Source organism: Lissotriton vulgaris, chromosome 8 (assembly GCF_964263255.1).
Source record: "Lissotriton vulgaris chromosome 8, aLisVul1.2, whole genome shotgun sequence".
NCBI lineage: Eukaryota > Metazoa > Chordata > Amphibia > Caudata > Salamandridae > Lissotriton > Lissotriton vulgaris.
The window spans coordinates 261,315,300-261,387,388 of NC_141696.1; positions in this window are offsets into that span (position 1 = coordinate 261,315,300).

Here is a 72,089-nt window from a genome sequence, read left to right on the forward strand (position 1 = left end):
TATTTACAAGGCCCTTGCACCACCATGAGGTGTGGCCTATCCAGAGGTATGCTGAATTGTCTGTCTGCCTTGGTAAAACCAAGAAATATCTAGGAGCCAAAAGGCAGGTCTTGCAGTCGCAAATGTTTGTTTGAGGTGAGGCCTACTCAGGGTTGCAGATGAAATTTTGGCTTGTTGAAGAGTACAGAGGACATAATACATGTGCAGGCCAACAGATGAAGTGAGTCATGTCCACTGCACACTTGAACAAAGGCCAGACCTCCTCTGTCTCCCTGGACAGGCCTAAAGCTCATCTGCACAATGTGATTAGTAATGTTAGGAAACACAGGTGATGTAATTGAAAAACATGCAAATATTTTTGCTCATTTCACAATCACATCACCTGTGTTTCCTCAGCTTATGTATCTCATTGAGCAGATATAGTCTAGCATATCCATGATTACGCAGAAGGTGAGGACTGTATGCAGCAGTGCAATGTACATAATTCTCCTCCTTTGACAATTATAAAAGCCTCAGCATATCCATGCCCTAAACAGTTCTAAATGTATATCATTATTATCATAGTGACTATGAAACTCTAGCAGTACATATTGTGAAACCTAAATGACTTCAAGAAACGAGTTTTTAAACCGTCAAACAAGCAAATTGTTCTCCCATATTCATGTTGGGAAATTGAATATTTATTTAAAAAAGCAGACCCCATGTTGTCCTTCTCATAAATGTGAAAAGTATTTCTTTAAAAAAAAAACGATTTTCTGGTCATAATTTGAAAACACAGCACAGCTCCTATGTACAAGCACACCCTAGCTGGCTTCCTTATTTTCTCCAAAAAACATACTAATCTCTTTCTAAATTAAATAAATCTTTTCTCACCTTAGCAAGATTTTTAAACACATCATCTAAGCAAATTAGTCTCCCAGATTCATGGGAGAAGTACCTTAAAATTGTCTAGCACACATAGGGGCGTATTTACAAGGCACATACACCAAGGGAAAATGACTTAAATTTGCAAAGCACTCATGAGGGTGTATTTACAAGGACCTTGCACCACCTTTAAAGTTTAAAGTCACTTTTAAAATGGGGAAAATGACGTGAATGTGTCTCATAAGCCTTGTAAATATGCCCCCATGTTGACTATGTAACTCTTGCAGAACATATTGTGAAACCTAAATGACTTCAAGAAACGAGTTTTTAAACCAACAAACAAACAAATTATTCTCTATTATTCATGTTGGGAAGTGAAATATTTATTTTAAAAAGCACACCCCATGTTGTCCTTCTCATAAATGTAAAAAGCATGTCTTTTTGTTAAAAAACGATTTTCTGGTCATAATTTGAAAACACAGCACACCTCCTATGTACAAGCACACCCTGTCAGTACTAATACTTCACATTATCTATAATTATAATTTGTCAAAGAAGCAAAATCTTTTGGGAAAAAATAATGAAAACACTTGACACAAAACAACATTTTAAATGCACAGCTGGCTTCCTTATTTTCTCCATAAACTATACTAGTCTCTATCTAAATTAAATGAATTTTTTTCTCACCTTAGCAAATGCTTTTTGAATTTCAAAACAGTCTCAGACACACACCAATTTTTCTTTAGCAGAGCAAAGGGTATGCACTCCAGAGGCTGCAACCAACAAAGGCACAGAAATGCTGTATTTCATCACACATATCTCTCATGTCACCCAATCAAAACTCTTCCCTCACTTTTTTCAAATCAACAGCCTTCCCCCCTCTGCCCTTTCTGCCCCTTTTCCATAGCAACTACCTCCTGAAAGACCTCTCATGTTTACAAGCTCACACAACAATTTTTCAAATGAACTCTGAACTCTCAGTACACCTGCTAATCCTCTGCAATGTTTCTTAAAATCATTTTTTCTTAACCATTCAAATTACATCTTTCAAAGAACACATCCATGCACCCTAACTTTCTGTTTTCAGAAATGGAAATTTATTTATTTATTTAGTATTTTATAGAGCGCACAGCTACCTCCGACGGAGGTGTCCCGGCGCTGAAGACCTTATCTCAGAAGGGAAAAGGATGAAAAGGGAAAGTTTAGATCTGGGAGAAGAACCATGTCTTTAATTTTTTTCGGAAAAGGGGTTCTGAGGTGGTGAATCTTAACTCTGTGGGTAGCTGGTTCCAGAGTTTAGAGGTGACATCGGCAAAAGCCCTTCCACCCGTGCGTGTGAGACGAAATCGGGGGGTTATGATTAAGCGTAGATTATTGGATCTGAGGTTACGCTGTGAGTGAGAGAGCCTCAGTCTGCGTCGGAGGTATGCAGGGCCACGGTCATTGAGGGCTCTGAAAGCCAGGGTTAGGGCTTTGAATTGGATCCGCATTTTTATTGGGAGCCAGTGGAGTTTGATAAGGTGGGGTGAAATGGAGTGACGAAAAGGGATATTGTTGAATAACCTGGCCGCTGCATTCTGGACTCTCTGTAGCTGGTTGATGAGATAGTATGGTGCCCCTACATACAGGCTATTCGGGTAGTCTAGATGGGAGGTTATCAAGGCATGGACTACTGTTTTTCCAGAGTCAAGTGGTAGGTAGGGAATGATTTTTTTTAACATGCGTAGCTTCCCAAAGCAGGCAGAGGTTACTTTGCTGATTTGGGTTTTACAGGAGAGAGAAGTGTCGAATTGAAATCCTAGGTTTCGGGCCGCTGGGACCGGCACTGGGGGGGGGTTAGTTCGGATGGCCACCAGATATTGGGGGGTAAAGGAGATTTTTGATTAAAAAATAAGACTTCAGTCTTATCAGTGTTGAGTTTTAAATTGTTCTCAGACATCCATGAGGCGATCTTTAACATGCAGTGGCGGAAGTTGTCAAATGATTTTTCAGCGTGGTCTTTGAAGGAGAACACCAGTTGGGTGTCGTCGGCGTAGAAAGTCACCTTGACTCCATACGATTCGACAATCTTTGCTAATGGTTTAAGGTACACATTGAAGAGGAGAGGGCTTAAGGCGGAGGCCTGTGGGACTCCCCAGGTCAGTGGTTTTTTGGCAGAGAGAAACGATCCCAGCATCACTTGTTGGGTTCTGTTATTTAAAAATGATTTTACCCACAGGAGGGGAGGGCCGCCAATCCCTGTCTCTTGTAAGCGAGTCCTTAGTGTGTTGTGCGAGATGGTGTCGAATGCAGCGGACAGGTCGAGGAGGACCAGCATGGCCTCCTCTCCCCTGTCCGTGCATTCTCTAATTGACTCAGAGACTTCAAGTAGTGCAGACTCGGTACTAAAGTCCGGTCTGAAACCAGACTGGGTGTCATGAAACAGGGAGTTAGATTCCAGATAGTCTGATAGTTGTAGTTGAACTGCCTTCTCTAGTACTTTGGCGGGTTTGGGCAAAAGTGATATCGGACGATAGTTACTCAGACAAAGAGGGTCCATACCTACTTTTTTTTGGATAGGGATAAGTAATGCATGCTTCCAGGCTGCAGGGACAACACTGGAGGAAAGGGAGGAATTCCAGATTTCGAGAAGAGAGTTGATAATTAAAGGAGCAATATCATTCAGGATTAAGGCTGGAGCAGGGTCTAGGGGAGAGCCTGATTTGCAATCCAGAAATAATTTCGTGGCTTGTTCCTTAGTGAGAGGTTGGAATGCTGTGAAGGCTAGATTATGATTCGTGTCAGAATCTTTAGTGCTGACCTTACCATTTTGTTGGATAGTGGCTGCAATATTGATAATTTTCTCTTCGAAGAAATTTGAGAGATTGTTGCATAATGTTTACGACATGGGGATTGGGGCAGCAAGAGCATTAGGCTGAGTGAAGTCTTTGACTATGTTGAAGAGGGTCCTGGTGGAATTCTTTGCTTTGACAATGGTATCAGAGAAGTAAGTGCTCATGGAGGGGTGTTTAAGTTTATGAAACTCTTTAAGGCCTTGTTTATAAAGCGCCTGGGCTGCTGGGTCATAGTTCTGTCTCCAGAGTCGTTCAAGCTTCGTTCACATGCTTCTATGTGCCCTGAGTTCTTGTGTGAACCAAGGGGCAGAAGGTTTTAGTCTGTGGGAGGTGAGAGGACGCAATGGGGCTATTTTTTCTATTGCAGAAGTGAGGTCATTGTTTAGTGTGCATACTGCGGCGTCCAGGTCATCCAGAGGAGGGTTGCGACTCGTTGCCTATGTTTGCTCTAAGGCAGATAGAGGGAGTTTGTGCCATTTTCTGCCTTGAGTTCTTATGGCGGAACTTTGTTTAATGATTTGGGGTAGAGAAATCTCAAAAGGTACTAAGTAGTGGTCAGACCATGTCAGGGGTAAAGGGGGGAAGGTTATAAGTTTCTCATGATTAGAGAATATGAGGTCGAGAGTGTGCCCAGCGACATGAGTAGGGCTAGTTACCCTTTGTGATAGATTAAGATTTTGCATTGAATCCAGGAGAAGGGCAGCGCGATTGTAGCTGCTGACGTCTACATGATGGTTGAAATCTCCCAGAACAATGAAGTCAGAGTGTTTGAGGGAGAGATCTGCTGTAATTGCCAGTAACTCTTGGATGGCAGGTTGGGAAGAGTTAGGGGGGAGGTAGGCCAACATCCCTGATGAGATGGCAGTGGTGGAATCTATGATAGAGAAGTATAAAGCTTCTATAGGTTTGGCGTTAGTGATTTTCCTGGTGGTGATTTTTAGATGATTCCTTAAAATTACCCCTATTCCTCCTCCTGGTTTGAAGCCTTTGCGGCTAAATCCAGTGAATCTGTAGCCCGGTGGAATAGCTAGAGCGATGTCAGGGTTGGAGCTGTCTTTAATCCAGGTCTCAGTTAGAAAAACTATGTCCCAGGGTGTAGAGGACAGTAGCAGCCAGATGTCATTGGCGTGGCCGGGTAGTGAATCATTAGCACTGAAACTCCACAGTTTTTTTTCTTTACAAACTCCTACTGTTTCAACTGCCATTTCATTCCCACACTTCATCTGACTGCAGCAGAACCTCCTCTCACCATGTTTTCTGTCTGGATTCTTGGACATAGCTACATCCACTGGGCTCACAGGTATGCTGATAACAGAAATTTACACAACCTCAATTTACAAAATGTGGAAATCAAATGGATTGGCCAAAGAGGATTGAGATGTCACCAATTGATACCATTGGTGAAAACCTTTTTACATTTGCAAAACCCTGACCTCATAATAGTGCACTGTGGAGGAAATGATTTGGGCACTTTGACTGGGGTAGGTCTGGAAATGCCTTTAAAGGACACCTTTGAGCAATTGATGGCACTTTTTCCTCAATCAGCCTTGGTATATTCCAATATATGCCAAAGACAGAAATGGAGGTGGTCCAATCAAATTTGTCCTCAAATTGAGAAAGCGAGGAAACATGTAAATACGTCTGTTTCAGCTTACATGAGAGACCATGGAATGGGCGCCATCTACAACAATAACTTGCGTTACTACATGCAAGATATCTACAGAGGAGATGATGTGCACTTCTCAGATGAGGGAAACAGAGTTTTCATACAAAATTTAAGACTGTGTATTGGTACCTACTTATAAGTACCTAGAACTTACACAGAACCCAAAAGCTCTTTTCAGAGCTACCTTAACTATAATTACTCTTTTTAAATTTCGAATGTACCTTTCTTCACTAATTTTCACTTATGTTCGCTTCCCGGTTCGCTACCCGGTTCACGTACCGGCAGCTAACCCCGCAAAAAAATCCATTTTTTTCCCCAACATATATGAGCCTCCTCAGCCACCCTCAGAAAACCTAGGGGGTCAGGATAGGTCTCCCGTGCCCCCTTCTACCCATTTCCCGCATTGTTTTTCCTCCATCTTGTGATTTATTTCATCCGAAACATAAAATGGCGAACTCCCGTTACGCTACTGGTGAGCTACCCGGTTCGCGTACCGGGAAGCGCTTCTACCGCGAAAAATCGAATTTTTTTTATTTGCCCCACGGGACCCTTTAATAACCCCCACATCATTCCTAGGGGGTCAGGAGGGGTCTACCTTGCCCCCTTTCATTAAATTCCCCCTTCGTTTTTCTCCACCTCTTGTCTCTCGATCCTACCGAGAGACAAGATGGAGGCCGGTCCGGACTGTTTAGAATGTTGACAGACACCGGAGAGCCAATCAGCTTCACTTCGCGAAGTTCCGTTACGTATCAGGTACGCGAACCGGAGCGCTAACCGGAGCGCTGTCACAGATATATCTGTTTTTTAAAACATTAATTTCTCAAAATCCACTGGAGCACATATATTGAGACATAGCAAAGGCACGTCGGGCAAACCATATCTACAATTTTGCCAAGGTTCGTATAAATCCATTCAGCCGTTCGAGCTAAAAGTGATTCCAACCGCCCTATGGAAAAATGAATGGGAAAACGCATTTTGGGACCCCCTTTTTTCTCGGCCCCCCCTTGACGAAACCCCCCAAATTTTCAGGGGCTGCTCAGAAACAAAATGTGCCATTTTCAGCCAATTCTGTCCACAAACGCCAAAGTTATTCGACATAGAATTTTCAGAAATCCCATAGGAAAAAAATCCTAACTATATATACCTACTGGTCACCAGTAGTATTATATATATATATATATATATATATATATATATATATATATATATATATATATATATATATATATATATATATATAAATACCAATTACCTCCAAGGTTGTGAAGTAAGCCAGGACACACGGAGTTCGTTGCAAAATTTAATGGCAGAAAAAATGCGACGCATTTTTTCTGCCATTAAATTTTGCAACGACCTCCGTGTGTCCTGGCTTACTTCACAACCTTGGAGGTAATTGGTATTTATATTGCAGGCCCGTCGGTGGCCTAACCAGGACCGCGCCATGACAGCCCAAGGTGCACATACCGGCGCTGGAGGAGAGAATATATATATATATATATATATATATTATATATATATATATATATATATATATATATATATATATATATATATATATATATATATATATATATATATATATATATATATATATATATTACCTACTGGCGGTCGCCATTAGGTAGTTATAGTTAGGATTATTTTCAATAGAAAATCTCAACATTCTATTGTGAAAAACTTTGGCGCGGGTTGAGGAATCTGCCTGAAAATTTCCTCAAATTTGCCTCTCGGTGCTCTGGTCCTTCCCTGAAAGTTTGGGGCGGATTTGTCAAGCGGGTGCTGAAAAAAAAGGGGGGTCCCAAAACGTGTTTTCCCCTTGTTAATTTCCATAGGGTGGTCGACCTCACTTTTAGCCCGAACGGCTGAATGGATTTCCATTAAACTTGGCAAAATTGTAGGGACTGGTAGCCCGATGTGCCTTTGCTATGTCTCAAGATATGTGCTCCAGTGGATTTTGAGTAATTTAGGTTCCAAAAAATATATATATCTATAAGCGTGCCCTGGTACGCGCACCGGGGTGCTAACCAGCGCGCTACGCGAGTTCGCGCGGAAAGTTGATTGGCTCTCGGGTGTCTGTAAACATTCCAAACAGTCTGGAGCGGCCACCATCTTGTGTCTTGGTAGGATCGAGACACAAGAGGTAGCAAAAACAAAGGGGGAAATGACCATAAGGGGGCAAAGTAGACCCCCCATGACCCCCTGGGTTTGATGTGGGGGGGAGCGCCCTGTACGCGCACCGGGTAGCGCACCGGGGAGCGTACCATGGGGAAAAAAGAATGATAGAGTTTTCAAAAATGTAGCCTTTTTTAATAATTTGGAGGTAGTTCTAAAAAGAACTGTAATGTCATGAGTGATGTCACTGACCACGTCATGAGTGATGTAATATGTGACGTCATCAGCAGTGCATTGCAGGCGCGCAAGTTATAGTGATTCCAACTAACTATAACGTGGAATTTCAATGGTTTTATGTCAGTAACATTTCCAGCTAACTATAACTGGTGTGAAACCTATGTTTTTTTCAGTGAATATATATATATATATATTATACATCAAATTAAGTAAACACAATATATTCATCTGAAAACTTGGATTATTCAGGCCTACATAGGAATTATTTTGTCTGATTTTTCGTCCATTTTTTTAAATGGAGGAGATAATTTTCCAGCGTACACCATGATAAATATCTATTTATAACTTGCTAAAACGCAAGGTGACTGTTCATATTTTTGAGGGGAGGAGGGTGCAAAATGCTTTGTGTCCGCATCGGAAACAGTCTTCCCCCGGAGCCAACACAAAGTATGATAGAACTGGGACCGAAGGTATTGGGGAGCTTTACCCGAGCATCCATTCAATTTTACCTGTTCATATGCATTGTTTACAGGCATGTGGAAATGAAGTGATATGCTCAGAATCACAATTGTTTTCTGATGCAGGGTCCAGGATTACCCACTGAAAGCATTTACATTTATTAACTGACCAAAGTGCTTACCCCTACAACAATGGGGTTGCGAAAATGTGTACACAGTAACGCAATGCACTCCTCCCCCTTCTCCCTGGCTGGCCTTCCAGGCTAAGCCCCTCTCCTAACCCTGCAGCATCAGGTACAAGGCGGCTCCACCAGGCCTGGCCGACAAGATGAAATCCTTTGGAAGTCTGGGGGGCCTCCAGGGGCCCAAACATGCTCCAAATGACCAAGAGACAAGCATTCCCCATCTGTGCGCTAGGATGTCGAAAAGGCCTTTCTCCAGAGAGGCTCTTCAACCACTAAAGGGGCCAGATAGGAGCTGAGGGGGAGCCACATCACCTAGTACCTAATGTGCCATTGACCAAAATTCTTGGCCCCTCACCCTGGTCCTTATCATCTTTCTTTACTCTCTATTCGTATCTGTCCTATGAAGGAGCGCATAGCCCCTCCCCACCACCCTGTTGTGTGTGTCTGCTTTCTGCCTGGGCTGAGACGCTTCCCGGGCACACACAGCCGCACTCGGGTCCTTCACAGGTCTTTAAAAGACCATCACTTCACTTGTTAGCAAGGCTTTGTTGTTTTTCACCCCTTCGGCCGGAAGAATTAGCCCCCCCCAAAATGTTTATTGTGCCTCTGTCGAGAAGTGAGAGCATTCTGGATGGGGATGACTACCGCAGGCTCCCCCCAGGGGTCCTGAGGAATGACCTGTGAAGGGAAAGTTCCAAATGCTGCACTAAGAGTCCGCTCTCTTAGCAGGGCAGGCCTTTCATGTGCAGAGAGCAGACTGCATTCTATGCATCAGATCAGGCAACCCTGGGTTAAAGCACTTTGTCAGTATTTTACCATTTATATTTATAAATACATAGATTGGAGCTAACTGAATTTCGCGGAACGCTGTGTGTGAAATACTGCCAGTAGTTGTTGGAACGCCTACCACTTTTACTAGCCATATTATTTTAAAAAATCGTTATTCTGAAATAATTTGCACTTTGCCTCATTTTTAATGTTGTGGAACTCGCTTACCTGCACATAAAACTTTGTCATTCACATCTCGCTATGTTAGCGGGAATTGGAGATTCACGTTTCTCCTCAGCGCCATTTTGGGTGTAGGACTACGGTATCTCTAGGGCTGCGCTTTAGTGGTTGTGCTCTACTACCTGCCTGCCTACTTAAGACAGGGAATGCTAGCGTGCGATTACATAGATTGGAGCTAACTTAATTGCGCGGAACGCTGTGTGTGAAATACTGCCAGTAGTTGTTGGAACGCCTGCCACTTTTACTAGCCACATTATTTTAAAAAACTTGTTATTCCGAAATAATTTGCACTTTGCCTCATTTTTAATGTTGTGGAACTCGCTTACCTGCACATAAAACTTTGTCATTCACATCTCGCTTTTTTAGCGGGAATCGGGGATTCACGTTTCTCCTCAGCGCCATTTTGGGTGTAGAACTATGGTATCTCTTGGGCTGCGCTCTAGTGGTTGGGCTCTACTACCTGCCTCCCTACTTAAGACAGGGAATGCTAGCACGCAGCGCACCCTCTCAGCGGGCGCGCTGGCCGCGCGCCAGAGGCAAGCCCGCCTGCATCCGTCTGCGCTCCTGCCGCGCCCAGCACCAGCTATGCTGCCCATGGTCACCCATACCAGAACCGGCCAATATACTCCAGGAAAGAGCTACTATATATCGGTGAGAGGGATGAGAGGGGGAATCGTCTATCCTCTATCGCCAAAGGGACAGATAGAGAGACCTTGAACTGTGGGCTGATTAATAGCAGATCCCTGATAAAGCATCATCAGGAGGTGTTCAATCTGCTAGAGAATATGGAGTTAGACGTTCTCTTTCTAACAGAAACGTGGACTAGTTCAGACTCCTTGGTAGAAATGGGCTTTGCTTGCCCTGATGGATATAAAATATTCCATAAACCAAGGGCTGTTGGAAGAGTAGGGGGCGTTGGGATAATCTTTAAGGAACAGTGGAATTTTGCACCTCTACACGTAGATGCTGCTACAGGAGTCGAAATGCTGGGCTTCTCACTTCAAGAGGTGAAAGGTAGATTACTCACAGGAGTGGTCTGCTACAGACCCTCATGTTCAGACACCCATTACCAAGCCCTATTCGACACCAATACCAACCTGAGTCTAACCCACTCCAGAATGATTGTCTTAGCCAGGGGATTTTAACCTGTGGGACAGTGACAAGTCTGACGGTCATCTGAGAGACTTAAAGCATACGTGCGAGAACTGTAATCTACATCAACTGGTTCATCAACCGACCCATCTAAGAGGGCACGTTCTAGATCTTCTGTTTGCAAATCCAAATGAGACGAAGGTGGTGAAGGTACTGCCTCAAAATTGGACGGACCACTTCCTCATCCATTTTGGTATTATGCTCCCTGGAGCAGAAGATGGCAGCAACCGCACGGAAATTTTTCTAAAGGGAAGAGAATGGTCTAAACTGGTGAAAAGCGGTACCCCTATGCCGCTACCGAAACAGAGCCTCTTTGACCCTACTATTTCCGTAGGAGAACACATCAGACTTATTGCACCTATGTGGCTGATACTCTTGACCTATTAGCCCCAATAAAAAGGCCTAAGAACAGGAAAAAGAAGTCGGGCCCTTGGTACAATGAGGAGTTGAAACTGCTACGTTAAATGCAAAACGGCTGGAGGAAATGGAGGAGGGCCTACTCTGAGACAGACACAACAGACTTGAAACTTTTACACTCTCAATATAAAGAGTCTATTGCTAGGGCTAAAGCAAATTTCTATGCAGAATCCATTTTGCTGGCACCCAACAGTACAAAAGCACTCTTCAATATCTTTAGGGATCTCTCTGGTCCAGCCTGCATGAGCAACAAGGTGGTCTCATCGTAGCAACTCTGTGAGGAGATTGCCTCTCATTTTGAAGAGAAAATTCTAAAAATTGTTGGGGAACTTCGGTCCACAGACCATAGCAGTCAGTAAGGGTGGGCGTAAAATCCGTTTCGCAGGCGAATTTGCGGATTTTCGGCAATTTCGCGATCCGCGAATCTCGCGAAATCGCGGTAAAATCCGCGAATCAGCGGGGACGAATTTTCAGCCAAGCAAGGGTTACAGCAGCAGGTGCAAAAGTTGAACCTAATTTCTTTGTAACCTTTTACAAAAGGGTTACAAACAAATTAAATTCAACTTGGACACCTGCTGCTAATTGCTTCCTGGCGCCTCGTTGCCTACTTGCAACTATTCTCTGACCCTGCTCTGACCCTTGAAGCAGGGTCAGAGAATAGTTACAAGTAGGCAACGAGGCACCTTTCCAAGGAATTAAACCTCATCAGGAAGCACTTACAGATATAAAAAACAGGAATAAGGGAGAGGATGGCAAATACACTCATTTTGAGTTGTCAGGAGGGGTCAAACTAAAAGAGACCTTTACAGCACAATTTTCATATGCATTTTGCTAAAAATAAAAAGCTGTATGTTCTGTAGGGGCAACTCAGGAATCTGGCCCTTCAGAGATGCGGCCTCTCTTTTTTTCTCTTGTTCTCTCTCTCCCTCTCTCTTTCCCTCTCTTTCTCTCTATCTATCTATCTATCTATCTATCTATCTATCTATCTATCTATCTATCTATCTATCTATCTATCTATCTATCTATCTCTCCCTCTCCCATAAACGAGTGCATGGGTAACTTCGCTATGGAAGCGGCTCGCGAAGACGCAAAAATCCCCGCGAGCACGCAAAAAACCCCGCGAACACGCAAAAAACAAAAATACGCAAATTCGCACAAATTCGCGAATTTTGCGGATCGTGAATTCGCAAATCTGCAAATTTGCGGATCGCGAATTCGCAAAGTTCGCCCATGCTTAGCAGTCAGGATGAGTCGGCCATGAGGGTGTATGAAGAAGTCCATGTGGATAATTCTTTGACATTCCTACGGAGGACTCCTTTAATCATCTAGCCCAAAGTGTGTCTTCGGGATCTCCCCTAGACCCCTTTCCACACAAAATCTGGAAATCATTTTGGCAGGAAACCTTTCCCTGGCTGCGACAGATTTGCTGTCAGTCCTTGGAGGAAGGAGAGGTGCCAGATGCATGGAAGCAAACAGTGGTGACTCACCTGCTAAAAAACCCTTCTCTGGATTCCACAACTCCAGCGAATTTCAGACCCATATCCCTCCTGCCCTATCCCATTAAAATACTGGAAAAGACAGTCAGTAAAATCCTGTCATGCTATCTGGAAGACAATCTGTTGCTGGACAAGGACCAATTTGGTTTCCGCCCAGGACACAGCACTGAGACCGCCTTGACATCAGTAATTGACAACCTTCGAATGTGTGCTGACAATGGGAACTCCTCGGTTCTAGTATTACTAGACATGTCAGCCGCATTTGATACGGTGAGTCACACAGTGCTAGTGGAAAGATTGAAGAGTATAGGGGTTAAAGGAAGGGCCTTGCAGTGGTTCCAATCCTACCTGTCAGGATGACAACAGACAGTGTATATGAGGCCCTTCTCTTCTGATAAAACCATAGTACATCATGGAGTACCACAGGGCTCGGCGATCAGCCCCATCCTTTTCAATATTTACTTGCGCCCCCTGTTCCCCATTAATAAATCCTATGGAGTTGACCTAGTCAACTATGCAGATGACACTCAACTGGTGTTCTCTCTGGAAGGCAAACAAGCAGTGTCCATGGACACCTTTCAGGAGTGCATGCACCAGACCGCTGGTTGGCTCAGGAAAAACACTCTTCAGTTCAATGGGGGAAAACAGAGGTGGTGTTCTGCCCGGCTACTAGAGTATTGCGTTCTTTGCCAACAGAGTTCAGGCTTACCTCTGAGGACGAACCACTGTCTCCTGCCAAAAAGGTGCATAACCTGGGTGTCTGGGTGGATGGAAACCACCAAATGGAATCACAGGTCAATAAAACCATCAGGGTCTGCCTCTCCTTGCTACGCATGCTAAGGAAGATTCTCCCGCTACTCCCAAATGATAATCGCTCCTTGGTAGTAAGGAGTATAATCCTAAGTATATTGCTGCTTTTTCCTGGGTCTCTGCAGAGACCCAGCAAATGTGTTGGTTGTTGTTGACTTGTTTGTGCAGTCTCTTTTCTTATTAAGGATAATGGCTAGCCGCAAGGATTACTGTGTAGGAGAGTAGGATCTGCTTACCATGGTTACCTCCACTTTTTGCTGGTGTTTCACTGTTTTTCGACTTTAATCTGGCTGGGGCCCTGCCACCCAGGACCTCAGCCTAGCTGCGCCTTCTCTAAAGTTATTGCATCTACTTTAGGTACACTCCAAATTGGTTACTGGGTTATCCTTGTGAGTTCCTAGTACATGGTACCTTAGGTACCAAGGGCATAGGTACCCCAGAGGCCTACCAGGGGCTGAAGCATGTATTATGCCACCCCTGGGAAGCCTTCCAAAATGTCACCACAGGTCTGCTACTGCAGCCTGGGTAAGGTGGTGCATGCACCCCCACTAAGATATAGGTTATCTATATCTACCTTTAATCACTGACACATATAAGCCTATAAATCGCTCCTATGGCAGGCCTTATCAATCCTGAAGGCAGAGTGCTTGGTTTTGTGTGAGAGGGTGCCCATGCATGAGCAGGACCCCTCTGCAGCTTTTGGAATCTATTCTCTGAGGCTGTTCTGTGATGCAGTCAGACCATATACTCTTAAGTGCATTATAATCTTGCAGTAATTGCTAACTTTGGAATGGCTGAATGGAAACATGTCGTGTTTGGTGTGAAACACTTTGGAATCGTACCCCCCTGCCAGTACTGGCGGCAGGGGTAGAATTCCAAGCTTCTAGAGGGAGAAGACATAGTTTAAAAGAGCCCTAGCATCACAAAATGGATGCTGCAGCCACAGACACGAGTCTGACCTCCTGATGCTGGGTGGAATTCAAGCAGGGGAGCCGTGGCCAATTGGTTTCCTGTCACAGGGAGGTGTAACCACCTCCCAGGCAGACTTTAGTGTATTGGGGCTGGGTGGGTGTATTCATAGAATGCTTTTCAGACACTGCTGGGGGAACACTTGGTGTCCCTGTGCGTACCCCTGTTCAAACCGGTTGCAGGGGCGCTCAGCTCTGCTCTGGTGCAAAACTGGACAAAAGGAAAGAGGTATAACCACCTCTCTTCCCAGAGCCTCCCATAGGTGAGTCCCCAGAATTTTTCAAGCCTCCTAACTTAGTATAAGTATGGGACCCCTTTCCTTAGGACTTCAGATTACACCTGGATGAAACTCTGCAACATATATCACAGAACTTCAACATTCTACATGACTAGAAGACGGAAGAATATCCCTTGGGGTCCAGGAGTGCCTCCCCTGCTCAAGCAGGCACCAAGAAGCATCTTGCCAGTCTGCATTTCCGGGGCTCCTGCTGGACCCTGAAGTATTTGCAACTCAGGACACAGACTTCCAGACTTCTCAGAGGCCGACTCGAGATCCCAGTAAAGCTGAGACCCACAGCCCTCACATGTGACATGGAACCGGAACTCCTGGATACAGTGCACATTTGCACGTTTATCTACCTCCTGAGCTTTTCTGAAGTTGTACATTGGGCTCCTTGTAGTACAAGCCCAGACCACCATCTGCACCGAAGATTGTGGGCCTACACTCCACAAGTGTTCTGTGAGCCCGCTTCTAGCATTACTGCTTGAGGCCCCTTCGCCATCCATGGTCCGTTAACTGGTGGGTCCCCATGAAGGTAACTCTTCTTTCCTCTGGGATTCCCTGGATGCTCCTGACATACCCTGACTCCTCACCAATTGGGTGAGTCCATCAGACCTTGCTGGTCTGCACCAAAGCCAATCTTTGCTTTCTGCATGGGTTGCTGTTGCCAAGGCTTGTTGGGTCTAATCTGGAAACCTACACCGCAGCACTCAACATCCTTTGTTAGGCAGTTTGAATCAAGCTCTTGGTTGTCCTCAACACCTACTGGTCCACATGGCTGAAAAGTCAAGCTTCACCTTCTTCAGCTGAAATCACCCGTCAATGGTGGGCATCTTCTCGTCACCTTCCTGGTCACTGGCAAGTGACCCAGACTCTGTCCCCTCTGCTTTCAGGTTCCTCACAACGCTGATCCACCATTGGATCCACCCGGACAATTCGCACTTGGTCACCTGCAGCATTTGTCAGCAGCTCGCCATTAAAATCGACGACAAAATCCGACACGAAAAGACACCAATGCACCCGGCTTCCCTGGGTGAGATAACTTGAGTACTCTGGTGCTCCCGTGGGTGTTGACTCTAGAACCTCCTAGTTCTAAAAGGTTTTGCTCCAAGTCCTCTTCTAAGTGTCCTTAATCTTAAAAATTCCAACTGCGACTTTCCCCTTAGAAGGTAATGGTGATTTGCGGCTGTGTTTAGACACTGCAAGCTTCCCCGTGGGTCCCCTGTGTCATTACATTGGGTGGTACCTGGTGGCCCCAGTGGTTCAAATGGTTTGGTGCGCTCCTAGGGATCAACGTATATTGTGCTAATTTACTATGTGCTAAATAAGTTTACTGAATGTACTTTTGCCTCTAGCTTCATAAAGAGACTAGAGGGATGTGTTTAGAATAAATACATATATTTTATGTATATACCTGGTGTGGTTCTCCTTTCCTTTGGTAATTCATTAGATTATAGACTGGTTAAACAAACTGCTTTGCATTCCTTGAAGACTTAGCCAGAAGGCTGCCCTCCACAGCTACCACTAGGATAGTTTTCTATATAGGTTATTTTTAAACCTACCATCAATAAGGGTAGTTTGGACTGGTGGAAGGTGCCACACTAGAATAGTTGACAGAATTTGCCAGGCCACCTTCTAACACTGGCGTTCAGCATGTGGGATTCCAGCTTGCCATTGTTTTATCAGATAATCTCAAGTGATTGATCATTTGAAAACCACTAACGGTACCAGAGGTACATATATAACAACCTTAAATACAGTAGGTTCTACTGAACTTAGAATTGTGTGTTAAGGGCTTACGCACACCCTTTCTACAACTCAAGAGAGTTTAGTAGGTAAACAACTAGAGTAGGTAGTGTATACACCACACCTCACTAGTTATGTCTTCAAGGCCAGGAATCAGTGAATCCCTGCCAGATGTCAGTAGGTTACAGACATCCAAGTATGATACATTCCCTTTTTTAGAATTAAGGGCTCTGTGTACTATGAGGAAATTGAAGACAGTCAAGAATGCCACCACCCAACACCTCCGAGCGGTGTTACTGCTTGATGACCATATGAAGGCTACAGAGCCTGAAAGGGTAGGCAATGGGGTGGAACCAACAGAGGGGGAAGAGGCCAGTGGTACAAACCCACAGGGCTAAGACTCTGATGTTGACCAGGCAGGTGACAATGACCTAGACCTGTACAATCCAGCTACAACTAGAGATGAAGAAGGCCAAAGTGGCCCTGTCTTTGTCCCACCAGGAAGAGTTGGAGGGTGTGCCTAGAAAGCCAAGATCTCCTTCAGTAGAATCTAACCATTCTGACACATCTGTAAGGACCTCAGTCTCTTTTAATAGAAGAGACACCTCCCTGGAGAAGAGAGAGCATCAGATGAGACTTAAAGAAGCTCAACTGAGAATAAGGAGATAGAAAGTAAACTTAGAAGGGGAGTCCCTAGAGCTTGAAAAAGCTAGGAAAAAAGAGTCCCATGATGGCAGCAACTTGCACACTGACCGTTGCACCTGCCAATAATGAGGCTGGGGTGAACAAATAGTCCAGTCTAACCAGCTTCTTGTGAGGGTAAGAATAAAATGTATACCCTGTATCTTGTACCCTCAAATTGCCCCACACATCCAACAACCCATTATCCTGCACCAAAGTATGCAAAGCTTTATATACTTTTGGCTTACACCCCTTATATGAGTCCAACCCTTCCCGTAATGCCCTATTAGTCAGGTTGATATTGATATCTCCACAAACTACCACCGGCTGAGGCCAGGTTGCCAATTCCAAGTTTACTTCAATTAAAGGTTCAAGGTGATCTAAATTAGCTCCATAGACAGTGCAGAGCGTCAAAGTTTTTCCCTCAAAGCTACATTCTACTATTGCCCATCGTCCTTTCTTATCCATTAGTTTCTGCCCAGTTTTAACATGATTCCCTTTACTAAGAATGGCCACTCCCCTTATCATACTAGATTTCCCTGTTGCAACCACTAGCGAAAATCCAAGTTCTTTTAACACCTCCCATTTCGACCTTGGGATATGAGTTTCCTGTACACAGAGTAAATGTGGTGATATATATCTAAGCTCATCTGCCAACCTTTTGTCTCTTTATGACATTATTCAAACCAGAAACATTTAGGGAACAAATCCTTAACCCTTTTGTTGCAATTTTTTACTTATGACCGAAAATGAAAATAGCAGAAATTAAAATACAGAAGCTTCTCCTGATATCATTTTTTTACTGAATCCAAAAAAAAGTTCTGATGGGTCCCAATTCCATCTGATGATTACAGTTAAGAAACAATTTTTGCGCAGTTTGCTGTGAACATGTTTTCCCCTTTTTCCCACACCCCCCTCGTGATTCCCCCCAGACCCTACCCTCCCTGCACCTAACCCCCGTGCACCCCTCCCCCTACCCACCTACCACCCCCCAACCCTGAATAGAGGCTTTAGGACTTATGGTCCTATAGATTCGAGCCTACCCCAACCTCCTGCCTTTCCCCACGGGGCATGCTACTTCAAAAACTAAGAAACAAGTAAAAATCTGCTGCTACTCAAGGAGAAGCAGAGCATAGGCAAGAGAGTACCTAAACATATGAGTTACAAGTTTATGAATCTATACTAGTTACATTTTACCCAAAAATTCCTTAGCGGCTAAAGCAGTCATAAAGTAATGGGTGCGCTCCTTAAAAATAACTTTCATTTTAGCCGGAAAAGGCAAAAACGACTGTGCACCCTTTGTTTGAGAGTCCGGTATTAATTGTCGGAGCTGCCATCGTGAATCAACTGACTGCTTACAAAGATCAGGGCGGACAAAGAAAACACAACCGAGCCCACTTCTCTTTTTATCTGGTCGTGCTTTCATAAAAATTTCCTCATGGGCCAAAAAGCTATTGAATGCCACTAATATAGCTCTAGGTTTCTGGTCCCGTTGGTTAGCTCTGATGTTAAATGGAAACCGGTGTGCCCGCTCCACCTCCCTGTCCATGTCCCACCTAGTAGATTCTGAAAAATCTTTTTTTAACAATTCAATTATAAATCCTCTGGGATCTGACCCCTCCTTGCCCTCCGGAATCTGCAAAAACCTTAAGTTATTTCTATGTGACCGATTTTCTAGGTCAATCAGTTTCCAGGTGATGTCCTTCTTGTTAGCAAATTGTAGTTCCATTACTTTCTTTTGTTGGACGAGTTTAACCTCGAGAGTAGATATACGGGCCTCGGCTTCATTAGATTTTTCAACAAACTCTGAGTGTGACTTAATAAGGCACCTGACTGAATTCTGTAGCTTCTTACACCGATTCTGCACTCTCAGGCTGTCTTCCCAGGTTTCGTGCATGTGCTGCATCATGGTCTTGTATATCAGCCCTAATGATATTTCTTCTGACGGCTCCTCTGCCCCAGATGGGACTGCTGTAATGTCTCCTTCCCTTTGTGTTTCTCCTATTTTTGTTTCTCCAGTCTGATTTAATTGAAGACTTCGAACAGTAGGAAGATCAAGGCCTTCCAAATCAAAATGAATGCTGCCGTTCTCCATAATCATATAAGTGGCATATTGCTGCGCAAGATCCTTGGAGGAAGACATAGATTGCTCCGAAAGGGAAAATAAATCTGCAGAGTCAGATTCAATAACATTAGGGACCAGTGGGTCATATAAGGCCCCCCTTTTAAGCCCCCCTCTGTCAAGGGTCTCTCCATATTAGAAGCCTGGGTAGTCTGGGTAACCTGAGGGGTAGTTAGCTTTATCATTGAAGTTAGACCGGGGTCTGGCAACAGTTCTGATTCGCTCTCATGTAGAGTTTCATCATTTATTGCTTCAGTATTGCTCTGAACTGTAGCTAAGTTGGTCACATTCTCCAAACCACTCGCTATCTCGGTCCCCTGTACTCCATCTGCTACCAGGTCTCCACTCTCAATCTCTACCCAGCGTCAGCCCCCCCATTCAGTATCAAAGTCATTTCAGCAGCACTCTCCCTGGGCTCATAAGAGCCTGGCTGACCCTGTTTAACCATTTCCTTATTCTACATAGAGGAAAATATTTCCAGGATCCCCTTTGCAAGTTTTACAGCATTTAAATCTGCACTCTCTTTACCTCGAGTCGCCGTTTTCGCTGTTTTCTCTAAATCCTTGCTGCGTGTGTCAGTGCGACCAGCAGCAGCCTTCACAGTACTCGGGGCCTCTTGTCCATTCTGTACATCAGGGGGAGCATTTCCCTGTCCACATCCTCTCCGTCCTTTAGGAGCCATTGCTCCTTCCCGCGCTCCCTCCATGGCACTCGCGTCTCCGATGGCCACACTGCTAATTCCAGAGGCCGCGCCGTCTGCTCCAGATCAGGTGAGCCAAATGAACTGCCTCCAAAGCACCACCCACTGATACCACCGCAGGCTCCGTACTCCAGCTCCGCTTTTTGCCGCTACCCGCATCTCTCCATCCTTTAGGAGCCATTGCTCCTTCCCACGCTCCCTCCATGGCACTCGCGTCTCCGATGGCCACACTGCTAATTCCAGAGGCCGCTACCCGCATCCACCGCATTTGCGGCTGAGAAAATTTTTATCAAACTACTTTTTCAAAGCAAAAGCCTAACGAGGCTCGCGTAGGTTCACAGCACGATTCGGTGATCCTCTTCAGCCCGCTCCTTACTCGAGCAGCACCATGTCCCGTGAGGTCTGGCGGGAGCAGCTTGCTCACACGTCCAGCGTGGACGCCATCTTGCCTCCTGGTGGTGTAAATGGTTTTGTTTGTCTCACACATATGAAAGGTGTATGAATGGCCTGTAAAGAGGTTGGTGCCTTGTCGAGGTTTTACAGCTCACGAGCTGTAAGTCAATGGTTCAGTTTTGCGTCCTTTCAATTATTAACAGTGCATTTAATGTTTGTGAAATCTCTGGTTAATACAACTGTATATACTGTACCATCACTCACCCTCATGCCAAATCCACCAGTATCTATGTGTACTTGAGGAATAGGTGACTGTGCAGAAATATTTGTCTTTTCTGTTTTTGTCAAGCTTGGTGTACCTTGTCCCGCTTTGTGAATGTTGTAATTTGTTGGTTTTGTGCCTGGTAGTGTGAATGGTCTTGTGTGTATAATGTATGAAAGGTGTGTGAATGGCCTGTAAAGAGGTTGGTGCCTTGTTGTGGCTTTACAGCTCATGACCTGCAAGTCAAGGGTTCGTTTTTTGTCCTTTCAAATATTGACAGTGCATTTCATTTTTGTGAAATTTCTTGGTAATAACATTTTATATACTGAACCATCACTCGCCCTCGTGCCAAATCTACCCAGTATGTGTGTGTGCTTGAGGAATAGATGGCTGTGCAGTAATAATTGTTTTTTTTCTCTCTCTGCCAAGGTATACATTTCATCTAAGAAAAACCTACCAACTGTAGATATTCTTATAAACTAAACACCCATGGGAGTATGTTAGACTTTGCCATTTTTGCAGGGTCATTCCTGAAGTTTTTGCCTTCCTCCTGTATTTTGTCTGACCTGTTTTTTGTTCCTTTTATGACTCTGGGCACTTTATCACTGCTGATCAGTGCTAAAGTGCATATGCTCTCCCTATTGTAAATTGATGTATGGATTAGTAATTCCATGATTGGCTGATTTTGTTTACTGGTCAGACCCCAGTACAGTGCACTGAGTGTGCCTAGGGCTTGTACACCAAATGCTGCTAGTGGGCTTGCAGCACTGGTTGTCCAGCCCACAGAAGCAGCCTGTAAAAGTGTGTCTCAGGTCTGCCATTGCAGAGCATGTGTGCAGTCTGCTACTGCCATGCTGACTGGGCATGTGCACCCACTTGCCAGTTCCAAAACCTTCCCTTTTTTATATATCAGACACCCCTATGGTAGGCCCAAGGGCAGGGTGCATTTTAAGTATAAGGTACGACAAGCCCTGAAGTGTGTGGCATGTCCTAATAGTGAATTACAGCCATTTTCGTTTTTCACTATTGCAAGGCTACCTATTTCCCATAAGCCAGAATGGGCAGTTTGATTATTACATTTTATATTCCTAACTGACTCAGGAAACTAGGTAGAAATTCGAGTTTAGCATGCCTGAACTCAGAATAATAAAATACATATTTTAGTGAAGTTGATTTTAACATTCTGTGTTTGAAAATACCACTTTTAGAAAGTAGGTATTTTCTCATCTATCTATCCAAGCCTGCCTCTGCTAGGTTGTGTATTCCTTGTCTGGAGTTTGAGTGACAGGGGCTGGGTGATTCCAGGAAACAGAGTGAGTCAGCCCAGTGCTGGATAGAGAGATCTGCATCTAGATGGGAGAGAGGAGTTGCACCTGGGACCTGAATGGGGCTGTGCCTTCCCTCCACAATGCTGGCTCCACCTCCTGTGGTGCGCCTGATGTTTCTGCCCTGCACTGTGAAAGGAAAGAAGGAGTCATGTAAACAGAGTGCTCCAGGACTGACCAGAACTGGTTTGGACTAGGTAAAGGCCTCTTTGCCTTCAGAGAACAAAGAGAAACTGGGTATAAAAGAGGGGACTCAGATTCAGATTCAGATTCAGTAAGCTTTATTCGATTATTAAAAACAATCATAAAAGCACAGAGAACATTTAAAACATGTACAGTACATTGGTATGGTATAGCAGCAGTCAGGGCAACAGATATTAAAACAACATACTTTTTCTAACAGCAATTGATTTTAGAATATACGGTGCAGTAAAAAAGCAGATATCTGGCTCATGTAATAAGAACAGAAAAATCGTAGCAGTTTTCACAGATAAGGTGCCGTATTTTTTAAAAAGAGGTTTAAGAAAAGCAATACGAAGATGCAGGTATAAATCACAAATGTGGAAAAAGTGCATAGTGCTCTGTTTAGTGACTCTGTCACATGGGCATGGGACAGTAGGATACTTTTTAATACATGGAAATGCCACCAGGTGATGTACAATACCTAATCTCATTCTAGTGAGTACAAACAATGTTCTAGTAACCGTGGTTAGGTATTGTTGGAAGCCATCAGTATCCGCATAAGAAAAATAGAACTCAAAGGTTAATAACTGCCCACTAGTACTTTGGCGGTCAAGGACTTTCTTCCTCAGATAAGTATTTTTAATTTCTCTCTTGGGGATATTAGTCGCACTGCTGGGGTTTTCCATGATGTTTATATTAAATATATCCTTAAATGTTGACACTACATATTTGAGCCAAGGGATCTGTAAACATTTGTCCAGGCGAAGGCAGTCATTAATAATACTTCTATTGAAAGCAGTTTCTTCCTTCAACCATATAGAGCTCCACACCATCAATGGTGTTAGCCCTATTAAATCCGTCAAGTATTCCATCCCCACTTCATTATGTATAAGCTCGGAGGAGGCTGACATAGGTAAGCCGAGTAACTTTTTTAGAAACCTGGGGGCATATTACCAACAACTAGCGATAATTATCGAAGTGTTGGTTTAGCAGCAATATTTTTATCGCCGAGTTGCGGCAATTTTTATCGCTTAGGAACCTTGCTATTATCAAGGTTTATCTCCTAAGTGATAAAAATCGTCCAAAATGCATGAATATCACCGAAAAGTCAGCGATATTCATGCATTATGGTGCTGATGCTCTTAGCCATGTTATCCACCTACCATTGGATAACATGGCTAAGAACTGCTCAGGGGCAGGTGTTAGCTTTTGGAGATAATCGCGCTTAGTGCGAACATCTCCAAAAGTTGGTAATAGGAGATAGCGATGTTAGCGACTGTTTCCAGTCGCTAACATCTTGGCACGCCCACTTTGCATGTCATTACTGATAAATATCACTGACATGCAAAGCGGGGCCCAAGATGGTCGCTATCTCCTACTAGCTGTCGCTAACTGGTGTTAGCGACAGCTAGGTAATAAGGAGATAATTTTATCTCCGCTTTCTTGGCTTTTAAAGCCAAAAAAGCGGAGATAACCCCCTTGATAATATGCCCCCTGTTTTCCTCTGTTTGTAGGTCTACATGGTGACAGTAGCCCCAGACCCCAGCTCCGTACAGTGCTATCGATACTCATGTGGTTCGTTAGATATGCAATATATCATGAACGCGACGGTCCCCAAGTTTAGCAGCAAATTTAAAAACTCCATATGCACTTTTGGCCAGTTTAGCCCTGACATTCGATACCTCCTGTGTCCACATTCCATTACTGGTGAAAATTATACCCAAGTAGCAGAACTTCTCAACTGTTAAATTTCTTTGATCATCTATATAAAAGGGTTTCGTTTTCCTGCTCTATGGCCACAGATCAAAGTGTATGTTTTAGTTTTATTAATCTTCAGCTTTCTGCCCTTAATAAAGTCTGTGAACTTATCCATCAATCTCTAGAGGCCTAGTGGTGTCCTTGGGAGGAGTACCGCATTGTCTGTGTATAACAGCCTTGGTACATCATGCCCCTCCACCTGTGGTGCATCACATTTAACCATTTTAAGTTCAGCATCAATAGCGTTAATAAAAAGGGTAAAAAGAAGGGGAACGAGGACACAGCCTTGCCTAATACCTAGGTTAACCTTAATTTTAGGAGTGCAATCTTCGGCTTGTTTATAATGCACGCAAGCAGATCATTTAGTGTAAAGCCTAGCCATTAGTAAATACTTGCCTCTGGTGCACCAAGACCTAGTAACATCGGCCCTAATAGGGCATGGTGTGCTAGGTCGAATGCACTACTTAGATCTGCGAAGCAAAGAAAAAGTTATCTCTGCTTTGCACGCGTATATTTTCCTATTAAAAGGTCCAAGTTAATGCATTGTTCCAGGGTTCCCCGCCCTTTCCTAAACCCATATTGTGACTGAGCCAGAAGCCTATTATCCTCGGCCCACTCTTCTAGCCTGACTAACAGGACCCTGCTCATGATCTTCATAGATGAATCTAAAAGGGAAATACGTCGGTAATTTTTAGCTTCTGGTCTATTTCCCTTCTTAAATATGGGGATAATTGTGTACTCGCCCCATGTAGATGGTGCGCTATCCATTGCAGCCGCATTGAAAACTCTGGACAACACGGGTCCCCAGAGTGCCGGTTCGGCTTTATACAAGTCAACTGGCACGCCATCTGGCCCAGGTGCTTTCCCTCCCTTACTACTCCTAATGCCAACTTCTACCTCTGAAAGTGTGATGTTAAGAGCGAGAATTGGCCAAGAGTCTCCATCCCTACTAGTTTCTGAGGGTGCATCCCCTGGGTCAAAGTTACTGGTAAAATGTGCGACCCAGGCTAACGTGAGATGTTAGGTCGGGGCGTCCTCATTTGTTAAAAAAGGGGAGTTAACTGTGTCCCAGAAGAGCTTGCTATTGGACATCTCTACTGCCATAGTCAGTTAGCCCCAGGCATCTTCCTGGAGCTCCCTTTTCCTTCGCTTTAGCTGTTCTTTGAGGCTAAACTCAGGTTATTTATAATTGACCTGTCCCTAGGTCTACATGACAGGGCTTGCTTTAACTGCAACAAAGACTGAGTGCAGGCATGATCAAACCACCCTTTGTTCTGCTCTTGTCTATTCACCTTGGTGGCAGTCAGGATATTATTGATTATACCATTAATCTTGCTAAAACATAATATGGTACGCAAGAAATCGGCATTGTCATCCAAACAGTCATATAACTCGGATTGACAAGCCGTAACAATCCTTTTTAAAAACTTGTCTGAGTTTTCCCCCTTCCACTTAATCCTAAAACCGTTGGGTATACATGGAGTAATATCATCTACAGTGATTTGGGTAATCTGGCCTCTAAAGCCCCAAATACGCAGTGTTTAAACATTACAGTTATGGTCACTAACGGATAGATCCAATATCTCCGGGGTGGTACAGTATGCACTAATATTCGCAGAGACCAACAGGTGATCAATAATAGTACAGGCATTCCTGCCAGTGAATGTTGGTAGAGGATTACCCTCCCCGTCTTTGGCAACCTGCAACACTTCCATATCAAATTTGACCATAACGGAATTCAACGCCTCTCCGTAGATGGTATGCAAAAAGTGAACACATTCATCACCTGAATCATCATTTAACCCACAGGCCTTGGTTAGAGAGAGGGGACACATGGGTATGTTAAAATCACCCCCCCTCCCAAACAAAATCAAAATTAACACAATTGTCAGAACACAATTTATCTAGTACATTCTCTGATTCGGTAACCACTTTGTGACATGTGGAATCAAACAAGTTATTGTAGTAATTAACTAACAGGACATTACGGCCATTTTTGTGTTGTAGCCACAGAACTTGGGAATGGCATCCAATTATTTTATACATTTTGACTTCCACTGGGAGTTTGACAGACAAGAGTATTAAAAGTCCTCCTTTAGCTCTTCCAGCGGCAGATCCCAGGGCAGGTAGATTAAATGAGGCATACCCATCAAAGTTAATATATTCAGTACACCATGTCTCCTGGAGACATAGAACATCATGGCTATTAACAAAATCCTTCCAGCAGAGTAAATCTTTCTTACTATACCACCCGGCAATATTCCAAGTAATTAGGCTATACCCCTTACCATATGCTCCTGCCCTGGGGTCAACTACTTCGCACAACAGGAGTGGGGCAGCGCCGGTTTCCTTTGGCGTGGCTACTTCTTCCTTAGGTAAACAATTCACAGGACTTTCCAAATGTACATCTAGTAGATTACCATGATTAAACTCTTTTATTATCCTAATATCCCCTGTACTACTCTCAACCTGGACAAAGGTTGGATTTTCTGACTGTTTTACAACCCCTAAGGGAGTCACACTTTCTTGTTCCACCATACCTGTGCTATGGCGGTAGGGGTTATGTCAGTCTATCTCCTCTATTGATGTTAAAGGGGCAAATCTATTCGATGTCGGGACAATGGAGTATTTGAGTACTGGAGTATGAGAATTAGGTCTCTTCCGGTTCCAATCTTGTGCCATGGAACTATCAGCTTTTAGGTGTCTGTAGAAGAACCCTAACGGTAGCAGAGAAATACTTCCGCCGTTCGGGGGCTGTGTGGTACCTTTTTCTAAAACTATCCGGCGTAGTGAGGATTTTTAAAATTAACAATTACACAATCCCCCTGAAGGCTTTATTTGATGGACCGATCCAATTGACTCTCTTTGTTGTGAGGGTTTAATCTACACAGGCTATGGGGAGGCCATAGTTACGGTGGGCCCAGTCAATAACCTTGTTTTTAAGTGAGTCATGCGATTCTATGGCACTTAGTGTAAGTGGGGGGACATTTGCCAGTACAACTACGTATGGACAGCATGCTGGGGGCAGATCAATTGTCCTGGATATTTTTACTTCCTGTCAATCTTTACCTAGGCTAATTGTGTCTGCCTGTGTCGCCTCTTTACTTCTCCAGGGGAGACTGCCCCCTAATGCTTCCTTACTCTGTCCCGAAATAGTTTCGGTGCTTCTGGAATTTTGCGAACCTAGAGTCGGGCTATTAAATGGGCCTTCCCCTCCTGTTAATACACAAATATATTCACTCCCTTGGGCGGCTACATGTCCTTGGGTGCAGTCTGAATTCCCAATTGTACCTCCTATCTGGCTTTTCCCCAGCATTGTAATTACGTCGTTTAATCTACACACTTCTCCTTTAAGTTCCTCTATTCTATCCTCTAGAGGCTTAATGTGTGTTACCAATGAGCTTGTTACTTGTGCTATGATCATACTAACCTGCTCTTTAGTAAGGGTTCCTGTTATCGTGTGTACTTCCACTAAAGGTGCGTGTGTAGGTACATTAAGGCTTTTTTTAACAGGTCTCTGCTTTATTACTTTGGGCTGGGCCCTCCTACAATTCCACTTTCTTTTGGGGGATGGGGAACCATACTTTATAAGAATACAGGGAGATCCATTTAGCTCAGAGTTACTGGTGACAATTGGGATAGGTAGGATAGTATCTTGGGTAACTACGGTGGGTGTGTTAATCTTACGACCAGACTCATGTTGGGTGGCAATCGTAATTAAGGGGTCAGGTAGGGTACCTAGTCCTAACGAGAGTCTTCGTTCAGCTTTATCAATCTTCTGGTTAATAGCACTAACCGCCTTAACCAGGTAGCAGTCTATCGTGGTTCCGGGTGTCTCAGAGACACTAGGAATCCCCTTGTTTAAATTACGTTTTGTCATGGTTAGGAGTTACACCAATTGCCCTAATGTTATTGGAAAGATCAAAATAAATTTTAAGAGAGATATGTAGGTAAAATTAGAATCCTTGTGCAATAACTAAATATTAAAATACAATTAAATGGGGCTTACAAATCAAGAATCATTGACTTTGTAAATAAATTTAAAACACCGAAAGGTGGATAATTATATTACAATACCAAAGTCTATTATCCGCAACACTCAAGTGTTTCAACAGTCCTTAATAAGTCGACCAAAGTGGGTGGCTCAACCCAGCCTCGATCAGCCCCGGACGGCCACTGACGGCCCGCCCTTAGACCTGCGCCGCCCGTGCATGTCCTGCAACGTGGAGGCTCGCCTTGATTTTTATACGCATCTGGGTGCGGAACAGGCGTGTGCGGCTTCCTGCCACTAGGGACACTTGGTGATGTAGTCCCCCCCCCTGACTGCGGCCGCGCAAGGGTTCCAAAAGGCTGTGGCGGCGGGGGGGGGAGACCAGTGTCAGGAGCAAAGTACATGGTGCTAGGAGCTGCCAGGAGCCACAGTAGCAAGATGGTGTGTCCCAAAGATTTGAAGAGAGCCCCCGCTCCACCGGGGCTCGCCTTGATTTTTATGTGCCTCCGGGTGTGGAACAGGCGTGTGCGGCTTCCTGCCGCTAGGGACACTGGGTGATGTAATACCCCCCTCACTGCGGCCGCGCCAGGGTTCCAAAAGGCTGCGGCGGCAGGGGAGACCAGTGTCAGGGGCAAAGTACGTGGCGTGGCACTAGGAACTGCCAGGAGCCACAGTAGCAAGCTGGTGAGTCCCAAAGATTTGAAGAGAGCCTCCGCTCCATCGGGGCTCACCTTGATTTTTATGCACCTCCGGGCACGGAACAAGCGTGTGCGGCTTCCTGCCGCTAGGGACACTGGGTGATGAACTCCCCCCTCACTGCGGCCGTGCCAGAGTTCCAAAAGGCTGCGGCGGCGGGGGGAGACCAGTGTCAGGTGCAAAGTACGTGACGCTAGGAGCTGCCAGGAGCAACTGTAGCAAGCTGGTGAGTCCCAAAGTTTTGAAGAGAGCCGCCGCTCCACCGGGGCTCGCCTTGATTTTTATGCGCCTCCGGGCGCGGAACAGGCGTGTGGGGCTTCCTGCCGCTAGGGACACTGGGTGATGTAGTCCCCCCTCACAGTGGCCGCGCCAGGGTTCCAAAAGGTTGCAGCAGCGGGGGGAGACCAGTGTCAGGGGCAAAGTACCTGGCGCTAGGAGCTGCCAGGAGACACAGTAGCAAGCTGGTGAGTCCCAAAGATTTGAAGAGAGCTCAAGCCCCAGAGAATGAGATCACATTTGGGACAACAAGAAGAAACTTTTGCTGAGGAGTGGAACCAGAGTCTGAGGAGAGACTATCCTTAAGCTGAAGTACTGCTTGGGGGTTTGGCTTTCAGTTGTTGCCTGACTGCCAAAGAAAGCAGAGAGGAACTTTCTGTGTAATTTCATCAACTTGTGTAAGGATCTCCAAGGGCTTGAGAGCATAGCTTGCCTCTGAAGTCTCAGGGACAATACACTTCACCCGCCAGCTCCCCATGAGTTCTTTTGAAGTGTCTGCAGTTGTGCTGGACTTTTTGAGGACTTGCATGTTGCAAGGAGCTGGAAGCGCGATTCAAGAACAGGAAACGTGTTGCCAAACTGCTGCTTCACAACACGAAGCACCTCGCATCCCCGGAGAAGAGGATCATGTCCCAGCAGATGCCGCCGCATCACCAGGTAGCGTGTCGCAGAGGAATCGTTGTCATCACAGGTCCACCGAACCGCCTTGCATTGCCAGGCGAATCCCCTGCAAACCTCAAATTTAGCTGAAAAAAATCACTTATTTCTAAAGTTTCTGTGTGGGAAAGTCCTGGAATCTGCGTGGATCCACAAATTTCTTTCCACCCTGCTTTTCCCCCAGGTCTTTCGATAAAAACGATACCTCACTTGCGTGGGTGGGTCAATGACCGACGACAGGCAAGGTCCCAAAACCTATTGAGGCAACATCAAAATTACCTGTCACAAACCAACCTGGCTTTGCAAGGGGGGTCCCAAGAGTTTTTGGCCAGGGGCTTGTCGGCCATCTAGGGAAACCTACCAAACCCACACATTTCTGGAAATTAGACACCTGGGGCAGTCCAGCAAGGTATGGCTTGCATGGGTCCCACATCATTCTCCTACCAGGAATCTCCTGCAAACCTCAAATTTCACTGAAAAATCACTTTTTTCTCAAATTTCTGTGTGGGAAAGTTTTGAAAATTGCGTGGATCCACAAAATTTCCTCCCACCCAGCTTTCCCCCAGGTCTCCTCATAAAAATGGTACCTCACTCGCGTGGGTGTGTCAAGGACCCGCGACAGGCAAGGTCCCCAAACCGTTTGAGGCGTCATTAAAATTACCTATCACAAACCAAACCCACACATTTCTGGAAATTAGACACTCGGTGGAGTCCAGCGAGGTATGGCTTGCGTGTTCCCCCCAACATTCTCCTACTCAGAATCCACTGCAAACCGCAAATTTTGCTGAAAAAATCACTTTTTTCTCAAATTTCTGTGTGGGAAAGTTATGGAATCTGTGTAGATCCACAAATTTCCTCCCAACCAGCATTCCCCTACGTCTCCCAATAAAAATGGTACCTCACTTGCGTCGGTGGGTCAAGGACCCGCGACAGGCAAGGTCCCAAAACCTGCAAACTGCCTCAGTAGGTTTTGGGCACTTGCCTGTTGCAGGTCCTTGACTCACCCCTTTGTACCATTTGTCTCGGAAGATGTTGGGGAAGGGGGGGTAGGTGGAATTTTGTGGAGCCACGCAGATTCTAGAACTTTCCACCACAGAAATGTGAGGAAAATGTGTTTTTGGCAATCTTTTAGGTTTGTGAGTGATTTTGTGTAACAGAACCTGGTGGGAGCCAGTCAAGTCACCCAATCCTGAATTCCCCTGGGTGTCTAGTTTTCAAAAATGTATAGGTTTGCTAGGTTTCCCTAGGTGCCGGCAGAGCTAGGGTTCAAAAACTACAGCTAGGCACTTTTTAAAAAAAGGGTCATGTTTCACTGTGAAATTGTTGTATGTCTACATTTCATTTTGCGCCTTTTCCTGTCTCAGGCACTAGGTCTACGCACACAAGTGAGGTACATTTTTTCTCGGAAGACTTTTGGGAATGCAGGGTGGGTGAAAATTTGTGGATGCAAGCAGATTCCAGAACTTTCCACCACAGAAATGTGAGGAAAATATGTTTTTTTGGACAATTTGATAGGTTTGCAAGGGATTTTGGGTAACAGAACCTGGGGAGAGCCAGTCAAGTCACCCCATCCTGGATTCTATTGGGTGTCTAGTTTAAATAAAATGTATAGGTTTGCCCAGCTTCCCTAGGTGCGCGGCGGGGCTAGGGTTCACAAACTTCAGCTAGGCACTTTGCTAAAAAAGGGTAATTTTTCACTGTGAAATTGTGGTGCGTCCACGTTGGGTTTTGCACGGTTTTCTGTCGCTGGCATGAGTCTTAAACTCACAAGTTAGGTACCATTTTTCTCAGAAGACTTCGGGAAACGCGGGGTGGGAGGAATTTTGTGAATCCACGCAGATTCCAGAACTCTCCACCATAGAAATGTGAGGGAAATGTGGTTTATTTTACCATTTTTGACGTTTGCAAGGGATTCTGGGTAACAGTGCCTGGTGAGAGCCAGTCAAGTCACCCCATTATAGATTCCCCTGGGTGTCTACTTTAAACAAATGTATAGGTTTGCTAGGTTTCCCTAGGTGCCGGCAGAGCTAGGGTTCAAAAACTATAGCTAGGCAATTTGCAAAAAAAGAGTCATTTTTCACTGTGAAATTGTTGCATGTCTACATTGCATTTTGCGCCATTTCTTGTCTCGGGCACTAGGTCTACGCACACAAGTGAGGTACAATTTTTCTTGGAAGACTTTTGGGAATGCAGGGTGGGTGGAAATTTGTGGATTCACGCAGATTCCAGAACTTTCCACCACAAAAATGAGAGGAAAATTTGTTTTTTTGGGACAATTTGATAGGTTTGCAAGGGATTTTGGGTAACAGAACCTGGGGAGAGCCAGTCAAGTCACCCCATCCTGGATTCCATTGGGTGTCTAGTTTTAAAAAATGTATAGGTTTGCTCAGTTTCCCTAGGTGCGTGGCAGAGCTAGGGTTCACAATCTACAGCTAGGCACTTTGCTAAAAAAGGGTCATTTTTCATCGTGAAATTGTGGTGTGTCCACGTTGCATTGTTTCCTGTCGCAGGCACTAGGCCTACCCACAGAAGTGAGGTACCATTTTTCCCAGAAGACTTTGGGGAACGTGGAGTGGGTGGAATTTTTTGGATCCACGCAGATTCCAGAACTTTCCACCACAGAAATGTGAGAAAAATGTGGTGTATTTTACAATTTTTGAGGTTTGCAAGGGATTCTGGGCAACAGTACCTGGTGAGAGCCAGTCAAGTATCCCCATCCTGGATTCCCCTGGGTATTTTACTTTAAAAATAATTACAGGTTTGCTAGGTTTCCCTAGGTGCCGGCAGAGCTAGGGTTCAAAAACAAGAGCTAGGCACTTTTGCAAAAAAAGGGTAATTTTTCACTGAAATTGTGGTGTGTCAACGTTGCGTTTTGTGCTGTTTCCTGTCGCGGGCACTAGGCCTAAGCACACAAGTGAGGTACTATTTTTCTCAGAAAACTTTGGGGAACACTGGATGGATGGAAATTTGTGGATCCACGCAGATTTAGAACTTTCCACCACAGAAATGTGAGAAAAATGTTTTTTTTAAAAAAAAATGTTTTTTTAGGATTGCAAGGGATTCTGAGTAACACAACCTGGTAGGAGGCAGTCAAGTCACCCTATTCTTGATTTCCCTGGGTGTCTAGTTTTCAAAAATGTATAGGTTTGCTAGGTTTCCCTCGGTGCCGTCAGAGCTAGGGTTAAAAAACTACATCAAGTCACTTTGCAAAAAAAGGGCCATTTTTTACTGTGAAATTGTGATGTGTCCACGTTGCGTTTTGTGCTGTTTCCTGTTGCTGGCACTAGGCTTACCCACACAAGTGAGGTACCATTTTTCCCATAAGACTTTGGGGGTCGCAGGGTCGGTGGAATTTTGTGAATCGACGCAGATTCAATAACTTTCCACAATATAAATGTGAGGAAAATGTGGTTTATTTGACCATTTTTGAGGTTTGCAAGGGATTCTGGGTAACAGTACCTGGTGAAAGCCAGTCAAGTCACCCAATCCTGAATTTCCCTGGGTGTCTACTTAAAAAAAATGAATAGCTTTGCTAGGTTTTCCTAGGTGCTGGCAGAGCTAGGGTTCAAAAACTACAGCTAGGCACTTTGCAAAAAAAGGGTCATTTTTCACTGTGAAATTGTTGTATGTCTACATTGCAATTTGCGCCATTTCCTGTCTCGGGCACTAAGTCTACGCACACAAGTGAGGTACAATTTTTCTCGGAAGACTTTGGGGAATGCAGGGTGGGTGGAAATTTGTGGATTCACGCAGATTCCAGAACTTTCCACCACAGAAATGTGAGGAAAATGTGTTTTTTTGGACAATTTGATAGGTTTGCAAGGGATTTTGGGTAACAGAACCTGGTGAGAGCCAGTCAAATCACCGCATCCTGTATTCCATTGGGTGTCTAGTTTAAAAAAAATGTATAGGTTTGCTCAATTTCCATACGTGAGCGGAAGAACTAGGGTTCACAAACTACAGCTAGGCACTTTGCTAAAAAAGGGTCATTTTTCACTGTCAAAATGTCGTGTGTCCATGTTGCATTCTACATTGTTGAGAAAAGGGGGTGGTGATGAACAGAGTGTCTGAATTAAGCAGACCACTCTTACCCAGTCGAAAGATGGCTTGATCCATCACCGTTATTTATCTCACTGCCCCATCCCAGCTCAGAACCTGGCTATAAGCAAATCAGTCTGTCCCTGGCCCAGTGCATCATACTAATCTTATATCCAATTCTGTTGATTGGATTTTTGGTGTTTCCGTGTCATATTTAATAAAGTTTTCCTGTGTTGTGTTTTCACTTCATTGTTGTTTGTGTGCTGCATAAATACTTTTCACTGCCTGACTGCTTTTGTGCCAAGCTACCTACAGGTTAATTGAGTGACTTTCTATGGTTCCTACTGATTGTGGCTGATACTAAATTAGGGGTCCGACTGCCCTCAACCAAAAACCCAATTTGTTACATAAATGGTGTATCCTTTCAATGCTAAAGTAATGACACTATTTTATATTTCAGTTCTTTAGCACTCCTTGCGAATGAATGCCCAAATTTTACCTTCAGCTCACGCTCACATGCTTTCTTTTGCATTCCACTCCCCCATATCTACTAGCAGCATTCCATACAGATTCCTGTAAATATTTGTGAATTCAATGCATTTGTAAAATTGCTCTCGGATGTAAGTGTAAATCTGCGAGTGAAGATGAACACATTTCTTTTTGAAAGGAGACAGTTATGTACGGAAGTTAAATATTCAACTGAATGTGCTATATAAATCTGTTCATTAATCAGGAATTGCGTGGCACAATACATATATTACTACATCGTATTATACCACATTTAAAATAAAAAAAGGCGTGGGGAATACAAAATATAATGATCAGAAAAGTACCTTCAGTGAAGGACATCACTTAAGTGTATCTTGTTATCACAAGAAGATTTTTACAATCTATTTCAGAAGTTTACCTCAAAAAGCAATTAACAGTAATGAATGCAAATATGTCATGTTGATGAATCAAGAATAACTAATTCATGTTTTAGGAAACGTCCTATAAATATTGTGATGTTTTGATTCTCACAGCATAAACATTTGCCACGTTAATTAGTGGGAATGTTTCCCACTCAAAACATTAGTTTTGCTGAAGATGGCAGTCTTCACTCATTTCAAAAGCAGTAAAATAATGCTGTGAAAAAGTAAAGTTAGCAGTATGCGTGCAATTATTTCCATAATGAAAGGATCCAATTCAAATGAATTATGCATGCTAGTTACTCTTCCACTAGAGCAAACAAAGACAAGACATGCACAAAACATGTTTCCTTCTATTTTGGGTTTCTTTTTGTTCATATAATAATAAAAAAAAACACCCCATTGAGCAGCTGGATAGCTTGCGCCGTTTATAGAGTGTTTAAAAAAACATTCAACTTTGGAAATAGCAAACTATTATTCATATTAAAAATCACAGCTGGATAGATTCTCAGACTGCCCCTTTAAATTAATAAAAAAAGATTGAATCCAGTGAGACAAAATATTTTATGGGGACAAGTGGCGTTTGAGCAGATACATTCTGTTTAAGAAAACTTTTCATTATATTACCACAATGTATATCAGACATTACACTTATACGTAGGTTTTGTGGATTTAAAATCAGCATTTGACCAGGTCGCTCGCAGGAAGTTATGGGAGGTACTGGAACAAAATGGTGTTCCTCCAGACTTGCTAGACATTCTAATTAGATTACATCATGACAATTTATGCGGAGGTAAGCTGAGGGCAGAAAGGCGAGTTAACAGAGGGCATAAGGGGTGCAAAAGGGGACAGGGCAAGGTTGCGTCCTTGACCATACCCTCTTTTATCTCTACTTAAAAGATGTGGGGCCCGATGTAGGTCGGTCGGTAACGGACGAAAATCGGTATTTTCGTCCGTTACCGATCGGTAAACAGGTGAATGGCATGTATGGGGCATTATTTTACTGAATCGGTAAAATTCCCGATTCGGTAATTGTACCGATTCGGTAAAATAAAAAATCGGTAAATTTACCGATTCGGAGCCACCCATATGTAGGTGGGACTCTTCAGAGTCCCAGGAGCCTTAACGAATCGGTATTTTACCATCAAATCCAATTGCACACCTATGCCATGTGACAGGCAGACCTGCCCTTAGGGCAGGTATGCCTGCCACATGGCACCCGTGCCTGTTTTGGGGGTGCCAGAGGGTGTCAAAGTGACACCCCCTGCACCCTTGTGAAATTCGGTATTTACCGATTCGGTAAATACCGAATCGGTAATGCCCATTCATTCCTATGGGCTTCAAAGCCCATAGGAATGAATGGGCATTACCGATTCGGTGCCCATAGGAATGAATGGGCATTACTGATTCAGTATTTACCGAATCGGTAAATACCGAATTCATCCGATTCGGTATTCCAGCACATCTGGAATACCTACATGTCGGACCCATTGATTTACCAATTTTAAATTACAGAATCGGTAAAATTCGGTAATTTGAAATCGGTAAATCGTTCCTACCTACATCTAGCCCGTGGTTGCCACATGTGGAATGTAAAACTGATGCACCAAAAATTGCTGGCCGGAAGACACCAAAGCGTCTATTTGCGAATGACCCCTGGTTGTTGTCAAAAACGCCCGCCGGCCTCTTGATACTTGCGGACTGTTTTGCAACATTTTGCATTGAGGAAAGGGGCTGGGGATTAATCAAGCCAAAACTAAATGTATGTCCATCAATCCCCATCAATTATGTAGAGGACCCATTAAGTTAGGAGGCAGGAGTTTGGATAGGGTATTCAATTTTGACCATCTGGGACTCACATTAACACCTAATATGTCCTAGATCTCACAAGTTAAAAAACAAATAAGGTGAAACCTTTGCCAACAAGCCTCAGGGATGCTGAGGCTATATAATACCCCTAAAGCAAAGCAGGTTTTCCCAGCTCTAAGCGTCTACCATGCCAAGGCAATAATTAGCAAGTGCCCTTTATGTGGCTGAGCTGTGAGTGAGTAAGTAAGTAATAGTTTATTTGCATAGTTAATTACAACCATTGCAATACAAGCTTTTAATATTTAAGTCTACATGTAAAAACAATATATCACTACAACCTTTAGATTCGGTCTATATACAAAGGAACAATTTATCACCACACACAATTTTTCTTTTCAAATTAAATCATAAGATCCCAGTTTTTAAATGACCGAGAATAAGTATAAGTTCTATCGCAAAATTATTTAAAAGACAATAAGAATCAAGTCTTGGCAGTTTCTTTTCCTCTCCCTTCATGAACTTCACAAGACTACAGTTCAACTGAGGTCGTGGAGTATGAGAATTATCTAAAAGACAATAACAAAAGCAGTCTTTAACATTTTTCTTTTTCACTACCATCAAGAACTTCTCAACACTACAGTTCAGCTGAGTCGTGGGCCGCGAAAAATATCTGAACGACAATTAAGATTCAAGTCTTGGCATTTGCTTTTCCACTGCCTTCATGAACCTCACAAGACTACAATTTAGCTGAGGATCATGGGGTGCTAAGCAGTCAAGAACTGCCTGTCTACGTGTGCCACTTCGGTAAAAATGTTTTTTTAGCAGATTCTTTCGTTCTTCCAGCAATTTGTCACAGGAACACAACAAATGCAGCATGTCCTCAGGCACTGTACCACATAAGAGACAGAGGGAGACCGCCTTATCCTTCAACCAGTGTAGAAGGTGCCAAATACAGGGTAACAGACCCAACCTATACTTAAAAATTGTAATTGTAACTATTTTTGAGTACCCCAAGTCAGGGTAGCTCTGTGGTGCCTGTGTGGAATACGTGTTTAGGATCATCCAGCCGTGTGATCTTTTTGCAAGTGATGCCTTATCTTCAACCCATGAGAGATGATTAACTGTTTCCTGACAATCTTTTAAGGGTAATATGGCTTGTGTGAGTGTCCCAAAGCTGATGTAAGCCAAGATTGAACAGGCTCCTTTTAAGGTACTTTGCGGCCGGTGAAGCTGGGTGTTGTGCTAATTCCTTCCATAAATAGTCATTAAAGGTTACTTGTTTGGTTTTGCACGTTTTGTCCCAAACATTTATGTATGCCCCCTGCCTTAATGGAGCTGTTTCTGGACGCCAAACTCGAGCCTAATTTGAGCCAGAGAGGTTTGTTTAGGCAAGCTAAAAATAATCCTATATGCAGCTGTAACTGTGTTGTCCAGGATCTTGGTATCTCTACCTCTCAGTACTTTGCTCCCGTAAGTTATTGTTGGCAATAGTTTAGCTCGTATCACTTGTGTCAGAGACAGGAGAGACAGGGCGGTAAGTTTGCTGTTTAATGTTTTTAGAGCAATTGCTGTGGCAACGCCTTTGCCTCTGATGCTCATTTTCTGAACAGTAAACTAGCCACTGTTATAAATTTTTACAACTAGATACTTATATACTGTTGTATCCTCAATACGAGCATTCTTTCAAAACCAGGTGAGTGACTTGTTCCTTTTCTTACTGATTGTCATTGTCTGTATTTTCTCCAAGTTTATTGTCAATTCATTTATGTCTGAATATTGCTGTGTTGCATTCGCAAGATGTTGTAACCCAACTTTAGTATGGCAGATTAGGACTATGTCGTCCGCAAAGAGAAGACACAGTAATAATAGCCCTCCTAGTTTTGGAGATGATCTGTGGGGATTTTCAAGGTAGACTACATAGTCAACTTCTGAAAATAATTGTTTATGGTCCATGCTCAGCCTTCCCAAGAGTACTGCCCTGCTCCCCTTGAAGTGGAATACTGACACAAAACCCATCACACATAAGGCCAAACTTAGGGGGTCATTAGGATGGCGGACGGACCTGCATCCATCCGCCAACCCGAGGTAGAGGGACCATCCGCATGGGCAGCAGCAGTCCCTCCATGCAAATTAGGATGTGACGCCACCCTGGGGGTCACATCCTGTATCCTTAACATTGCGGCTGGTGCTGCTTCAAGCGGCGCCCGCCGCAATGTTAAAAATGCATGCATTGCATTTGCATGCACAAAGCGGCAGGCACTGCACGCCCACCCCCCCCCCGTTAACCCAGGGGGCCCGCAAGGTCCCCCCAGAAGCAGAGGTCCACATGGGAAAACCGCCGCGGAAAAGCATGTCTACACATGCTTCCTAATTTGGCTGACGGTGTCTTGCAGACACCGCCACCAAATAGCCCTCCTAAACCTGCGGATCAGCGGCGGACATACCTGCCATCCGCCGCTGGTCCCACCGCAATCCCACCGCCATCCTAATCTGGCGGTGGGTGTTTTATGTGAATCCGCATCCTAATGACCCCCTAAGACAAGATCTATATTGGTGGAGATTAAAGTATATCCAGGTCCTTGAAGATTGCTACAGTGTTTTTCGAAGAAATACTAGATCTAAGCAAGGACAAGAAAATAAAGTGAATGCTCAACTTAAAGTTACCCTTAATACAACTAGGATTCAAAGAGCACCTGAAAGGTGGGGTGCACCAGAAAATCTTTAATAAGGACTGCATAAAGGATGCACTTTAGGCTCACAAATGGGGGTTTGAAGTTAGCCATAACATTCTAGGAAGTCTCACCTCAGATTTCATTGATTAAAAAAAATATGTTTGAAAATGTCCTTGTCTTTATTATAGCCCAATCATCCAGGCAATTGATTATCTAATTCCAGCATGGTACTCTCCCCACCAATTGCTTTGGCGCAAAATGGAAAGCCATTACTGCTACGAGCAAAGCATGCCGATTATGTCTGCGGGGAGATGAAACTATGGTACACTTTCTACTTTTCTGCCAAGGATATGAGATCCAGAGGAAACAGTGGATCCTACCCATTTGTAGGCAGATTGGAACCAGACAGTGCTATGTGACACATGTGGTTAACTTTATTGGGAAGTTTGATTATTACTTTCTGACAGTGGTAGCTCATCCAGGCAGGTTCATATTGTTCAAATAGGGAGTTTTCAATTTGTAGTTAGAAAATTGATTGATTGTGTGATATTCTGTCTTATAGGCCAACTTGTTTACATTTAACTCCATGTATTATTGTTGTCCTGAGCTACATTCATGGGTTATCTATTTTAGTCTATTTTATATATTTGAAAAAAGCTCTTGTAGACCTGAGGAAGGACCTATATACATTTTGCAGGTCCCTATTAAATTTGGTATGGCTTTCAAACTGAATTATGGAACATGTTTGCAGAGTTTACGCTTCCAGACCTTTGGGGAATATTTTTTCTTTTAACAGATATTAAAGTGAATCAATTCACCACAAGGTTAGTCGTAGCAGACCCCATATAAAGGCTTTTGTTTACCATTTTTTATTGGGTTTTTTTTGGTTTGTTTTTTATCCTGGCTGGCTTTTCTATATAGTTAACTCGTGAGTCCATGTTACTGGTTCTTTTTTGAGATTGTATTAGCTAATTTGCATATTGTGCTCATGCTCTTGCGAATTGAATAACTATATGCAAGGCTTTGTTAACTTTGTTAATACTCCTGTGTGAAAGTTGTGTATATTGTGCTTTGTATACCTATTCTCTTTTCATCTTATTTTGTAACTCGTTATTGATTTGTTATATTTGTCATGTGCACTTTTTATTATTACCTTAACCAAAATAAACATATTACTACCACTACTACAATATGTACCAATGCATTACTTTTCATATCAGAAATATATGAAGGCTGACCCAAACTTAACCAGTAGCTGATAAGTAGACATGCATTTTTTGCAATGCCTTTGTCACTGTTAAGCACTTCATTCCTGTTGAATGTGTGTGGTTATCAGAGTGAAGCATTTGAAATCGTGGGAGGCAACTCCCATATAATTAAGCTAATATCTTTCTAGGCCAATGAATTGACATCATTTTCTGCACTCTGAATTTGTCTTCTTCCTAAAACATTTTTTTGTCTTGTACCTACTCATTGCCATATTCTAATATTAAAACAATCTGAAGACTTTGAGAAATGTTTTTATATTACTTTGTTGGGTTTTATTAAGTGCCAAAGTTGATTTCAAGGGAAGGGCAAAAAAACACAAAGTAGGAATTTCAAAGAATGTTATAAGCACATGATGCCTGTATAAAAGTGGGCAAACCGGTGAAAAGGTATTTAGCCCACCATCTAAATAAAATCATACTGGGGTGAGGTATTTACCAGGTGCAGTAAGTACCTCTTATTCAAAGTTTTTCATTTCGCAGTCAGAAATAACATGATGTTTCAGTATGTAATCCACTGAATTACACAAAAGTTGCCTTTTTGGTTTGACCTACCATAATCTATCACAGGGAAAGCAACTCTGCATAAAATTGTGTAAAAATATCCCATATCTTTGACCTTAGCCCAGCACAAATATTTGCCATGAGTTTTGGACCCCTAGGGGACCTTTTTTGTTAATAGGGGCTAGTTTTTCGGTATAGCTGCAATATCGGCATTCTGCAAAAAAAGAGATGTGATTGAAGTGGTGCTTCCAACTAGCACCCACCCCTTCAGGCCGGTTGAGGTGTTTGCCAGGGCCGTTTTCACTTCCAAGTCCGGCCGTGCCCCTACCACTAATCATTCCAGCTCATTTCATATCATAGCCACTTTTGATGACATCACAGGTTTCCTCACATAGCAGAGGAGAAAGAGAGGGAAATGCACAAAATCTTGACGAACACAGCACAGCTATCAAAGTTGCTGCACTTTGTTGAGTGAAGGGTAGAGATAAACTCAATGTCCTATCTACTACTGTTTCCCCCCCCTGAACTGTGAAGCATAGCTTTTGTTCTGGAAGCAGAGTATCCTTCTAGTATGAAAACGATGCTTTAACTAAGTTTGACACTTTTCCCAATGTTTATGTGTCCTGTACAGTTTAGAGTTCTTTTGCACCGCTGGTGTGGCACTTTTGTGATGCAGCGGCGCCATAAACAATGCAACGAATTTATGACGCAACACATCTAGTGAGATACGTGATGTTGTAAAGCCCTGCAATACATTTTACATGCGTCAGGTATAATGTATGCACGTTGGGCATTTCCACACAGGAAAGCCTTGTAAAAGTGATGCAGTGAAATGTACAAGATTTCACTGTGCCACTTCTAGTATGCCACTGTATCAAAACCTTACACTTGAAGCAGGCATAAGGAGTGACATAGTACAATAAGTATAGGTCTCAACATGCATTGTTGGAATTGCTTCCTGCTTGCGACAGAACTCCAGCAATGCGTGACTTTTGGGCCAACAGATGCGTCAAAATTTCATGCATCTGTCAATCCTTGCACCATGGTGCGCCGTATTGTAAATTTGGTGCATCCATGGTGGCGCAAGTGTTTCACAGGCTGGAGCAGGGAAACTGATGCATCGCTAAAGATGCATCCGTTTCTTGTAAATCTAGCCCAGAGTATTTTTTAAATTGCTCCACTATTACTCAGTTGAAGTGTAATTGTTTGGCCAAAATCCATCTATAAATGCAAATAGATTGGGACTTGTGCAAAATCCCCTGGGTGATTTCTTAGAATGCCCATGTACCACCCAATAAATGCCCCCTTCGTGCAAAGTAGTGCATAGTTCACCCAACTCAAAGTGTTAGTAAACACTCCCTAGAGAATCTAGCATTGGCTTAGAGTACTGCCTTTCCTCATATCCTGTAATTGCAATGTATTCAATTGAAGCTCTGAGCAGGCAGTTATCTCAATCAGGATTGTAAGGAGATGCAATACGCTGTATTTCTAGATGGTCAATGATAGTCTGAAAGAAGATATGTATGGGAACATGTTTCTGTTTTCCAGGCTTTAGGTAATTATAGGAAAGGTAATATCTTGCTGCACGTTTCTGTACATCCTGAGATACAATGTTTTATTTAATCGTGCTTGTACTAAATTGACTCTCTTTGGCAACTAATATCTAACTCTTTTTTGTGTGTTTAGGTCTTCACTATAGCTTTTAGTTGTATTCCTTAGGTTTACAAACATTGTATCTCTTTTATATGGAAAAGCACCTTACCAAGGATATATGTGGTGTCACCATGTATTATATACAATAAAGAACCCCCTGCTATACATTATGAGGATATTGCGAGTCACCTTGAAGCTCTATTACCTTATGTATGGTCGAGGGACTCCTTCTAGTTCTGAAAAATCCATGTAATGAATGGCAGGGGTACTTTATCCCATATATAGCCATATATAGCCCCGGGTCAGAAGTGACATACAAGATCAAATCAACTCAGGTCAATGAAGCTGAGCAAATATGGAGCCTCTATTTGATCAAACAATAGAAGATGATGGACGGAGCGACTGAAACATTTCAGACACTCACCCCAGTATCAGATCTCGGTTGAATCCATCAGTGTTCTTTAGCTCACTTCGCTGTCCCAGTTCAGACCTAAGCCATATGCAAATCAGTCTGGCCCTATTCCTCATGGGAACAGTCCAGCCTGAACTGCCAAGCCCAGTCTAATCTGGACCGGAAACAAGCATCCTGGGACCGTTTTAGGGTAACACCCCTCATCAGCCAGGCTAGCTTGAATCCAGTGGCAAAGTGAGCAAGGGGCCCACGTTTGGGCATACCCTGCCAACTTAGGGCGAACAATGCATACTTTATTTCATCTACTACAGGTCCCTCCACACACACAAATTAGAGCTCTTCACATTTTTAGAAGAGGCCCAGCTACATGTACTATTTCTTACAGAAAGCTGGATAAAAGAGGACTCCACACCTGGTATAAATGCCACCCTTCCAGAAGAATATTCAATTGTGCACGCTGACCATCCTAATAAAGTAGGAGGAGGTGTTTGCCATTATGTATAAGAAAGATCTAAAAGAAAAAAGTTCTCCCACACCCATTCTATGATGTGAAATCTTGCGTTCTCATTAGAACTTTCCCATACATTTACGTTCTCAGGGATATTGATAAATTGCCCACCTGGACTTCTCTCCTAGTTCATACGATCACTGTCGAATAGAGTAGCAGAAGAAAGTTTACAAACGGTGAAGTACATATTCCTCAGTGAACTTAATTCACACTTTGAAGATACTAGTTGCACAAAAAAAAAACAGCATATGACTTAGAGGCCATTCATTTAACCAGGAGAGTGAGGCTGTCCTCTCGCAAAAGGGTTATCTTCTCCATACTATATTTTCAAGTATCTCTAATCCAATAGTATCTACTCCTCTTCCACTTTGCTGGTCAAACCACTATAATATTCCCTTCCATCTTGAGAGGGAAGGAAAATAACTTACCAGATCCAGCATCCTAGTTTAGGCCAATGCTGGTCGAAATTAGATTAGGATAACTGTAAAACCACTCGTCTCGGTTCTATCCCCGTGATGCATGGAATTTTTACCAAAATGTACTACACATTTGTAGAGTGGATAGAAACTCATTAGATTTAGAAATGCGTTAGAGATTACTGAAAAGTAGTCACACACAGGCGTGTGTTCCTTGGTTCATAAATGACCTCAAAATACTTAAAAAGGAATGAAAAAGAAACAAAAGACAGTGGAGATAACACTAGAATGCAGTCAGTAAACAAAAATACAGAGACACTGTAAAGAAATATTACTATGCTATTAGGAAGGCTAGAGCCTCCTTCCTTAGTACCAAGATTGATAAGGTAACCAACTCAGCAAAGGAGATTTTCAAAATTGTTACTTTATTCTTGAAGCCATCCCAATTCAATTCAATTAGTTTATTTGTTACGGAACTCCAACGGAGGTCCACAAAAATACACCAATACAATAAAAAAAGACATACTTTATAACAAATGCAATTCTAATAATTATCCAGGAATGTTTTAAAAAATTGAAATATTCTGTAACAAGTCATTTCATTTGAAGGGACAACATAAAATATCGTGCCTCCTGAGCAGAACGAATATTACATTTAATAAATAAGGGTCTCAAAACATTTGCCTTGCCCTTAGAAGTTCTGGGCACACAAATAACGCCATGATTAAGATCCTGTATTTGGGAACAACAAAGTTCACAGATTCTCTCCTCTCTAGGAGTATTTTTCCAAATGCCCGTTACTTCTCTCAGGGGCAGCAAGTTAGTTCTTAAAAGTAGTATTAGCCTTCTGATTCCATGTGGGATATTCCATGAGAGATAGGGCTGGGGTCTGCTCCCCATCGCACTCGCACAAATCACCCCATTACGGGCTTTAGGGTGACTTAAAGCTATATCTCTTTCCGTATTAACCGTGCTTATTGACTTCCTTAGAAATAACTTCAATACAGGCTTTGGCATGGGTAAATTACAGTTTAAATTAAGCCCAAATAAATGGTTTGCATTGCAAATGATCTAAAAAAAGCTGCTTTATCTTTTAATTTTGCAAAAATTTCCAACTTCAAGGAGGTCCTTAGGGTGCCCTCATCCCCCAAAAAAGGGAGTTCCCCCACCTCAGAACCGCTGCCAAAGACGAAATATAAGAAGAAACTAAATGGAATTCCAGACGAAGAACATGTGGGGCAGCCAAGGAATTTAAATTACAAATTTGACGAAAAACCAGCCTTCAGCCTTATCAAAAGAGAGCCAGTAATTCCAAAACTTATGCAGCATAAGTTAATGTCGGGGGGATTTTAACCTTAAATACTGACAGAACATGATTAAAGTGACGTCTCCCACAGGTCTTAACAAAATCCATTTAGAGCTCCGGCCTGGGAGGCGGCCTTGTCAACACACCTTTTGATGTGCTCTGAGTCACGCCCGTTTTTTGAGAAAACCTTCCCCAGAAACAGATACGTATTGACTAATTCAAGATCCTTGTTCCCCAACAGCCACTTATACCCTTCCTTTATTGGAAAACCTTTCTTGCGAAAGACAAACATTTTGCTTTTAGCAATATTGATTTTCAAACAGTGTTCCTCTGCATATTTAGTTAAAACATCCAGACGACGCTGCAAACCAATGGTAGTTAAATCAAAAATTGCAACGTCATCTGCATATAGTAGGGAGCCAATGGAATTGTATCAATTTTAGGGGCATCCCCCTTCAATGAATTTAATTTCTCGGGGAGGTCAAAAATGTAAAGAGAAAACAAAAGAGGGGCCAACAGGCAACCCTGCTTGAGACCGTTATGAGTATTAATCCTGCAGCAAATCCCCTGCGAGCCACCCATCGTCACTTGACACCAAGTGTCTGTGTGTAATTCAATTATAAGGCCCAGGAGATGGTATTGCATACCAAGATGGGAGAGCTTTCTCCACAGTGTCTGACAATCCACTTTGTCAAACACCGAGGAGAAATCAATAAAAGCTGTATAGACTGACATATTTTTTGAGAAAACGTATTTCTCCACAATGGTCTGGATAACCGCAATGTTATCCAGCGTTCCGTGGTTCTTTCTAAAACCTGCCTGTTCTGGCGGTAAGATGTTCTGGTCTTGGGCCTATTGCTGCACATGCTGAAGTATGCTTTTTGCGAATAATTTGCCCGCAGCGTCCAGCAGCGTGTTCTGTCTAAAGCTGGTAGGTGACCTTTTTGGGCCCTTTTTATACAGCGGGACTATAATGCTCCCCTGCCAAGATGAGGGAATACTAATCGATTGAAAGCAGTAGTTAAATAGTGGCTCCAGGAGGGCTCCCCATGCAGCTGGATCCTTTTTAATTAGCATAATTGGTATACCATCCGGTCCTTGTGCACCGGAGACTCTAGCGTTCTTTATGTAGCCCATCACTTCAGCCCTTGACGGGCGACCATGATCAACACAGACAGCCTCCTCTATTACAGGCATCTGAAAAGGCACTGAGCTGTTAGATTCATATATCAGTGAAATGTAGTCCACCCACTCCCTTTCTGGGATCGGAATGGGGAGAGTCCTCTGTCTAGAATCACAATACTCTGCGATCAGATGCCAATACTTTTTTGTATCTTTAGCTCTCGCTGCTTCTCTCAACCCTATCTATTTTGCATCCATCTCATCTCTCTTTACTCTTAATTTATACCGGCCTCTGACTCGCTTTAGGCGATTAATTTCCCGTTGCACACCTATAGAAAATTGTTTATATTGCTTCCGAACTAAATTGTTGATTTTGTAATTTAAAGCCTTCCGGGTGGAGGGATCCTGATTTATTCTACGTCGGCCAGAAGGTACTGAGCTTACATTTTTTATCTCCCTCATTTGTGCCTCAAAGAATTGCATATTATTAGCGGACAGGCTACCATGCGGTTCTGGAAGAGTTTTTTTCAATATCGCGCCTACCTCAACGATATTTTTATGTGTCCAAAATGAACGACCATTAGATTTATTACAAACAATCGTGCCCTGGCACAAGTGCCCTTGATTCAGTGCGGATAGGTTAAAGGCCAAAGTCAAGCATATTACACTGTGATCACTCCATACTGATGGAATAACCTCTAGATTTTCACAGGCCCCAAACATTTGATACAAAATAGCTACATAGTCCAATAGGCTTTGTGTACGAGAAGACTGAAAGGTAAATTGAGCTGTTTTTATCGACTGGCATCCTCCCATTTAGGATGACCAAATCTGCACTTCTAATGCTATCGAGCAGGATGAATCCCACTTGTCCGTTTTTATTTTATCCGGTAAAAAGGACTCGGGAATGTGCCACATTTCTTCCTTATCTGGGTTAGCATATATTCCCTGCAACGAATTAGAAATTTTTGCATTGAAATTTCGTCCATGGTGTCTATCTAATTGATATATAAAAAAAGTGAACTCAACAGATGGTCATAATTTTTCCCTGGGGTATATAGAGATTTTCCACCAGGAAGAAGGAGGGCCTATCGGACTCTCCCAGGCATTCCAGCTTCAGGCAAATACAGAGATTAGATGGATGGTAAAAATCTTTCTGATTCCAAATAATACTGTTCTTAAGCAAAATGGCGATCCCCCCACTAGCATGTCCCCTTTCAGAGTGCTTAGCATAACATGAGAAAGTAAAAAACCCATTACAATCAAGATCTTTGCACGCCCAAGTCTCTTGTAGGCATATAATCAGATGGTTTAAAGATTTTAAATAATTAAATTTTTCTTCATCGTGCCCAGACCAGCCATGTTCCAGGACAGAAGTAGTCCCCCCTGGCTACCTCAGAAGAGCACTTCTTTCTACCTCTGGACACTTGGTATTCAGGGTTTTTGCTACTCAACTCCACTGGGCTAAGTCATCTTCTTTATTAGGGGGATGACATGCAACTACAGAATCAGACTCCAACTTTATTGAACTGCCCTTTTTATTTAATGAGATCATAATATTTTTAGCGTTGCCCATAGGAGACTCGAAGTCGGAGCCCATGGCGTTCAACACCACGGGATTACCCGACCTCAGATCTTGAGGGCGTAGGATTGTACTACACCTAGTAGAATGATCCTCAAAATTTGCTACAGAAGTTATATCTAACCCTCGTTTTAAAAAGTACTTGCCATTCTGTATGGCTAAATTAGCCACTAACAGGAAACAAAAGGTGACTCTAGAAAAGGAGACATTCTCGTGCTCGATAATATTCACATTTAAAATATCCCTGCTTTCTAACAACTTCAATGCCTCTATTTCAGTAAAGATTTTGAGAAGGAGTCCTCTATTTATCGGATCAGATTCAGACTCAAATAGCCAGATGAAATCCACTATGGGCGATGAAGCAGTCTGCACCATATTGACTTTCTTTACTGCATCTCTTTGGGGAATCCAAAGAGGCACCTTATCACCATTATTAACCACCTTTACCTTCGCGTTGGACTCGATCTGTGTGAGAGACCCCACCTCTAGTTTACCATCTAGTTCAACCCTCCGAACTGTGGACCATGTTTGAAATATAGGGTCTCCACCTCCCAATATATTTCTCCTCCCCAAGGGATCATCCCCCTCACTAGGCAGAAGAGGATGAGGTACTAAAGGGGACTGCGACAGAAAACTTGTTGATGTCGCTACTGCTCCAGTAGCCACAACTCTCCCGTTAGGAGGTGGAAGAACTGCACCTGGGTTCCTGGGTGCACCTTCTCTAATCAATAGTTGACAACCACCCTCCCCCATTGCAGTCTGAGCAACACTCTGACTATCTGGGATCTGTGGGAAGTGTAACTTTGACATTTTTCTTTTAGGTAATCGTCTTCTCCTTTTTTGTGTCTTTTTCCTATTTTCCCCTTTGCAGTTTATTAAGAGCCCACCCCTCTTCCCTACATTTGTTCCCAAGTCCACCGGGGGGTTTGGAGGTTGGGCCTGAGGGGCAGATGGATTTTGGACCTTTCCCTCTAACCCTCCCACGCCTTTTTGCCCAACATAACCCTCAGTATTCTCTGCTTCCTTAATGGCTTCACCGGCCCCCCTTTTCCCCTTGCTAAATAAAGGGTAAAGCTTTAGTGGGATCTGTCCCAGAGGAGGACCCACTGCAGCTTCCTCAAAGAGTAAGCTTAAACCTAGCTCTTCATTTTCAAGGTTGCCGGAAGCTTCCATTGGGGACAGTGAGAAGAGGGGTGTACCTGCTTGAACAGACACGTCTCCGTGCTCTACGCAGGGCACCAATAAAGGAGGACTAACATCGATTTGATCATCCAATCGTGCTGGTATAATGGAGAGGGGAACAATGGTGCCTGGTTTATTTACTTTTTGTATTTTAAACAGCATTACGGAGATCATTTACAGCATATGATCTGAACTAAAAACAGATTTCTCCAACAAAGACAAAATAGAGCTTAAGAGTCTTTTAATGCATACAAAGAATTCCGGAGGCACACCATCCCTCTCGTTGCCCAACTTTGGTTGTGAACAAGGCAAAAATACATCATGAACATCATGAGCATCGTAGACGGACTCCACGGAGTTACCATTGAGGGGACTTGTACTACAATATAATAGGGGCATTGAGAGGTGCCTGAGGGGGGAGTTTAGGATGTAAATGTTCTTCTCCTTCGGACTGCTCATTAGATACCCGCTCTTCACAGAGTTCTTCGCAGGGTGTATGTTATTGGCTCCCCACCCCCTTGTTTGAACATCAGTGTCAATGTCTGGGAGTGTAAAGTCTTCCCCTAAATTGGGTTCTCCACTAAATGAAGCCTTTTCCACCATTGCAACAATATCCTTCCCGGCATCCTCCCTAGTTCCTACAACACCCCCAAACACACCCTCTACACTGAGTCCCTTGCCGATGTTTCCCTCCATGATGGCAACATATGTACCCTCTATCTTACTAGATGATTTTTTTCTGCTCAATGAAGTGGATTCCTGATTCTGCTAGTTAAGAGGATGATCCAAACCCATGACTGCGTGCAGATCAGCGTCCGAAGCAACAGCAGGAAACTCCATTTTTAATGGATTGGAAGGGGTGTATAGGCTACGTTGTGACTGTTGAAACCATTAGATTGAATCGTTACCACAAGGGCCAGGAACCAAGTTTGTCCTTGAAGATGTATCCGGTAAAGAACTAATTGGTTCATCTTCCATGCCTGATCTTATCTGGCCCCTTGCCCCTTCTTGGGACATTTTCAAACTCCCAGTGGGAGCATAAGGGTTTCCCTGAACTTCCCCTGTAGACAGGGGGGACGATGTTACTAAGGCAAACTTGAAATGCATGCTATCCTGTCCCAATATTGCCTCTGCAGGAACAGTCAGGGGAGCTTTCCGAAAGAAACCCGTGATAGTTGATTGAGATTGAGATTTATAGCAAAGATGATGTAAATTTTTAGTTCCACTATATGATCTCCTCAATTTCCTTATACAGCTAGGAGATGAGGTAAGTACGCGACAGGAGCGTAATTTTTTTGAAGTCATCTTGCGCATAGGGTGGAGACTTACGCTTCTCACCCACTAACACCACCTCAACCGCTGAAATGCTCTTGAAATATACAGTACGGTTCGTGCTTCACCTGGGGTTGCAAAGGTTGCTTACTGGGCTTGACTGGTGCCCGGTGCCCAAACCAAGTCAAAACCGGCACTGAGGCTGAGGCTTTAGCTTAAGGTAAGACCACGGTGTTCTAATTGGTGGGGACTCCGTCCCCTGCAGCTCTGCACTTGGTGAAATGGGAAGCCTGAGACAGGGACTCCGCTCTCCTGGCAGGGACCGCTATAGCCCCCTCGCAGCCTCCTGCAATTCCCATGACTCCACGCTGCAGCCTCTGTGTGCAGCCGCTATGTGACAGTCCTGCTACAATTCGTGGGATCCACGGCTTACCACAATACTGCTGCAGGGCAACTCCTACGCCACTCCTGCTGTGATCCTTGACTTTCGCTGTAGCTGTAGCACTGTAGCACCTGGTGCGGCTCGAGGGTTCTCACGTTCGCAGTTTCGCTGTTCTCCTGCACTCCCACTGCCGCCACCACTTCTCCGCCGCCGCTGCTACTGCCAATGCTGCTTCTGCTCATGTGTTCACTACGCAAGACCGGGACTTAATCTCCCCTCAAAACTGCCTCTGCCTCTGCCTCGAAAGTCACTAGGACACACCGGGGCAGATCTACAGAGGTGCAGGGGAGCAGATAGAAAGAAAGATGGCCAGGTGGCAGGGTGAAAGGCAGATGCTGGCGCACTGGAGACTCTTTGCTTACCCCGTAGTCCTTAGACCGCGACTCCTTGTTGCTCTGGGCAATCCGCTGTCTCTGCTGATTTCCGCGGTGGTTCCCGGTGTGTGCTCCTCCCGGTGTTCCTGCTGGTTTGCTACACGAACACCACGGGGCTCACCACTTGGCCAGCTTCAAGGCCTCTGCCGGTCGGCGTTTTGCTGGGTTTTGTGAAGAGAGCTCAGACCGCTACGGTCGCGGTTCATTGGCGCTTTTATAAACCGCTACTCCCGATGCTACAACTGCTATCGCTCACGGCTCACTGCTCAGAGTGCTCTCCAAGGCTCCACGGCTCTCTTGATACCATCCACATCCAACACAATCTGGCCTGACAGTCTCTAAGACCAGATGAAACATGCTAGCAAGGCGATTTGTGGAAAAGGTTAACAACTTCTGTGCCACTTTGCCAAAGGGCCTACATTTCAATATCAGTGGCAAAATAATGCACCAGCGAGGGCAGGTTAAGGAGAGTTGTTCACCTTTCCCAAAGATTGGAGCAGGAAACACTGAAAGCCTACTTATCCTCATCAAATCAAGATCCCCACTGGACCTACCTCCGACCAATATTCTCTTAAAAGGTCAAAAAGTAATTTTGTTTAGTCCTAGCCATTCTGCTTAACCACTCTCTTCAGAATGGCATAGTGCCCCAGCATGGAAACATGCCATGCTGAAACCTCTCTTAAAGAAACCCTTACTGGACCTCCCCGGCCAGAAAGTCACAGACCTATTTCCCAGTATCCAGGTATTAATAAAATTGTAGACAAATTTGTCAATACAACTCTCCCCTTATACCTGGAGGAACAGGATATGCAATGCTTCACTCAAGCTGGTTCAAGAGCAGGAAACCGCCCTGCTGGCCATGACTGACGAATAAAAAAAATCTAGATTTGAGTGCTGCATTTGACACAGTTTCTCACCCAGTAATTATTAAAAGATTAGAAGAAGCAAGGATTAATGGTACCACTCTCAATTGGCTGACCTTGTTCTTAAGCAACAACATTTTTTAAATGTGTGAGGGAACATTCCATTCAGAACCCCTGACCTTGAAATAGGATTGGGCCACAGTGTCCGTCAGTGAGCCCCAACCTATTCAATGTTTATGTCTGACCACTGGCAGATATCATAACAGGATATGGATTTTTAATGGTATAATATGCAGATGATACCCGCATATTTAGCCCTCTCACCTCAGACACAGCAGTACTCTCCAGTCAACTTAACAGCTGCTTAAGAGAAATTACAGACTGAATGACAAACAGTTGAGTAAAGTTGAATGGGGACGAAGCGGAGAACCTGGTGGTTGGCAGCAAGCCATCCCTCTGGACAGAGCCATGTTGGCCTGACTACCTGTAAGTTCTTACCCACAGAAAAAATGAGATAAAAAGCCTAGGCTTCTGGATTGAGAGCCCTCTGACAATGGCACCTCAAGTTAGAAAGCTGGTGGCCAGTTCCTTTGGCATACTCAGCCTGCTGAGGAGAGCTCTGACCTGGCTTTCCCTGCCACTCGCAGAACTGTGGTCTAGGACCTTGTACTGTCCCTGCTTGCTTACAGAAACTAATTATTTGGCTTACACAGCATATGTAACTAAGCGATTGCAAATGGTACAGAACCGCACAGCATGCATTCTGCAAAAAATATCCATGTATCATTCGGTCATCCCTGCCCTCATAGCCCTTCACTAAATGCCAATATTTAAAAGAATTACATTTAAATCTCACTATCTTGGCCACTGGGCTATGCATGGCAAGAGGTCTTCACTATTACAGCGACTCGTGACCCCCTAAATGTCCAGCAGAACTTTACGATCCATTGAACAGAACCTTTTTATAGTACCCAGGGTTAAGAACAGTAGAAGTGGGGGGCACTCCTTTTAGAAATTGGCATCAAAATTTTGGAATATTATTCCTCTTTAACTGAGAATGATCAAGGAAGAAGCCAACTTCAGAGAAGTATTTAAGACCGCCTATTTGACTAAACCCACAAACTCCAGAGGCACTATGCAATGGACATGACATTCAGGGCTGGGAGGCCTGATGGGTATTTAGCCAAGAAAGGGGGACAGTGGGCTTTATTGAGGTCAAGCATACATGCCCACATGAAGTCAAACAAAATAGCTATGCAGTTCCTACAAGGGCAAGGGGAGCAAGGACAGCTAAGTGAGGGAATGACCTCACTTAATGGTGGGAGGAAAGGGGATTCCTCTTTTTGTAATTAGGGCCCTCACAAACCTAGCCAGCTTGGTGTTATGCTTCATCACAGGGCTAGCTCCTCTTCAGGTCCGCGCTGCAATACCTGACGGGCTCCCTAGGAGGGGCTCTTTGGCAGAGATCTTTTATTTTATGCCGTTTGGTGGAATGTACTATTCCATATATGTCCAAAAACAATATTAGGAAACTCTAATGTGATGATGAATTTGAACGATATTGGACATATTTTTTATAGGCTGTATATCTGATAATGAAAAAAGCATAATTTGTGAGATACAATATTAATATGTATTTAAATGTATTTCTATGGGGCATTGATTCAATAATTTCCTGTTGTGTGAGAAGATTATCATGGTGTTGCATACATATGAAATCTATTTTGCAGATATTATTGTTATTTGATAAAAACATTTCTACAGAATATATATTTACCAGAAATGATAGAGGGCCAAATTCAGAATTTTGTGGTAAAGGAATATGGGATTGGAGTAAATCCTAACTATGAATTAGAATCCACCTGCTGTTTTTCCTCCATCCCTGGCTTAGTGTGGAAAATTATACTCCGTAATTAGATTTTCCTCCAGAATTTTGAATATTTTATATTATCATCATCCACATATTAGGTTATTATTTTCTTCTCCTTCCAAGTGCAAATGGAATAAGTATGGGCGAAATTTGCGAATTCGCAAAAAAATCTGCGAATTCGTGAATTTTGTCACGAAATCGGGGATCTTTTTAGATGTGCACTGGAGTACTTTCTACTGGCTGATCCAGTTAGTGCTCCCTCGTTGGGTAAATGTATAGTGCTTTTACTACACTGCAGCTGCGTAAAGCGCCAGAAGATGTGTCTCCAGTGGCCATGTGTGTCTGTAACAAACACACAGTTCATCATGAACCTCTGGTTCATCACAGCACCCTCTGGTTCACCCCTGTCACCCTCTGGTTCACCACTGTCACCCTCTGGTTCATCACTGCCACCCTCTGGTTCTCCACTGCCACCCTCTGGTTCACCACTGCCACCCTCTGGTTCATCACTGCCACCCTCTGGTTCACCCTTGCCACCTTCTGGTTCACCACAGCCACCCTCTGGTTTATCACTGCCACCCTCTGGTTCACCACTGCCACCCTCTGGTTCATCACTGCCACCCTCTGGCTCATTACAGCACCCTCTGGTTCACCACTGCCACCCTCTGGTTCACCACTGCCACCCTCTGGTTCACCCCTGCCACCCTGTGGTTCATCACTGCCACCCTCTGGTTCATCACTGCCACCCTCTGGATCACCACAGCCACCCTCTGGTTCACCACTGCCACCCTCTGGTTCATCACTGCCACCCTCTGGTTCACCACTGCCACCCTCTGGTTCACAACTTCACCCTCTGGTTTACCACTGTAGATTATGGGGAGAAAGCACACCTGCCCAGCCTCAACCGGGGGCTGGTTAATGTGTTACTGAATTTGAGCTTCAAGTCTGGAACCTGCTTCCTTATCTGTAAGTGCTTCCTGTTGCGGTTTAATTTTTGTGACAGCCTGGAGCATTGTGCCATACGTGTACCTATTGTCTGACCCTGCTTCGATTGTCAGAGCAGGGTCAGAGAATAGTTGCAAGTAGGCAATGAACTCTGGAGGCGCCGCTCAGGAAGCACTTACAGGGTTACAGCAGGTGCCCAAGTTTAGGTTAATTTCTTTGTAACCATTTTGTAAATGGTTAAAAAGAAATTAGCTTCAACTTGGGCACCTGCTGTAACCCTATAAGTGCTTAATGTACTTCAGTTTTTTGAAAATCCGTCCCGCTCGCGATTTCGCGGAATTTTCTGCAATTTCGCTAGATTCGCGGACCGCGAAATTGCAGAAAATACGCAAATTCCGCGAACGGAACGGATTTTACGCCCATGATTAAAATGGAAAGCGCCACAAAATCTAACATAAATATAAGAAACATGTAACATTTCTGAAATCAAAATCTGTACATATAGTTTACAGCGTTAATTCATGATATAAATGCAGTGGTGGCTGGTTTATTTTGAAAGTGGTGTGGCGTACATTTTTTACCCGAGTATAATGAGTGAGCAAGCAAACGGAGTGACCCGAATTGCAAAAGGGGACAGTGAGGGTGGTTCACACCCGCAGGAAAATGTTGAATAAATTGGATTGAAATGGTGGATTTAACACCACAAATTTACCACAAATTATTTTAAAAAGGAAGTCCAAATACAGAATGCATTTTATGGTTTAAATCTCCTTCTTGTAATTTCAACATACAAGAATATGGCAATGCAGGGTTAGCTGTTGCGCCATTGGCGTTGCATACCATAGGGCCCAAATGGTCAACCAAGGTCAGCGAAAGCATAACACCAGGTTAGTAACAAAGCAGGAGACCTTCAGAGGAAAGGAAATATAAAGGGGAAAAATTCATACACCCCACCTGTGTTTGTGTCCGCTAACTAGGCTGTCTAAGCCTGTACTTGGCCACCATCACTTCTCTGTCTGCTGTCTATCGGAGAGGTGCAATAGTCGGAGGTACCAGGGGCAAGTGCCTTCCCGGAATTGGTAGGCTAAAAGAGACAGGAAGGGTTTCCACAGTCCAGCATACCTGGACCCATCGCCTGCTATTGTCGAGGTCAGTTTCTCCATTCCGAGGACATGCCACAGGCGATGTAGCCATCCTGTGAAGGTTTGTATGTGGGGAGTCGCCAGTTTGTGAGTATATTTTGTATTGCAGAGCCTAACGCAATTGCCATCAGGGGGCCTCTATGGGATCGCAGTGGGTAGGTCAGGGGATTTGGGAGGCCCAAGAGGACATCAGCCTGGAAAAGTGGAATTTCCGAAATGTGTATCCACTTCATCTAGGACCTGATTCCAATAAGGTTGGATTTTAACAGGCGGCCAGCGGGAGAGAGCAGGCCGCACGTCTTATTGAGTCATCATCTTGGCCACTCCCCCCAGATAACATTTTAAAGCTCAAGTGTGGGGAAAACATTAGAAACAAATTCAAAATTAGCCCATCCTCAAACTGGTCTGCTTGCAAAATGACCCCCGAGTCATGCACATCCAACCAACGGAGATGGGCACTTACCTGTAACACATCTCTGCCCTGCCTCTTTACTGTATTGGTTGATCAGGACATCAAGGTCCAGAATGTTTGTAACACTGTTGCCCCATCCCATATCCCTCATAGTCATAGCTGTGTCTCTGCACTACTTTCAACACACACATACAAACAGCGAAAATATGCTGTAAACCAGTTCTTCAACCGTTTTTTGTCTACTGTCTCTGACTGAGGTTCCCCATTATATGCACAGGGGACGGGGCTGGCACTTCACAAGAAGCCTGATCCTAGCCAGCATGCCAGACTGACTTGCGCTGTTAGCCCAGGGCGTACAATAACAAAACGTGCACTGCTAGAGGGCATGTGTGTGGCACCTACTATAAGAAGGCCTGTGTGTACCCATCTGTACGCTGACTCACAGTATACGCACTCATGTGTTGGAAGGTGGAGAGAGGTGAGTCAAGAAGCTTTGTGAGACTGTTGGCAATTTATAGAGACATGACATCCTGGGAAGCAGAGGGCTTGACCTTCTGAGACCCACATCACAGGAACACAACAAATGCAGCATGTCCTCAGGCACTGTACCACATAAGAGACAGAGGGAGACCGCCTTATCCTTCAACCAGTGTGGAAGGTGCCAAATACAGGGTAACAGACTCAACCTATACTTTAAAATTTTAATTGTAACTATTTTTGAGTACCCCAAGTCAGGGTAGCTCTGTGGTGCCTGTGTGGAATACGTGTTTAGGATCATCCAGCCGTGTGATCTTTTTGCAAGTGATGCCTTATCTTCAACCCATGAGAGATGATTAACTGTTTTCCTGACAATCTTTTAAAGGGTAATATGGCTTGTGTGAGTGTCCCAAAGCTGATGTAAGCCAAGATTGAACAGGCTCCTTTTAAGGTACTTTGCGGCCGGTGAAGCTGGGTGTTGTGCTAATTCCTTCCATAAATAGTCATTAAAGGTTACTTGTTTTGTTTTGCACGTTTTGTCCCAAACATTTATGTATGCCCCTTGCCTTACTAGGAGGTGTTTCTGGACGCCAAACTCGAGCCTAATTTGAGCCAGAGAGGTTTGTTTAGGCAAGCTAAAAATAGTCCTATATGCAGCTGTAACTGTGTTGTCCAGGATCTTGGGATCTCTACCTCTCAGTACTTTGCTCCCGTAAGTTATTGTTGGCAATAGTTTAGCTCGTATCACTTGTGTCAGAGACAGGAGAGACAGGGCGGTAAGTTTGCTGTTTAATGTTTTTAGAGCAATTGCTGTGGCAACGCCTTTGCCTCTGATGCTCATTTTCTGAACAGTAAACTAGCCACTGTTATCAATTTTTACAACTAGATACTTATATACTGTTGTATCCTCAATACGAGCATTCTTTCAAAACCAGGTGAGTGACTTGTTCCTTTTCTTACTGATTGTCATTGTCTGTATTTTCTCCAAGTTTATTGTCAATTCATTTATGTCTGAATATTGCTGTGTTGCATTCGCAAGATGTTGTAACCCAACTTTAGTATGGCAGATTAGGACTATGTCGTCCGCAAAGAGAAGACACAGTAATAATAGCCCTCCTAGTTTTGGAGATGATCTGTGGGGATTTTCAAGGTAGACTACATTGTCAACTTCTGAAAATATTTGTTTAAGGTCCATGCTCAACCTTCCCAAGAGTACTGCCCTGCTCCCCTTGAAGTGGAATACTGACACAAAACCCATCACACATAAGGCCAAACTTAGGGGGTCATTAGGATGGCGGACGGACCTGCGTCCATCCGCCAACCCGAGGTAGAGGGACCATCCACATGGGCAGCAGCAGTCCCTCCATGCAAATTAGGATGTGACGCCACCCTGGGGGTCACATCCTGTATCCTTAACATTGCGGCGAGTGCTGCTTCAAGCGGCGCCCGCCGCAATGTTAAAAATGCATGCATTGCATTTGCATGCACAAAGCGGCAGGCACTGCACTCCCACCCCTCGCAAGGGCCCCCCAGAAGCGGAGGTCCACATGGGAAAACCCCCGCGGAAAAGCATGTCTACACATGCTTCCTAATTTGGCTGACGGTGTCACCAAATAGCCCTCCTAAACCTGCGGATCAGCGGCGGACATACCTGCCGTCCGCCGCTGGTCCCACCGCAATCCCACCGCCATCCTAATCTGGCGGTGGGTGTTTTATGTGAATCCGCATCCTAATGACCCCCTAAGACAAGCTCTATATTGGTGGAGATTAAAGTATATCCAGGTCCTTGAAGATCGCTACAGTGTTTTTCGAAGAAATACTAGATCTAAGCAAGGACAAGAAAATAAAGTGAATGCTCAACTTAAAGTTACCCTTAATACAACTAGGATTCAAAGAGCACTGGAAAGGTGGGGTGCACCAGAAAATCTTTACTAAGGACTGCATAAAGGATGCACTTTAGGCTCACAAATGGGGGTTGGAAGTTAGCCATAACATTCTAGGAAGTCTCACCTCAGATTTCATTGATTAAAAAAAATATGTTTGAAAATGTCCTTGTCTTTATTATAGCCCAATCATCCAGGCAATTGATTATCTAATTCCAGCATGGTACTCTCCGCAGCAATTGCTTTGGCGCAAAATGGAAAGCCATTACTGCTACGAGCAAAGCATGCCGATTATGTCTGCGGGGAGATGAAACTATGGTACACTTTCTACTTTTCTGCCAAGGATATGAGATCCAGAGGAAACAGTGGATCCTACCCATTTGTAGGCAGCTTGGAACCAGACAGTGCTATGTGACACATTTGGTTAAATTTATTGGGAAGTTTGATTATTACTTTCTGACAGTGGTAGCTCATCCAGGCAGGCTCATATTGCTCAAATAGGGAGTTTTCAATTTGTAGTTAGAAAATTGATTGATTGTGTGATATTCTGTCCTATAGGCCAACTTGTTTACATTTAACTCCATGTATTATTGTTGTCCTGAGCTACATTTATGGGTTATCTATTTTAGTCTATTTTATATATTTGAAAAAAGCTCTTGTAGACCTGAGGAAGGACCTATATACATTTTGCAGGTCCCTATTAAATTTGGTATGGCTTTCAAACTGAATTATGGAACATGTTTGCAGAGTTTACGCTTCCAGACCTTTGGGGAATATTTTTTCTTTTAACAGATATTAAAGTGAATCAATTCACCACAAGGTTAGTCATAGCAGACCCCAGATAAAGGCTTTTGTTTACCATTTTTTATTGTTTTTTTTTGGTTTGTTTTTTATCCTGGCTGGCTTTTCTATATAGTTAACTCGTGAGTTCATGTTACTGGTTCTTTTTTGAGATTGTATTAGCTAATTTGCATATTGTGCTTATGCTCTTGCGAATTGAATAACTATATGCAAGGCTTTGCTAACTTTGTTAACACTCCTGTGTGAAAGTTGTGTATATTGTGCTTTGTCTACCTATTCTCTTTTCATCTTATTTTGTAACTCGTTATTGGTTTGTTATATTTGTCATGTGCACTTTTTATTATTACCTTAACCAAAATAAACATATTACTACCACTACTACAATATGTACCACTGCATTACTTTTCATATCAGAAATATATGAAGGCTGACCCAAACTTAACCAGTAGCTGATAAGTAGACATGCATTTTTTGCAATGCCTTTGTCACTGTTAAGCACTTCATTCCTGTTGAATGTGTGTGGTTATCAGAGTGAAGCATTTGAAATCGTGGGAGGCAACTCCCATATAATTAAGCTAATATCTTGCTAGGCCAATGAATTGACATCATTTTCTGCACTCTGAATTTGTCTTCTTCCTAAAACATTTTTTTGTCTTGTACCTACTCATTGCCATATTCTAATATTAAAACTATCTGAAGACTTTGAGAAATGTTTTTATATTACTTTGTTGGGTTTTATTAAGTGCCAAAGTTGTTTTCAAGGGAAGGGCAAAAAAAGACAAAGTAGGAATTTCAAAGAATGTTATAAGCACATGATGCCTGTATAAAAGTGGGCAAACCGGTGAAAAGGTATTTAGCCCACCATCTAAATAAAATCATACTGGGGTGAGGTATTTACCAGGTGCAGTAAGTACCTCTTATTCAAAGTTTTTCATTTCGCAGTCAGAAATAACATGATGTTCCAGTATGTAATCCACTGAATTACACAAAATTTGCCTTTTTGGTTTGACCTACCATAATCTATCACAGGTAAAGCAACTCTGCATAAAATTGTGTAAAAATATCCCATATCTTTGACCTTAGCCCAGCACAAATATTTGCCATGAGTTTTGGACCCCTAGGGGACCTTTTTTGTTAATAGGGGCTAGTTTTTCGGTATAGCTGCAATATCGGCATTCTGCAAAAAAAGAGATGTGACAGAAGTGGTGCTTCCAACTAGCACCCACCCATCCAGGCCGGTTGAGGTGTTTGCCAGGGCCGTTTTCACTTCCAAGTCCGGCCGTGCCCCTACCACTAATCATTCCAGCTCATTTCATATCATAGCCACTTTTGATGACATCACAGGTTTCCTCACATAGCAGAGGAGAAAGAGAGGGAAATGCACAAAATCTTGACGAACACAGCACAGCTATCAAAGTTGCTGCACTTTGTTGAGTGAAGGGTAGAGATAAACTCAATGTCCTATCTACTACTGTTTCCCCCCCCTGAACTGTGAAGCATAGCTTTTGTTCTGGAAGCAGAGTATCCTTCTAGTATGAAAACGATGCTTTAACTAAGTTTGACACTTTTCCCAATGTTTATGTGTCCTGTACAGTTTAGAGTTCTTTTGCACCGCTGGTGTGGCACTTTTGTGATGCAGCGGCGCCATAAACAATGCAACGAATTTATGACGCAACACATCTAGTGAGATACGTGGTGTTGTAAAGCCCTGCAATACATTATACATGCGTCAGGTATAATGTATGCACGTTGGGCATTTCCACACAGGAAAGCCTTGTAAAAGTGATGCAGTGAAATGTACAAGATTTCACTGTGCCACTTCTAGTATGCCACTGTATCAAAACCTTACACTTGAAGCAGGCATAAGGAGTGACATAGTACAATAAGTATAGGCCTCAACATGCATTGTTGGAATTGCTTCCTGCTTGCGACACAACTCCAGCAATGCGTGACTTTTGGGCCAACAGATGCGTCAAAATTTCATGCATCTGTCAATCCTTGCACCATGGTGCGCCGTATTGTAAATTCGGTGCATCCATGGTGGCGCAAGTGTTTCACAGGCTGGAGCAGGGAAACTGATGCATCGCTAAAGATGCGTCCGTTTCTTGTAAATCTAGCCCAGAGTATTTTTTAAATTGCTCCACTATTACTCAGTGAAAGTGTAATTGTTTGGCCAACATCCATCTATAAATGTAAATAGATTGGGACTTGTGCAAAATCCCCTGGGTGATTTCTTAGAATGCCCATGTACCACCCAATAAATGCCCCCTTCGTGCAAAGTATTGCATAGTTCACCCAACTCAAAGTGTTAGTAAACACTCCCTAGAGAATCTAGCATTGGCTTAGAGTACTACCTTTCCTCATATCCTGTAATTGCAATGTATTCAATTGAAGCTCTGAGCAGGCAGTTATCTCAATCAGGATTGTAAGGAGATGCAATAAGGTGTATTTCTAGATGGTCAATGATATTCAGAAAGAAGATATGTATGGGAACATGTTTCTGTTTTCCAGGCTTTAGGTAATTATAGGAAAGGTAATATCTCGCTGCACGTTTCTGTACATTCTGAGATACAATGTTTTATTTAATCGTGCTTGTACTAAATTGACTCTCTTTGGCAACTAATATCTAACTCTTTTTTGTGTGTTTAGGTCTTCACTATAGCTTCTAGTTGTATTCCTTAGGTTTACAAACATTGTATCTCTTTTATATGGAAAAGCACCTTACCAAGGATATATGTGGTGTCACCATGTATTATATACAATAAAGTACCCCCTGCTATACATTATGAGGATATTGCAAGTCACCTTGAAGCTCTATTACCTTATGTATGGTCGAGGGACTCCTTCTAGTTCTGAAAAATCCATGTAATGAATGGCAGGGGTACTTTATCCCATATATAGCCATATATAGCCCCGGGTCAGAAGTGACGTACAAGATCAAATCAACTCAGGTCAATAAGGCTGAGCAAATATGGAGCCTCTATTTGATCAAACAATAGAAGATGATGGACGGAGCGACTGAAACATTTCAGACACTCACCCCAGTATCAGATTTTGGTTGAATCCATCAGTGTTCTTCAGCTCACTTCGCTGTCCCAGTTCAGACCTAAGCCATATGCAAATCAGTCTGGCCCTATTCCTCATGGGAACAGTCCAGCCTGAACTGCCAAGCCCAGTCTAATTTGGACCGAAAACAAGCATCCTGGGACCGTTTTAGGGTAACACCCCTCATAAGCCAGGCTAGCTTGAATCCAGTGGCAAAGTGAGCAGGGGCCCACGTTTGGGCATACCCTGCCAACTTAGGGTGAACAATGCATACTTTATTTCATCTACTAAAGGTCCCTCCACACACACAAATTAGAGCTCTTCACATTTTTAGAAGAGACCCAGCTACATGTACTATTTCTTACAGAAAGCTGGATAAAAGAGGACTCCACACCTGGTATAAATGCCACCCTTCCAGAAGAATATTCAATTGTGCACGCTGACCATCCTAAAAAAGTAGGAGGAGGTGTTTGCCATTATGTATAAGAAAGATCTAAAAGAAAAAAGTTCTCCCACACCCATTCTATGATGTGAAATCTTGCGTTCTCATTAGAACTTTTCCATACATTTACGTTCTCAGGGATATTGATAAATTGCCCACCTGGACTTCTCTCCTAGTTCATACGAGCACTGTAGAATAGAGTAGCAGAAGAAAGTTTACAAACGGTGAAGTACATATTCCTCAGTGAACTTAATCCACACTTTGAAGATACTAGTTGCACAAAAAAAAACAGCATATGACTTAGAGGCCATTCATTTAACCAGGAGAGTGAGGCTGTCCTCTCGCAAAAAGGGTTATCTTCTCCATACTATATTTTCAAGTATCTCTAATCCAATAGTATCTACTCCTCTTCCACTTTGCTGGTCAAACCACTATAATATTCCCTTCCATCTTGAGAGGGAAGGAAAATAACTTACCAGATCCAGCATCCTAGTTTAGGCCAATGCTGGTCGAAATTAGATTAGGATAACTGTAAAACCACTCGTCTCGGTTCTATCCCCATAATGCATGGAATTTTTACCAAAATGTACTACACATTTGTAGAGTGGATAGAAACTCATTAGATTTAGAAATGCCTTAGAGATTACTGAAAAGTAGTCACACACAGGCGTGTGTTCCTTGGTTCATAAATGACCTCAAAATACTTAAAAAGGAATGAAAAAGAAACAAAAGACAGTGGAGATAACACTAGAATGCAGTCAGTAAACAAAAATACACAGACACTGTAAAGAAATATTACTATGCTATTAGGAAGGCTAGATCCTTCTTCCTTAGTACCAAGGTTGATAAGGTAACCAACTCCGCAAAGGAGCTTTTCAAAATTGTTACTTTATTCTTGAAGCCATCCCAATTCAATTCAATTAGTTTATTTGTTACGGAACTCCAACGGAGGTCCACAAAAATACACCAATACAATAAAAAAACATACTTTATAACAAATACAATTCTAATAAATATCCAGGAATGTTTTAAAAAATTGAAATATTCTGTAACAAGTCATTTCATTTGAAGGGACAACATAAAATATCGTGCCTCCTGAGCAGAACGAATATTACATTTAATAAATAAGGGTCTCAAAACATTTGCCTTGCCCTTAGAAGTTCTGGGCACACAAATAACGCCATGATTAAGATCCTGTATTTGGGAACAACAAAGTTCACAGATTCTCTCCTCTCTAGGAGTATTTTCCCAAATGCCCGTTACTTCTCTCAGGGGCAGCAAGTTAGTTCTTAAAAGTAGTATTAGCCTTCTGATTCCATGTGGGATATTCCATGAGAGATAGGGCTGGGGTCTGCTCCCCATCGCACTCGCACAAATCACCCCATTACGGGCTTTAGGGTGACTTAAAGCTATATCTCTTTCCGTATTAACCGTGCTTATTGACTTCCTTAGAAATAACTTCAATACAGGCTTTGGCATGGGTAAATTACAGTTTAAATTAAGCCCAAATAAATGGTATGCATTGACAAATGATCTAAAAAAAGCTGCTTTATCTTTTAATTTTGCAAAAATTTCCAACTTCAAGGAGGTCCTTAGGGTGCCCTCATCCCCCTAAAAAAGGGAGTTCCCCCACCTCAGAACCGCTGCCAAAGACGAAATATAAGAAGAAACTAAATGGAATTCCAGACGAAGAACATGTGGGGCAGCCAAGGAATTTAAATTACAAATTTGACGAAAAACCGGCCTTCAGCCTTATCAAAAGAGAGCCAGTAATTCCAAAACTTATGCAGCATAAGTTAATGTCGGGGGGATTTTAACCTTAAATACTGACAGAACATGATTAAAGTGACGTCTCCCACAGGTCTTAACAAAATCCATTTAGAGCTCCGGCCTGGGAGGCGGCCTTGCCAACACACCTTTTGATGTGCTCTGAGCCACGCCCGTTTTTTGAGAAAACCTTCCCCAGATACAGATACGTATTGACTAATTCAAGATCCTTGTTCCCCAACAGCCACTTATACCCTTCCTTTATTGGAAAACCTTTCTTGCGAAAGACAAACATTTTGCTTTTAGCAATATTGATTTTCAAACAGTGTTCCTCTGCATATTTAGTTAAAACATCCAGACGACGCTGCAAACCAATGGTAGTTAAATCAAAAATTGCAACGTCATCTGCATATAGTAGGGAGCCAATGGAATTGTATCAATTTTAGGGGCATCCCCCTTCAATGAATTTAATTTCTTGGGGAGGTCAAAAATGTAAAGAGAAAACAAGGGCCAACAGGCAACCCTGCTTGAGACCGTTATGAGTATTAATCCTGCAGGAAAGCCCCTGCGAGCCACCCATCGTCACTTGACACCAACTGTCTGTGTGTAATTCAATTATAAGGCCCAGGAGATGGTATGGCATAGCAAGATGAGAGAGCTTTCTCCACAGTGTCTGACAATCCACTTTGTCAAACGCCGAGGAGAAATCAATAAAAGCTGTATAGACTGACATATTTTTTGAGAAAACGTATTTCTCCACAATGGTCTGGATGACCGCAATGTTATCCAGCGTTCCGTGGTTCTTTATAAAACCTGCCTGTTCTGGTGGTAAAATGTTCTGGTCTTGGGCCTATTGCTGCACATGCTGAAGTATGCTTTTTGCGAATAATTTGCCCGCAGCGTCCAGCAGCGTGTTTTGTCTAAAGCTGGTAGGTGACCTTTTGGGCCCTTTTTATACAGCGGGACTATAATGCTCCCCTGCCAAGATGAGGGAATGCTAATCGATTGAAATCAGTAGTTAAATAGTGGCTCCAGGAGGGCTCCCCATGCAGCTGGATCCTTTTTAATTAGCATAATTGGTATACCATCCGGTCCTTGTGCACCGGAGGTTCGAGCGTTCTTTATGTAGCCCATCACTTCAGCCCTTGACGGGCGACCATGATCAACACAGACAGCCTCCTCTATTACCGGCATCTGAAAAGGCACTGAGCTGTTAGATTCATATATTAGTGAAATGTAGTCCACCCACTCCCTTTCTGGGATCGGAATGGGGAGAGTCCTCTGTCTAGAATCACAATACTCTGCGATCAGATGCCAATACTTTTTTGCATCTTTAGCTCTTGCTGCTTCTCTCAACCCTATCTATTTTGCATCCATCTCATCGCTCTTTACTCTTAATTTATACCGGCCTCTGACTCGCTTTAGGCGATTAATTTCCCGTTGCACACCTATAGAAAATTGTTTATATTGCTTCCGAACTAAATTGTTGATTTTGTAATTTAAAGCCTTCAGGGTGGAGGGATCCTGATTTATTCTACGTCGGCCAGAAGGTACTGAGCTTACATTTTTTATCTCCCTCATTTGTGCCTCAAAGAATTGCATATTATTAGCGGACAGGCTACCATGCTGTTCTGGAAGAGTTTTTTTCAATATCGCGCCTACCTCAACAATATTTTTATGTGTCCAAAATGAACGACCATTAGATTTATTACAAACAATCGTGCCCTGGCACAAGTGCCCTTGATTCATTGCGGATAGGTTAAAGGCCAAAGTCAAGCATATTACACTGTGATCACTCCATACTGATGGAATAACCCCTAGATTTTCACAGGCCCCAAACATTTGATACAAAATAGCTACATAGTCCAATAGGCTTTGTGTACGAGAAGACTGAAAGGTAAATTGAGCTGTTTTATCGACTGGCATCCTCCCATTTAGGATGACCAAATCTGCACTTCTAATGCTATCGAGCAGGAGGAATCCCCGCTTGTCCATTTTTAATTACACCGGTAAAAAGGACTCGGGAATGTGCCAAATTTGTTCCTTATCTGGGTTAGCATATATTCCCTGCAACGAATTAGAAATTTTTGCATTGAAATTTCGTCCATGGTGTCTATCTAATTGATATATAAAAAAAGTGAACTCAACAGATGGTCATAATTTTTCCCTGGGGTATATAGAGATTTTCCACCAGGAAGAAGGAGGGCCTATCGGACTCTCCCAGGCATTCCAGCTTCAGGCAAATACAGAGATTAGATGGATGGTAAAAAACTTTCTGATTCCAAATAATACTGTTCTTAAGCAAAATGGCGATCCCCCCTACTAGCATGTCCCCTTTCAGAGTGCTTAGCATAACATGAGAAAGTAAAAAATCCATTACAATCAAGATCTTTGCACGCCCAAGTCTCTTGTGGGCATATAATCAGAGGGTTTTAAGATTTTAAATAATAAAATTTTTCTTCATCGTGCCCAGACCAGCCATGTTCCAGGACAGAAGTAGTCCCCCCTGGCTACCTCAGAGGAGCACTTCTTTCTACCTCTGGACACTTGGTATTCAGGGTTTTTGCTACTCAACTCCACTGGGCTAAGTCATCTTCTTTATTAGGGGGATGACATGCAACTACAGAATCAGACACCAACTTTATTGAACCGCCCTTTTTATTTAATGAGATCATAATATTTTTAGCGTTGCCCATAGGAGACTCGAAGTCTCGTGAGAAATGCGCATGCGCGGCCGCCCGGGGACGCGGCGGGCAGCGGCGGGCAAGGTAAGTACATTTTAAATTATTTGTCTCCTTTAATTTAAAGTAATTAGGGAGGGCGGGAGGGAGGCGGGTGGCGGGGCTGGCGGGGCTGGCGGCCAGTGGTGTTTGCGGATTGGGGCTACGCGGAGTGCGGAGGTGGGCGTAGTTTCTCGCCCACTTCGCGTAGCTCCGCGAAGCCCCACTCCGCCAACTCCGCCCAGGGTTAGCTATAGCCCCCTTGCAGCCTCCTGCAATTCCCATGACTCCACGCTGCAGCCTCTGTGTGCAGCCGCTATGTGACAGTCCTGCTACAATTCGTGGGATCCACGGCTTACCGCAATACTGCTGCAGGGCAACTCCTACGCCACTCCTGCTGTGATCCTTGACTTTCGCTGTAGCTGTAGCACTGTAGCACCTGGTGCGGCTCGCGGGTTCTCACGTTCGCAGTTTCGCTGTTCTCCTGCACTCCCACTGCAGCCACCACTTCTCCGCCGCCGCTGCTACTGCCAATGCTGCTTCTGCTCATGTGTTCACTACGCAAGACCGGGACTTAATCTCCCCTCAAAACTGCCTCTGCCTCTGCCTCGAAAATCACTAGGACACGCCGGGGCAGATCTACAGAGGTGCAGGGGAGCAGATAGAAAGAAAGATTGCCGGGTGGCAGGGTGAAAGGCAGATGCTGGTGCACTGGAGACTCTTTGCTTACCCCGTAGTCCTTAGACCGCAACTCCTTGTTGCTCTGGGCAATCCGCTGTCTCTGCTGATTTCCGCGGTGGTTCCCGGTGTGTGCCCCTCCCGGTGTTCCCGCTCGTTTGCTACACGCACACCACGGGGCTCACCACTTGGCCCGCTTCAAGGCCTCTGCCGGTCGGCGTTTTGCTGGGTTTTGTAAAGAGAGCTCAGACCGCTACGGTCGCGGTTCGTTGGCGTTTTTATAAAGCGCTACTCCCGATGCTACAACTGCTATCGCTCACGGCTCACTGCTAAGAGTGCTCTCCAAGGCTCCATGGCTCTCTTGATGCCATCCACATCCAACACAATCTGGCCTGACAGTCTCTAAGACCAGATGAAACATGCTAGCAAGGTGATTTGTGGAAAAGGTTAACAACTTCTGTTCCACTTTGCCAAAGGGCCTACATTTCAATATCAGTGGCAAAATAATGCACCAGCGAGGGCAGGTTAAGGAGAGTTGTTCACCTTTCCCAAAGATTGGAGCAGGAAACACTGAAAGCCTACTTATCCTCATCAAATCAAGATCCCCACTGGACCTACCTCCAACCAATATTCTCTTAAAAGGTCAAAAAGTAATTTTGTTTAGTCCTAGCCATTCTGCTTAACCACTCTCTTCAGAATGGCATAGTGCCTCAGCATGGAAACATGCCATGCTGAAACCTCTCTTAAAGAAACCCTTACTGGACCTCCCCGGCCAGAAAGTCACAGACCAATTTCCCAGTATCCAGGTATTAATAAAATTGTAGACAAATTTGTCAATACAACTCTCCTCTTATACATGGAGGAACAGGATATGCAATGCTCCACTCAAGCTGGTTCAAGAGCAGGAAACCGCCCTGCTGGCCATGACTGACGAATAAAAAAAATCTAGATTTGAGTGCTGCATTTGACACAGTTTCTCACCCAGTAATTATTAAAAGATTAGAAGAAGCAAGGATTAATGGTACCACTCTCAATTGGCTGACCTTGTTCTTAAGCAACAAAAATTTTCAAATGTGTGAGGGAACATTCCATTCAGAACCCCTGACCTTGGAATAGGATTGGGCCACAGTGTCCGTCAGTGAGCCCCAACCTATTCAATGTTTATGTCTGACCACTGGCAGATATCATAACAGGATATGGATTTTTAATGGTATAATATGCGGATGATACCCACATATTTAGCCCTCTCACCTCAGACACTGCAGTACTCTCCAGTCAACTTAACAGCTGCTTAAGAGAAATTACAGACTGAATGACAAACAGTTGACTAAAGTTGAATGGGGACGAAGCCGAGAACCTGGTGGTTGGCAGCAAGCCATCCCTCTGGACAGAGCCATGTTGGCCTGACTACCTGTAAGTTCTTACCCCCAGAAAAAATGAGATAAAAAGTCTAGGCTTCTGGATTGAGAGCCCTCTGACAATGGCACCTCAAGTTAGAAAGCTGGTGGCCAGTTCCTTTGGCATACTCAGCCTGCTGAGGAGAGCTCTGACCTGGCTTTCCCTGCCACTCGCAGAACTGTGGTCTAGGACCTTGTACTGTCCCTGCTTGCTTACAGAAACTAATTATTAGAAATTGGCATCAAAACTTTGGAATATTATTCCTCTTTAACTGAGAATGATCAAGGAAGAAGCCAACTTCAGAGAAGTATTTAAGACCGCCTATTTGACTAAACCCACAGACTCCAGAGGCACTATGCAATGGACATGACATTCAGCGCTGATGGGTATTTAGCCAAGAAAGGGGGACAGTGGGCTTTATTGAGGTCAAGCATACATGCCCACATGAAGTCAAACAAAATAGCTATGCAGTTTCTACAAGGGCAAGGGGAGCAAGGACAGCTAAGTGAGGGAATGACCTCACTTAATGGTGGGAGGAAAGGGGATTCCTCTTTTTGTAATTAGGGCCCTCACAAACCTAGCCAGCTGGGTGTTATGCTTCATCACAGGGCTAGCTCCTCTTCAGGTCCGCGCTGCAATACCTGACGGGCTCCCTATGAGGGGCTCTTTGGCAGAGATCTTTTATTTTATGCCGTTTGGTGGAATGTACTATTCCATATATGTCCAAAAACAATATTAGGAAACTCTAATGTGATGATGAATTTGAACGATGTTGGACATATTTTTTATAGGCTGTATATCTGATAATGAAAAAAGCATAATTTGTGAGATACAATATTAATATGTATTTAAATGTATTTCTATGGGGCATTGATTCAATAATTTCCTGTTGTGTGAGAAGATTATCATGGTGTTGCATACATATGAAATCTATTTTGCAGATATTATTGTTATTTGATAAAAACATTTCTACAGAATATATATTTAGCAGAAATGATAGAGGGCCAAATTCAGAATTTTGTGGTAAAGGAATATGGGATTAGAGTAAATCCTAACTATGAATTAGAATCCACCTGCTGTTTTTCCTCCATCCCTGGCTTAGTGTGGAAAATTATACTCCGTAATTAGATTTTCCTCCAGAATTTTGAATATTTTATATTATCATCATCCAAATATTAGGTTATTATTTTCTTCTCCTTCCAAGTGCAAATGGAATAAGTATGGGCGAAATTTGCGAATTCGCAAAAAAATCTGCGAATTCGTGAATTTTGTCACGAAATCGGGGATCTTTTTAGATTTGCACTGGAGTACTTTCTACTGGCTGATCCAGTTAGTGCTCCCTCGTTGGGTAAATGTATAGTGCTTTTACTACACTGCAGCTGCGTAAAGTGCCAGAAGATGTGTCTCTAGTGACCATGTGTGTCTGTAACAAACACACAGTTCATCATGAACCTCTGGTTCATCACAGCACCCTCTGGTTCACCCCTGTCACCCTCTGGTTCACCACTGTCACCCTCTGGTTCATCACTGCCACCCTCTGGTTCACCACTGCCACCCTCTGGTTCATCACTGCCACCCTCTGGTTCACCCCTGCCACCTTCTGGTTCACCACAGCCACCCTCTGGTTTATCACTGCCACCCTCTGGTTCACCACTGCCACCCTCTGGTTCATCACTGCCACCCTCTGGCTCATTACAGCACCCTCTGGTTCACCACTGCCACCCTCTGGTTCACCACTGCCACCCTCTGGTTCACCCCTGCCACCCTGTGGTTCATCACTGCCACCCTCTGGTTCATCACTGCCACCCTCTGGATCACCACAGCCACCCTCTGGTTTACCACTGTAGATTATGGGGAGAAAGCACACCTGCCCAGCCTCAACCGGGGGCTGGTTAATGTGTTACTGAATTTGAGCTTCAAGTCTGGAACCTGCTTCCTTATCTGTAAGTGCTTCCTGTTGCGGTTTAATTTTTGTGACAGCCTGGAGCATTGTGCCATACTTGTACCTATTGTCTGACCCTGCTTCGATTGTCAGAGCAGGGTCAGAGAATAGTTGCAAGTAGGCAATGAACTCTGGAGGCGCCGCTCAGGAAGCGCTTACAGGGTTACAGCAGGTACCCAAGTTTAGGTTAATTTCTTTGTAACCATTTTGTAAATGGTTAAAAAGAAATTAGCTTCAACTTGGGCACCTGCTGTAACCCTATAAGTGCTTAACGTACTTCAGTCTTTTGAAAATCCGTCCCGCTCGCGATTTCGCAGAAAATACGCAAATTCCGCGAACAGAACGGATTTTAGCCCATGATTAAAATGCAAAGCGCCACAAAATCTAACATAAATATAAGAAACATGTAACATTTCTGAAATCAAAATCTGTACATATAGGTTACAGCGTTAATTCATGATATAAATGCAGTGGTGGCTGGTTTAATTTGAAAGTGGTGTGGCGTACATTTTTTACCCGAGTATAATGAGTGAGCAAGCAAAGGGAGTGAGCCCGAATTGCAAAAGGGGACAGTGAGGGTGGTTCACACCCGCAGGAAAATGTTGAATAAATTGGATTGAAATGGTGGATTTAACACCACAAATTTACCACAAATTATTTTAAAAAGGAAGTCCAAATACAGAATGCATTTTATGGTTTAAATCTCCTTCTTGTAATTTCAACATACAAGAATATGGCAATGCAGGGTTAGCTGTTGCGCCATTGGCGTTGCATACCATAGGGCCCAAATGGTCAACCAAGGTCAGCGAAAGCATAACACCAGGTTAGTAACAAAGCAGGAGACCTTCAGAGGAAAGGAAATAAAAAGTGGAAAAATTCATACACTCCACACCCCCCCCTGTGTTTGTGTCCGCTAACTAGGCTGTCTAAGCCTGTACTTGGCCACCATCACTTCTCTGTC